Genomic DNA, 72089 nt, shown 5'->3' with positions numbered 1-72089 from the left:
GGTGAATTATCCTTTTAATGTACTGTTGGATCTGATTAGCTAGTATCTTATGGAGAATTTTTGCATCAGGGATATTGGCCTGTAATTCCACTTTTTAGTGGGATCTTTGTCTGGTTTTGGAATCAGAGCAATGCTGGCCTCTATAGAATGACTTTGGATGTTTTCCTTTCATTTTTACTTTTTTGGAACAACTTCAGAAGAATAGGTATTAACTCTTCTTTAAATACATGGTAGGGTTTCCCTGGGAAGCCATCTGGCCCTGGACTCCTGTTTGTTGGGAGGTTTTTTGTTTTTGTTTGTTTGTCTTTATTTTTTTAAGGATTTTCTTTTTTTTTTTTAATTGAGAGAGAGAGAGAACTGATTATTTAGTGCCTTTTTTATTGCTTGTTTATTCATTGTTTCTGGAGATTTTCTGTGTTCCTTCTATGTTGTCACTCAGAGTCCTCTTTCATATTTCTTGCAGGGCTCTTTTAGTGAACAAGAACTCTTTTAGTTTTTGGTTTTGTGGGAACTACAAATTCAGAGTGATATTCAGAATGATAGTCTTGCTGCAGAGAGTATTCTTGGCTCCAGATTTTCCCCATTCAGCTCGCTGATCCCTCCTGGTCTGTGAGGTTTCTGTTGAGAGACCTGCCACTGGGCTTATGGGTCTTCTCATGTAAGTTAAGGACTACTTTGTCCTGCTGCTTTTGGGATTTTTTCTTCAGCGCTATATTTTGCAAACTTAACCTACAATGTGTCTTGGTGTTGGTCTGCTTTCGTTGATTTTGGTGGCAGTTCTTTGTGGCTCCTGGATCTGGATGCCTGTTTCCTTCCCCAGATTTAGCTGACATGGTCAGCTATATTTCCTCACATAAATTGTCTGCCTCCTTTTCCTTCTCTTCTTCTTCTGGGACACCTATGATACGAATGCTCTTATGTTTAATGGAGACACTGAATTCCCTAAGTCTATTCTTCTGATTCATAATTCTTCTTTCTCTCTTTTGTTCAGCTCCATTCTTTTCCATTAACTTATCTCTTATATCACGTGTGGTTCCTCTGCTTCTTCCATCCTGTGGTCATTCCATCCAGCCGGTTTCCAGTCTCAATTATTTCATTTTCCATTTCTGACTGATTGCTTTTTAGCTCTTTTATCCCTGTGGTAAGAGCCTCCCTGAAATCTTCCATTCTTTTCTCAAGCCCAGGGTGTGTCCTCATGATCATTGGTTAAAATTCTCCATCAGGCATATTCCTTATATCTGTTTCCCTTAGACCTGTGGTTATAACCTTATCTTGCAGTTTCATATGGGGTGAATTCATCCATCTCGGCATTTTGGCTGTTGCCATATTCTTCTGTGTGTTCAGAATGCCTGTTACAGTTCCCGCTCCTGAGAGTAACGGCTTTATGAAGAAGAGGTCACGTAGTGTCCAGGACCACTGTCACTGTCAGATGGGTCTGCTGTGTGCTGCGTGCACTCTGCTGCTATGTTTTGGCTGCTCTGTCCATCAGACCAGTTGTCTGCAGAAGCTCTCCTTGCCTGCTGTGGGCAGTGTTTTGTCCTTGGCCACAGGGTGGCAAGTTTTAAGTAGGTGTGCTCTGCTCTGCTTGTGAAATGAAACCTGACGCTACTCCCACTGGAACTGAAGTCTTGCAGGATTCTCTGGTATGTAGATGTGGTGTGGGCACTGGTTCCCGCTGGTCTTCTGGGAAAAGGGGACCATTGCACTGGGACTCAGTCAAGGTTGATCATGAAGGGCAGTACCAGTTGAGTGCAGCGGTGGGACCTGGTATAAGCAGGTTAGGCAGCCTGTGTTGGCACTATGACGACAAGCGTGGTTTTGTATCTATGCTGAGGGGTGGGGCAGGGAAATGGCACTCTCCCACCCTGGAGAGTGGTCTCTGTGCTTGCCATTCTCTGGGACGCTCCTGGAGAAGAGCATACAATCTCGCCTCTGTGCGTCCCAGGCAACCCCTAGGTGCCTTTGCACTGTCTCCCTGTGGACTATTTGCCTGTCTTGTCTCTAAGAGCAGTGAAGTGCTTCTGGGCTCTCTCCCAGCCAGGCATAGCTTTCAAAACTCCAGGCTCTAAGTACACGCTGTGCGAAGGTCCTCCTGGGGAGGGTCTCACTGCACTGGGACTGAGAGGGGCTTGACTGAGATGGGCAGTTGCACCATAGTGCAGGAGTGTGTGACCTGGAGAATGCAGACTGGGCAGCAAGGGTTGGGGCAAAGCTGCCCTTCATAGGTGGTTTGCATTTATGCTGAGGGGCAGGGAAGGGGAAACGGTAACCCTCTGGCTTCCTTGTCTCTGGAGAGCTGTCTCCACAAACAATACCTCTCCTGGATACACTCCAAGAAGAGGGAATAATCTCCCCCACTGCGTGCCCCAGTTGTTCCTCAGATCATGCCATCTGCCCACCCTGGGTTGGTTGCCTGTCTTCTCGACAGCAGTAGTTCTACGTTCTCAGGCCTCCATCACGACCAAGCCTGCTGACTTTTAAAACTCCAGTCTTCAAGCCCCACTGGTTGCAAAAACTCATGAAGATCAGCTGTTCTCATTTTCCCAGCCAATGACTTTGGGGAAGTGTTCTTGTGTGTTCCGCTGTATGCTCCCCTCCCTCTCTCACCCTTCTCTGTGACCATGGCTCACTCCCGACCATGGCTCACTCCCCTCCACAGCACCCACAATCTGCTCCTCTCTGAAACCATGTCTCCACACTTCTGCCTTCTTCAATGTGACTTCTTCTCTCCCTGTAGTTGTGGAGTTTGTTCTGTCTGTTCTCAGGTTGATTTGTTAGGTATTCAGAATGAATTGATAGTTATCTAGCTGTGGTTGCAGACCTGATGAGCCTAGGGACCTCCTACTGTGCTGCCATCTTAACACCCCCCCACCCCCATTTTGGTTATAATCTTTTATTATTTCTTTCCTTTGGCTCACTTTAGGCTTACTTTGGTCTTCCTCTCTTCCCCCCCCCCCACCTTTGGTGAGTGAGATTTGGTTGTGGGTTTTTTTCTTTTTAATTTTTCTGAGATATTTCCTTAATGTAGATATTTATCACAATAAAATTCCCTCTTGGAACTACTTTTGGTGCACACCAAAAGTTTAGGTATATTGTTTTCCTTTTTCATTTGTTTCAATATATTTATTGATTTCCTTTTGATTTATTGGTTCATTGGTTATTCAGATGTATATGCTTGTGAATTTACAGCTTTCTCCTGTTGTTGATTTCTTATTTCAGAAAGGATACTTAAAAAAAAGATTTCATTTATTTATTTGAGAGAGAGAACAAGCAGAAGGGAGCAGCAGAGGGAGAGGGAGAAGCAGGCTTCCCGCTGAGCAGGGAGCCCAATGCGCAGCTCGATCCCATGATCCTGGCAGCATGACCTGAGCCGAAGGCAGTTGCTCAACCGACTGAGCCAACTAGGTGCCCCAGAAAAGAGACTTGATATAATGTCAGTCTTCTCAAATTTGTTCAGACCTGTTTTGTGACCTAACATAGATCTCTCCTGGAGAATGTTCCATGCGTGTTTGAGACAAGTGTGTTTTCTTTTGCTATTGGATGGAATATTCTGGGTGTTTCTGTTAAGTCATTTTGGTTTAAAGTATAATTCATGTCCATTATTTTTTTAAATTGATTTTCTGTCTGGATGATCTAGCGCTTGTGTAAAGTGGAGAATTGAGGCCCCCTACTATTTTGAATTGCTTTCCTTGTGCCTGCAAAGCTATTAGCAATTGTAAAATATATTTATATGCTACCGTATTAAGTGCATATACATTTAAAAATCCTTTTTGACACTCTGACAACTTTGTCAGTATATAATGACCTTCTTTGTTTTTTGTTAAATGTTTTGACTTAAAATCTATTTTGTCTGATATAAGTATACCAAGTCCTGTTCCCTTTTGGTTTTCACTTTCATAAAAGTTTTCCCCCATCTCTTCACTTTGAGCTTATGTGCGATTTTGTTGCTGAAATGAATCGCCACTAGGCAACATATAATGGGGTCTCTTTTAAATTTTTATTTATTCAGTTACCCTAAGTTTTAATTACAGAATTTAAATCATTTATATTTAGAATAATTCTTGATAGATAAAGACTTAGTATTGCTATTTTTTTTTTAAAGATTTTATTTATTTATGTGACAGAGAGACAGCCAGCGAGAGAGGGAACACAGCAGGCGAGTGAGAGAGGAAGAAGCAGGCTCCCAGCGGAGGAGCCCGATGTGGGACTCGATCCCGGTACGCCGGGATCTCGCCCTGAGCCGAAGGCAGACGCTTTAACGACTGCGCCACCCAGGCGCCCCTAGTATTGCTATTTTAAAAAATTGTTTTCTAGTCCCTTTACTCCTTCCCCTGCCATTGCTCCGTTTCTTTGAGTTGCTTTTTCTGTTGTGGCATACTTTGTTTTCATTTTTATCATTTGTGTATTTATTATAGATTTTTGCTTTGCTATTATCATGAGGACTTTATAATATGTTATGATTATAACAGCCTATTTTAACCTGATAACAACCTAACTTCAATTGCAAAGAGAAGTTTTTTGTTTTTTAAGATTTATTTATTTATTTGACAGAGGGAGAGGGAGTGAGAGAGGGAGAGAGAAGAAGAGAGAGAGCACAAGCAGGGTGGAGCGGCAGGCAGAGGGAGGAGTAGGCTTCCTGCTGAGCAGGGAGCCCAATGTGGAACTCAATCCCAGGACCCGAAGACCATGACCTGAGCTGAAGGCAGACGCTTAAGCGACTGAACCATGCGGGTGCCCCTGAAAAGAGAAATTGCACACAATTTGCGTTTTAATAATTTCCACACATTTACTTGGCCACTGCTCCATTTTTTGTTGTTGTTTTTTCAATCTACATTTTAAAAGATATTTTATATCCATTAACAAAATATTTTATTTTTAACTTTAGTATGTTATTTCAAACTTCTGTCTTTTTAACTGATATGAAAGTCAACATGATTACAAAGCACCATTACATTGTTGGAGTATTTACCTTTACCAGTGAATTTTATATTCTTATGTATTTTCATGTTACTAATTAGTGTCCTTTCATTTCTCCTTCAAGAACTCTATTTATCATTTACCTCCCCTCTGGAAACGTTTAGGTTGTTCTTTAGAATTAAGAACTGGTTTCTTGGTTTCTCTCTCTAAATTCCACAGATGAGTGAAATCATTGTCTGATTTATTTCACTTAGCAGTATACTCTTTAGCTCCATCCATATATGTCCATCAATAGATGATGGATAAAGAAGATGTATATATATAGAATGGCATATTATTCAGCCATAAAAAGAATGAAATTTTGCCCCCTTGTAAGGACTGTTTTTCTGAGTTCAGGGTTTTCTGTATGAGTTCTCTGAAAACCGACTGAGCTTCTTTTAAGTAATTGTTTTTGAATTCCTTTCCAGGGTAATGTAGAGAGATCTATTTCCTTGGGATCAATTAGTGGGAAATTATTGTGTTCCTTTGCTGTTATCAGGTTTCCTTGCTTTTTCTTTTTCTCTCTTTCTTTCTTCCTCCCCTCCCCTCCCCTCCCCTCCCTCCCTCCCTCCCTCCCTCCCTCTTTCTTTCTTTCTTTTTCCTTCTTTCTTTCTTTCTTTCTTTCTTTCTTTCTTTCTTTCTTTCTTTCTTTCTTTCTTTCTTTCTTTCTTTCTTTCTTTCCCCTCCCTCCCCCCTCCCTCCCTCCCTCCCTCCCTCCCTCCCTCCCTCCCTTCCTTCCTTCCTTCCTTCCTTCCTTCCTTCCTTCCTTCCTTCCTTCCTTCCTTCCTTCCTTCCTCCTTTCCCTTTCCCTTTCCCTTTCTCTTTCTTTCTTTCTTTCTTTCTTTCTTTCTTTCTTTCTTTCTTTCTTTCTTTCTCTTTCTTTCTTTCTCTCTCTCTCTCTCTCCTTCCTTCCTTCCTTCCTTCCTTCCTTCCTTCCTTCCTTCCTTCCTTCCTTCCTTCCTTCCTTCCTTCCTTCCTTTTCTTTCCTTCCTTCCTTCCTTCCTTCCTTCCTTCCTTCCTTCCTTCCTTCCTTCCTTCCTTCCTTCCTTCCTTCCTTCCTTCTTTCTTTTCTTTTCTTTTCTTTTCTTTTCTTTTCTTTTCTTTTCTTTTCTTTTCTTTCTTTTTTGGATTGCCTTGCATTGATGTCTGCATATTTGAGGAGGTAGTCCCCTATTTCAGGCTTTTCAGACTGGTGGGAAGGATTTCATCTTCGCACTCACCAAGAATGTGGGTACCAGCTGGATGGTGTGCAGTATGTCTGATTCCTGAGAGGGCACAGAGATGAAGTCTTCATGGAGCTCCATCAGCTCAGGTTGATTCTGGCGAGACTGAAGTGTTCTTTGTGGCCAACAGTGTAGTGGTTGTGCAGGTGGCAGTGCTGTATAGGACCATAAGGATCCTCAGAAATGAAAGCTGATGGAGTCCTCCTGTTCTTTTTTTCGGCGAAGTCTTAGCCAAGGTGAAATTTCTTGGGGCCAGATCTGGCACTGCACTCAAAGCAATAGCAGCTCCAGAGTCCTATGATCAGGACCTTGTGGTAACTACCATAACACCTGGATAGTGGAGGCATAGGTGCTGCTTCAGTGGCAGTGGTATCTGAGGTGTTGAAGTATGCATATCTCTTGTGGAAATGAGTCCTGACCTTCTAGAATTTCCTCTGGTTACAGAGCAGGGATGCAGCGGTAGTATGGGCCTGAGATGACAGGATGCAGTGGTGGGTTGGGCACAGCGAGCAGGGTACAGTTGCAATACAGCCTGGGAGTGGGGAGTCAAAGTCCCAACTTTGTCCCAGGGGGAATTTTCAGAACAGTAGCAGTATATCTCTGGTGATGGCTCATTGAAGCCACATATTGGGCCCCTGGATGTCGAATTTAGGGCAACAGCAGTGTGGCTCCAGCAGTGGCGGGTAAATCCATGACCAATGGCCTTAGGGCTACAGCATAGATCAGTGGCAACTTAGACTCAGTAATGGCATGTGAAAGCTGTGACCTGGGGCCCAGGGTGGGATACAGAACAGCAGTGGGTCTGCTTTGGTATTGTTGGGTCAAAGCTATTACTTGCAATCTGGGAGAAGGGCTCAAAGCAATGACAGCTCCAGTCCCATATATAGCAAGACACTATATCCCAGTCCTAGAGAGTCAGCCACAGTGGTAACTGGGGCCCTTAGGGGCAGATCCCTCTGTAGCAGTAGCTCAAGACTCAGAGAGTGGGGAGATGCAGCACTGGGGACTCCAGAAGCTCTGTCAGCTGGGTTCAGCATTAGTTAAGGCTCTGGGGTCCTTGCTGTCAAAGGCTCCTGGGATTCTCCTGTTTTCCTTTATCCCATGGGGTGAAATCCCTCTGAGGGAGTTCCTCTGGACATCAAATTGCTCTGGACTAGGTGACAGGGTGATGCAGGAAAAATACCTCCTGTACTTTTCTGTGTAGTTATTCTCATATTAAAAACAAAAGCACACAAACAAAAAGCTCTGGAGGGTGTCTGTTGCTACTTCATTATAATGCAGAACTTTCTAAAAGCTATTTTTGTTGGTTTGTTATTTATTGCATATTGGTTCTGTGGTAGGGGGAATGACAGTTGAATTTCTTAGCTTTCTAATATAGTAAATATCAATAGACATAACCCATATAAACATGAACTCCTTGGGTTCCTCAACAATCCTTTAGAATGTAGAGTACTGAGGCCAAAATGATTGAGAATTGCTGCCACAGGGCAAATGTCCTAGGTGAATACTTCTAAACACTAAGGTTTTTTGTTGTTGTTGCTCAGTCCCTATTGTCTCCATAGCCTTTTGTTTAAATTTCCCAGAAATTCTATTAAAATATGCCCTCCAGTAACATCAGTGTTGCAAGGCAGGACCTTAGGTCTTGACAGGCTTTGAACTCCTTAAGCCCGAAGCAGAGCTTGCCACTCACAGGGCTGCTAAGAATTATTAAGATAGGTGAAGCTGTACAAAAGGTCCGCAGGAGAAATACAGTCTCTACTCAGCTCACCAAGTCCCACTCTTGGCACAGACTTGTTATCTGTGTTGAAGCAGCATCTGATAATAATCCATTTCCTTGGAGTGGCACCATTTTCTACAGTGGACTAAGGCACCCTGTGAACTAGTAGCAGAAGTAGGCACTTTAAATTCTAGAGGGGTTTTGCTTCAATTTTTAACTTCCTTTAGCTAAAAATTGGCTCATAATGGCTAAAAAATTGTTTCATAGGACCACTAAATACAGAGGAAGAAAAACAATTGCATTTTGGTGTTTTGTGTGAGTACTGTCTCTTGACTATTTAAAAAGGACAAAGGAGAGAGGGGTGTAAAATTACAACGTAGGGAGGCCCTGAACTCACCCTTTCCCATAGACACACTGAATCTATACCTATATCTATAGGTCAGTTCCTTCTGAAGAAGAACTGAGAGCCAATTGAATAGCTTTTGCCCAAAGGAGGGAGGAGCCATAAAGAATGGCAGAAGAGACAGTGACAAGGCACACACAGTCTACACAGAGGATGTTCATACACACAACCACATCTTCAAAACTGGGAGAAGTAGCTGTTTTATGTAGTTTATAGAAACAGACAGAGAGGAGGAAATAAATGAGGAGACAGAGGGATATATTCCAATCAAGAGAAGAAGACAAAATTTCAGAAAAAGAACTAACTGAAATAGAGATAATCAACATACCCAATAAAGAGTTCAAAGTAATGGTCAAAAAGATGCTCACTGGACTTGGGGGAAGAGTGGATAAACTCTGAGAAGTTTAAAAAGACATAGAAAATATAAAAAGGAAGCAATTAGAATTGACTAATATCATAACTGAAATTAAAGTACACTAGAGGGAATCAACAACAGATTAGCAAATGCAGAACAACAGATCAATGATCTGGAACACAGGGCTATGGAAAGCACACAAGCTGAACAGCAAAAAGGAAAAGAAAATGACAATAAGTTAAGGGATCTGTGGGACATCAAGCTTACTAATGTTTGCGTTACAGAGGTCCCAGAAGGAGATGAGAGAGAGAAAGGGGCAACAAATTTATCTGGAGAAATAATAGATGAAAGCTTCTCTAACCTGAGGACATCCAGATCCAGGAGGCATAGAAAGTCCTAAAGAAGATAAATCCAAGAAAGTCCACAACAAAACACATCTTAATTATAATGGCAAAGTTAATGACAAAGAGAGAATCTTAAAAGCAGCAAGAGTAAAGCACCTAGTTACATACAAGAGGAAACCCCATAAGGCTTTCAGCTGACTTTCAGAGAAACTTTGCAGGCCAGAAGAAAGTGGCATGATATATTCAGAGAGTTAAAAGGAAAACATCCTAGAAGAAAGAATACTCCTCTGGCAAAGTCATCATTCAGAATTGAAGGAGAGATAAAGAGTTTTCCAGACAAAAGTTAAACCAGTTCATTACCTGTCAACCCACCTTAACAAAAATGTTCAAGGGACTTCTTTAAGTGGAAAAGAAAATCCCATAACTAGAGGTAAGAAAGTTATGAAAGGAAAAAACTTCACTGGTAAAAGCAAACAAATTGTAAAGGTAACAAACGAATATAAAGGCTAAAAGACAAAAGTAGTAAAATCAATTGTAACTAAAAAAATTAGTTAAGGAATTCACAAAATATAAAAACTACAAAATATGACATTGTATACATAAAAGATGGAGGAGGAGTAAAAATGTAGTGCTTTAGAATGTGTTTGAACTTAACCAACCATCAGCTTAATATAGACTGAAATACTTAAGATATTACATATGAACCTAATGGTAACCGCAAACCAAAAACCTATAATAGATACACAAGAAATAAAGAGAAAGGAATCCAACCTAATGAAGATCATCAATCATAAGGAAGGAGAGCAAGAGAAGAAGGAAGAAACAGAGGAACTACAGAAGAAACAGAAACCAATTAACACAATTTCAATAAGTACATACCTATCAATGATTACTTTAAATGTAAAGGACCTAACTGTTCCAATAAAAAAACATAGGATGACTGAATAAATTAAGAAACAAAGAAATAAGACCTATTTATATGCTGCTTACAGGTAACTTTCTTCAGATCTAAAGACATAGACAGAGCAAAAGTGAAAGGATGGGAAAAAAAATATTTCATGGAAATAAGAGTGAAAAAAAGCAGGGGTAGCAATGCTTATATCAGACAAGCTAGATTTTAAAACAAAGACTATATCAAGAGACAAAAAAGGGCAGTATATAATGATTATGGGGATCAATCCAACAAGAGAACATAGCAATTGTAAATATCTTTACCCCAACCATGGGAGCAACTAAATATAAAGTATGTATTAATAGACATAAAGGGAGAAATTAAGTGTAATACAATAATAGCTAGGGACTTAAACACACAACTATATGAATGGATAGATCATTGAGATGGAAAATCAACAAAGAAAGTGTGGCTTTGAATGGCACATTGAACCAGATGGACCTGACAAATACATACAGAACATTCTATTCAAAAACAGCAGAATACAGATTCTTTTCAAGTGCACATGGAACATTATCTAAAATAGATCATATATCAGGCCCCAAACAAGTCTCAATACATTTAAGAACATTAAAGTAACATCTTTTCTGATGATATGAAACTGAAAATCAATTACAGGGGGAAAAAAATGGAACACACCAACGTGCTGCTAAACAACTAATAGGTCAATACAGAAGTTAAAGAGGAAATGAAATGTACATGGAGACAAATGAAAATGGAAACCCGGTGGTTCAAAATCTTGGAAATACAGCAAAAGCTGTTCTAAGAGCTTTTAGCAATCTAGCTTATAGCAATCAAGCACACCTCAAGAAGCAAGAAAAATCTCAATCTATTACCTTGCATCTAAAGGAATAAGAAAAAGAAGAACAAACAAGCCAAAAGGTAATAGAAGGAAGAAAGTAATAGTAAAGATTAGGGGAAAAAATGAAATAGAGATTTAAAAAGACAATAAAAAAGATCAATGAGGCTAAGAGCCTTTGAAAAGGTAAAAATTATAAACCTTTCTGCAGACTCATTAATTTAAAAAGACACACTATTCAAATAAATAAAATCAGAAATGAAAGAAGAGGGGACAAAACCAGCACCATGGAAATGCAAAGGATGTTAAGAGAATACAATGAAAAATTACGTGCCAACAAATTGATCAAGCTAGAAGAAAAGAATACATTCCTAGAAACACTCAATCTTCCAAAACTGAATTAGGAAGACGCAGAAACTCTGAACAGTAGTAACAAAATTGACTTGGTAATTAAAAAACTAACAAATCACTGTCCAGGACCAAATGGCTTCATGAATAAATTATACCAAAATTTCAAAGAAGAGCTCATACCTACCCTTCTCATGCTACGCCAATAGATAGAAGAGAAATGAAAACTTCCAAAATCATTCTATGAGGCCAGCATTACCCTGGTACCAAAACCAGACAAAGACACTGAAAAAAGGGAAAATTATGGGCCAATATGAATATACATGCAAAAACTCCTCAATAAAATGGTAGTAAGGCAAATTTAACAGTACATTAAAAAAATCATGCACCATGATAAGTGGGATTTATTCCAGGGACAGAAGCGTGGTGCAGTATCCACAAATCGATCAATGTGATATACCACATTAACAAAATGAGGGATGAAATCACATGATTATCTCAATAGATGCAGAAAAGCCTTTTGACAATATTCATCATTTGTTCCTGATAAAAACCTTGAACAAAGCAAATTTAGAGGGAACATACCCGAGCACAATAGAGGCCACATGTGACAAACCTATAGGTAACATCATGTTCACTGGTGAAAGCTGAAGAGAGCTTTCCTCTAAAATCAGAAACAAGACAAGGATATCCACTCTCACCACTCTTACTCAACATAGGACTGGAGGTCATAGTTGTAGCAGTCAGACAAGAAAACGAAATAAAAGGCATCCAGATTGGTAGAGAAGTTAATCTTTCATTATCTGCAGATGACATGATCGTATATATAGAAAACTGTAAAGACTCTACCAAAAAGCTATTAGAACTGATAGATGAATTTGAAAAAGTTTCAGAATACAATATTAATATCCAGAAATCTGTTGTTTCTATACACTAATAACAAAGTACCAGAAAGAGAAATTGAGACACCAATCCCATTTACAGTTGCGCCAAAAAGAGTACATTACCTAGTAACATCATCATCCCCAGAGGTAAAGACCTGTACCCTGAACACAATGAGATATTGATGAAGGAAATGAAAGATAACACAGATAAAAGGAAATGCATACCACGTTCCTAGATTGGAAGATTTAATATTGTTAAAATGCAATCTATATCCAATGCAATTTACAGCCTCAACGTGATCTCTATCAAAATACCAACATTATTTTTCACAGAACTAGAAAAAATAATTCTACAAATTGTGTGAAACCACCAACAACCTCAAATAGTCGAATCAGTCGAGAAGGAAGAACAAAGCTGAAAGTATCACAATCCCAAATTTCAAGATATGCTACAAAGCTACCGTAAGCACAAAAATAGACAGAAGATCGATGGAATAGAATAGTAGCACAGAAATAAACAAACACTTACAGTTACAAAATCTACAAAAAGAGAAGGCAACGATACGCAATGGGGAAAGGACAGTTACTTCAAGAAAGAGTGCCAGGAAAACTGGACAGCTACATGCAAAACAACAAAACTGGACACCTTCTTACATGATGCACAAAAACAAACTCCTCCAAGTAGTTTAAAAATCTAAATATCTGAGATTGAAACCATAAAACTCTTATGAGAAAACATAGGCAGTAATCTCTTGGACATCAGCCTTAGCAATATTTTTCTGGATCTGTCTCCTCAGGCAAGGGAAACAAAAGCAAATAAACTATTGGGACTCCACCTAAACAAAAAACTTTTGCACAGTGAAGGAATCTGTCAACAAAATAAAAAGGCAACCTATTGAATGGGAGAAAATGTTTGCAAATGATATCTCCAATGAGTGGTTAATATCTAAAATATCTAAAGATTCCATGTAGTCCCAAACAAAGAAACAGACACACACACACACACACACACACACACACACACACACACACACACACACACATGTCCGAATGGACATTTCCCCCCAAAAGACATGCAAATGGCCAAAGGGGATACATGAAAACATCTAAATCACTGATCACCAGGCAAATACAAGTCAAAACCACCAAGAGATACCACCTGACACCTGTCAGGAAGGTATCAAAATGGGAAGAAATTAGAAGTGCTGTCAAGGATATGGAGAGAATGGCAGCCTCTGGCACTGTTGGTGAGAATTTAAATTGGTGCAGCCACTGTGGAAACAGCATGGAGTTTCTTCAAAAACTTGAAAATAGAAATACCACACAACCCAATAATTCCACTTCTGGATACTTACCCAAGGAAAACGAAACACACCAATTTGAAAAAACATATGCACCCCTGTGGGTTTATAGCAGCATCATTTACAATGGCCAAGACATGCAAACCACCTGTGTCCATTGAGGGATGAATGAATAAGAAAGATGTGGTTTGGAGCGCCTGGGTGGCTCAGTTGGTTAAGCATCTGCTTTCGGCTCAGGTCGTGATCCTGGGGTCCTAGGATCGAGCCCTGCATTGGGCTCCCTGCTCAGTGGGGAGTCTGCTTCTCCCTCTGCCTGCTGCCCCTCTCCCCCGCTTGTACTCTCTCTCTCCCTGACAAATAAATAAATAAAATCTTAAAAAACAAAAAGATGTGGTATGTTTGTAGGATGGAATATTTTTCAGCAACACGTTAGAATGAAATCTTGCCATTTGCAGCAACATGAATGGATGTAGAGGATGTTAAGCTCTAGTAAATCAGAGAGGAAAAGACAAATACCATATGATTTAAGTTATATGTGGAACCAAAAAACAAAAGAAATGAACAAACAACCAACCACAGTAAGACTCATAAATATAGTGAACAAATGGGTGGTGGTCCAAGGGGATGGGATGGAAGTGTGGTGAAAACAGTCTAAAGGGATTAAGAAGTACAAACTTCCAGTTACAAAATAAGTAAGTCACAGGGATGAAAAGTACAGCATAGAGAAGATAGTCAATGTTGTAGGGTGACAGATGGTAACTACACTTGCAGAAAGCATTTTGTTTATAATTGTGAAATCACACTGTTGTACACCTAAAATAATAGAACATCTATGTCAGCTGTACTTCAGTTAAAGAAAGGAGAATCCATTTTGTAATTAAAGATTGCTCTCGCATGGTATAAAAGAGAATGATGAAGATACATACAGCTCAGTTTTTAATATCAAGTAGAAAAGTCTAAGTTTAATTTTCAATTGAAAAAAATACTTTCTATGAGAATAATGCATATATTCTGCTCATATCATAACATATTTATATTAGTTATTTGTATTTATTCAGAAAATAACAAAAACTAAGGTCATCCTGAAGAAGGTTAGCAATGAAAAGTGTCAGTAAAGATTATCTTCTCTCCCCCAACTCCTGCTCCCCCCAGGCATCTGAGACTGTGATTCTCCTCACTGAACTACTTCTGAAACTCATATAGTTGGGAGCTCAACTTTATGACAAGAAGGGAGACGGTTCATAAGCTAGAGTTTGTTTTTCTTTCTTTTTTTTTTTTTTTTAAAGACTTCATTTATTTATTTGACAGAGAGAGACGCAGCAAGAGAGGGAACACAGGAGGGGGAGTGCAGAGGGAGAGCAGGCTTCCCTCTGAGCAGGGAGCCTGATGCGGGGCTCGATCCCGGGACCCTGGGATCATGACCTGAGCCAAAGGCAGGGGCTTAATGACTGAACCACCCAGGCACCCCTACGCTAGAGTTTCTAACTGGACAGAAACTATTTTTGAAAAAATCTTCAGTTCACACGTGTCTGATCAAAACATGCATCCAGGTCAGTATAAAAGTTCCTTTACACCATTCTGGTATATAGCATGTTTGCTGGAAAGGGATGGTTAGGATGGTTTTATATATATAGTTTTAATATATATGATTTAAACATAACTTATTACATGTGTGTTTACACATACACATGTGCATAGCTCAGTGAAGTTCTCATGGGTGACTGATTAGATTGTCTTAAGATTTCAGCTAAATCTTAGTATTAAAAATCTGAGTTGCTGTTTGTGTTTCCATGATTTTTTAGTAGCAATAACAACATACAATTTAAGATCACAAAACCACTTACATTAATATCGAATATTTACAAGAGCCTGTACTGGATGGATGAAACTATGTAACTGTATATAAAGCCAGACATATAAAGCCAGACTAGTTTGTGTCTTAGTTGGCAAGGTAGGTTTGACGTTCAGGACCTCATAGGCATTCAGGACCAGGCTGTAGGATACTGCAACATCTCGTAGCTGCACCATCGGAAATAGGTGATCTTCATGATTAACGAGGTGCAAGAAGAAAACAGAGTTTGTGTTGGCTCCTGAATGCTGTGGTCCTAAGGAGTTACATGTCACTTTTTTAAGGTTTCATTGGGTAAGCAAATCTCTTGACTGTACTTGCATGCTAGGAAATGTGGGAAGGTACACTGGTAATAAGTGGGCAGAAAATGTTTCTGATACATGATCACACCATTACACAAGATCTTTTGCAAATACAAATGTTTTGAATAAGTATTCAGAACTTCAGATAATTTACCTCCAATTTTTTTATGACAATGGCTCTTTCCACCGAAACTTCCAGTGGTACGTTTGGTTTTGTTTATGAATGTTTCTGTAAATACCAGGGTATTAATGAGCTGGTATTTGCCACAGTGATGATTCTTCATATATAGAAATGTTGTCCTCCTGGTGCAATTCAACTCACATTGATAACATTAATCATAGGATAGAATGAAACATGGATACAAACATAATGAATGGACCTTAAGTACTGAGAGATACTAATATTTTTAAGTCTTTAACAAAGCCCATATTCCACACAGAAATGAAATACTGAGTTTACCTTTTTATCTTACATTAATTTTGGGCAAGTTACATCTTCAGAACCCTTAGAGGGGGAAGAAATTGAGAATAACCAATGTTTTAGTTTTAATAAAAGATAAGATACATTTTATTTAAAAATTTATATAAAGATCTACAAATGCTATAGCCTCACAGAGTTCACATTCTTATATATATTTTATATTTTATTTAAAATAATTTGGTTTATCAAGTTACATGTTAACTTGAAAAATGCATGAATTTCTGTACTAATCAGAATTCTTGAATGTAAACAATAACACCATTAAATAACAAGCAGAAAATAATTTATTGGAAAAATCTGTGGAGCTCATTTATATAAGGAAATGCTAGACAACCTTGGGAAACAGATGGGAATTGAGGGAATCAGGGTAGCCCTAGCCCCAGTTAAATCATGACACAGGAAAAATAATGTTGAACTTTGGAGCTAATTACTACCATCACCACCTTCAGTGGAATGAATTAAAAATTTCCTACACTGAATTGCCTGCTCCATATAAAAGTCCATATTAAAAGAATAGGAGAGATCATGGGAATAGTAGCCGGGTTGGGGGAGCAAAATGGGGGGAGCAGTTATCAGGAAAATGGCTACCTCTGATTCTCGACGGAATAAGGACAGCAAGCCCAGTGTATGGGAGCCAGTGGGAGCAGTGCAAAGCGCTGGTCTGAGTTGAATTGGGATTAATCATGAGATTTGGAAGGTGTCTGAAGAAGGAATCTCTTCTCTGTTCATGATTTTGAGTCACAGAACATGATAAATACCCTTGGCTAGGGAAAATTATTACACTTCACTAGTTATCTGTCTAAATGTCATATTCCTTTGAGAAAGTGGGGTCACCCCCATACATTAATCCATTCAGGCTTCCATTAATCCATCCATCAATTTAACATTGACTACACTTTGTAGGTGTTAGGGGCTAAGTGTTAATAACCCAGATGAATGGACACTATATCTGCTTTTGAGAAAATCATAGTTTAATGTTAAAGATAAATATGTGCTAAAGACAAATATCTTATTAACAAAAAATAATATAAAATGAAGAAACGCTCAGTGGAGACATTCGCTAAGTGGTAGAACAGAAGAGAGAAGGCACCTTGCTAATGTCTGAGGTTGCTCTTTTAATTTTTTTAAAGTTTTAACTTAAATTCCTGTTAGTTAACATAAATTCCAGTTAGTTAACACAAGTTACTAGTGTAATATTAGTTTCAGGTGTACAGTTTAGTGATTCAACACTTACACTTAGATATCCAATGTTCATCATAACAACTGCACTCCTTAATTCCCATCACCCACTTAACTCATCCTCTCACCAACCTCCCCTATGGTAACCATCAATTTATTTTCTATAGTTGAGTTTGTTTCTTGGTTTGCCCCCTCTCTTAAATTCCACGTGTATGTGAAATCATATGGTATTTGTCTTTCTCTGACTTATTTCTCTTAGCGTTATGCCCTCTAGCTCCATCCATTTTGCTGCAAATGGCAAAATTCTATTCTTTTTGATGGCTGAATAATATTCCCCTGTGTATCTACCACATCTTCTTTATCCATTCATAAGTTGATTGACAGACACTTGAACTCTTGCCATAATTTGGTTATGGTTGATGCTGCTGCTATAAACATTGGGGTGTATGTATCCCTTTAAATTAGTATTTTTATATCCTTTGGGTAAATACCAAGTAGTGCAATTGCTGGATTGTAGGGTAGCTCTATATTTAACTTTTTGAGGCACCTCGATACTGTTTCCCAGAGTGGCTGCAACAGTTTGCATTCCTACCAACAATGCAAGAAGGTTCCCCTTTCTCTACATCTTCCCTAATATATGTTGTTCCCTATGTTTTAATTTTATCCATTCTGACTGGTATGAGGTGGCATCTCTTTGTCATTTTGATTCGCATTTCCCAGATGATGAGTGATGTTGACTATCTTTTCATGTGTCTGGCCATCTGGATGACTTTTTTTGGAAAAATGTCAGTTCAGGTCTTCCATCAATTTTTTAATTGGATTATTCATTTTTTGGGTGTTGAGTTTTATAAGTTCTTTATGTATCTTGGATACTAACCCATTATCACCCATGTCATTTACAAATATATTCTCCCATTCTGTAGGTTACCTGTTAGTTTGATTGATTATTGCCTTCACTGTGCAGAAGAAGCCTTTTCTTTTGATGAAGTCACAAGAGTTTATTTTTGCTTTCGTTTCCCTTGCCTCAGGAGACATCTAGAAAGAAGTGGCTATGACTGATTTCAAAGAGGTTACTGCCTGTTTTCTCCTCTAGGACTCTTATGGTTTCCTATCTCACATTTAGGTCTTTCATTCATTTTGAATTTATTTTTGTGTATAGTGTAAGACTTAGTGGCCCAGTTTCATTATTTTACATGTAGCTGTACATTTTTCCCAATACCATTTGTTTCAGAAGCTTTTCCCCATTGGATATTCTTTCCTGCTTTGGTGAGGATTAAATGACCATATAGTTGTGGGTTCACTTCTGGGTTTTCTGTTCTGTTCCACTGATCTACGTGTCTGTTTTGTGCCAGTACCATACTGTCTTGATGATCACAGCTTTGTAATATAACTTGAAGTCCTGAATTGTGATGCCTCCAGCTTTGCTTTTCTTTTTCAAGGTTGCTTTTGTTATTCAAGTTTTTGTGGTTCCATATCATTGTTTGTTCCAGCTCTGTGAAAAATGCTGATGGTATTTTGATAGGGATTGCATTAAATGTATACATTATTTTGGGTAGTGCAGACATTTTAACACTACATGCACTTCAGATCCTTGAGTATGGAATGTCTTTTCATTTCTGTACATTGTCTTAAGTTTCTTTCAATAGCGCTTTATGGCTTTCAGAATACAAATCATTTACCTCTTTGGTTAGGTGTATTCCTAAGTATTTCATGGTTTTTTGGTGCAGTGGTAAATGGGATTGATTCCTTAATTTTCCTGCTGCTTCATTATTCATGTATATAGATGTAACAGATTTCTGTATGTTAATTTTGTATCTTGCAACTTCCTGAATTCATTTATAAGTTCTCATAATTTTTTTGGTGGAGTCTTTTAGGTTTTCTGTACAGAGTACCACATCATCTAAAAATAGAGAAGTTTGGTATACTCCTTGCTGATTTGGATGTCTTTTATTTCTTGTTGTCTGATTGGTGTGGTAGGACTTCCAGTACTATGTTATATAACAGTGATGAGAGTTGACATCCCTATCTTGTTCCTCACTGTAGAGGGAAGTTCTCAGTTTTTCCCCATTGAGGATGACATTAGCTGAATGTTTTTCATATATGGCCTGTATAATGTTGACATATATTCCCTCTAAACCAATTTTTTTGAGGGTATATATCAAGAATGGATACTGTACTTTGTCAAATGCTTTTTCTGCATCTATTGAGTGGATCTTATGGTTCTTATCTCTTCTGTCATTAACGTGGTGAATCACATTGATTGATTGATTGAAAATATTGAATCACACTTGTAGCCCAGGAATAAATTCCACTTTGCCAAGGTGAATGATTCTTTTAATGTACTGTTGGACTTGATTTGCTGGTATTTTGTTGAGAATTTTGCATCCATGTTCATCAAGGGTATTCACATGTAGTTATGTTTTTTAAAGGAGTCTTTATCTGGCTTTCATATCAGAGTAATGCTTTCCTCATTGAATAAATTTTGAAACTTTTGTTTTTTCTATTTTTTTCATAGTTGGAGAATAGGTATTAACTCTTTAGTAAATATTTTGTAGAATTCATCTAAGAAGCCATCTAACCCTAGACTTTTGGTTTTTGGGCATTTTATGATGATTGATTCATTTGTTTACTGATTTTCAGTTTAAGTTTTCTATTTCTTCCTTTTGCAGTTTGGTAATTTGATTGTTTCTATACATTTATCCTTTTCTTCCTGGTTATCCATTTGTTGGAATATAGATTTTCATAATATTCTCTTATGATTTTGTTTCTCTGGTGTTGTTTGTTCTCTCTTTTGTGATTTTATTTAGTTCAGTTCTTCCTCTTTTTTGATAATTGGGTTAGGGGTGTATCAATGTTAGTAATTTTTTTTTCAAAGAACCAGCTCCTGTTTCCATTGATATCTTCTATTGTTTGTTTTTTAGTTTCTATATCATTTACTTCTGCCCCAGTTTTTATTATTTCCTTTCTTCTGTTGGCTTTAGGCTTTGTTTTTGTTCTTTTTCTAGCTCCTTTAGTTGTAAGGTTAGGTTGTTTATTTGAGATTTTTCTTGCTTCTTGAGGTAAGCCTGTGTTGTTATATACTTCCCTCATAACACTGCCCTTCCTGCATCTCAAAGGTTTGCATCATTGCATTTTCACTTCCATTTGTTTCCATGTATGTTTTAAAAACTTCTTTCACTTCCTGGCTGATCCAGTCATGTTTTGTAGCATGTTTTCAACCTCCATGTATTTGTAGTCTTTTCAGATTTTTCTTGTGCTTAACTTCTAATTTCATAGTGTTGTGGTTAGAAAAGGTGAATGGTATGTCCCCCCTCAATCTTTTTGTGTTTGTTGAGGCTGGTTTTGTGACCTGATATGTGATCTATTATGAAGAACGTCCCATGTGCACTTGAAAAGTGTGCGAATTCTGTGGCTTTCAGATAGAATGTTTTGTATATATCAGTCAAGTCCATCTGGCCCAGTGTGTCATTCAAAGCCATTGTTTTCTTGTTGATTTTCTGGTTAGATAATCTGTCCATTGATTGTAATTGGTGTGTTGAAATCCCCTACTATTATTCTATTATCAATTAGTTACTTTATGTTTATTAATTGTTTTATATATTTTGGTATTTCCATACTGAACACACAAATATACACAATTGTTATCCGCTAATAGGACTGTCCTCTTTATTATGACATGGCACTCCTCTTTGTATCTTGTTATAGTCATTGTTTTCAAAGTTAGTTTGTTCAGTACAAGCATTGCTACTTTCCTTTCTTTTGACAACCATTTGGGTGATAAATGTTTCTCTGCCCCTCACATTCAATCCAAAGTTTTCCTAGGTTTGAAATGAGCCACTTGTAGGCAGTGCATGAATGGGTCTTGCCTTTTTATCCATTCTGTCACCTTACATCTTTTGATTGGAACATTTACTCCATTTACATTCAGAGGAATTATTTACAGATAAGAGTTTATTCTCATTTTATTACTAGTTTTTTGTTTCTGGATGTTTTCTCTGTTCCTTTCTAGTCTGTGTTACTTTAGTCTTTTCCATCGACTCAGAGTGCCCTTTAAATTCTTGCAGGGCTGGTTTAAGGGTCACAAACTCCTTTAGCTGTTGTTTCTCCAGGAAACTCTTTATCTCTCCTATTCTGAATGACAGCCTTGCTGGCTAGAGTATTCTCGGCTCCAGATTTTTCCATTCAGCTTTTGAATATATTATGCCACTCCCTGTGGCTTGCCAAGTTTCTGTTGAGATATCTACAGCTAGCCTGTGGGTCTTCCCTTCTAACTTTAGGATTTCTTTTGTCTTGCTGCTTTCAAGATTTTTAAAAAATTCTTTATTTTGCTAATTCAATTACAATATGTCTTGGCATTGGCCTTCTTCTGTTGATTTTGATGGGAAATTTCTGTGTCTCCTGGATTTGGATGTCTCTTTCCTTCCTGGATTAGGGAGATTTTCAGCCTTTATTTCCTCAAATAAATTTTCTGGCCCCTTTTCCCTCTGTTTTTCTTCTGGGACTCCTATAATATAAATGTTATTACATTTGATGGAGTCACTGGCATCTTTAAGTCTATTCTCATGTTGCGTAAATCTTCCGTCTCTCTTTTGTTCAGCTTCATTATTTTCCAACATTTTGTCTTCCAGGTCACTAATTCATTCCTCTGCTTCCTCCAGTCTGCTGATTGTTACATCAAGCCCTTTCTAATCTCATTTGTTGCTTTCTTCATCTCTGATTGGTGCTTCCTATAAACCGTTTTATCTCCGTGGTAAGGGTCTCACTGAATCTTCTGTCCTTTTTTCATGCCAAGTGAGTAAGTATCCTTGTGATCATTTTTTTGAACTTCTCCATCAGGCACATTACTTATATATGCTTAGTTAGATCCCTGACTGTGGCCTTATCTTGTTCATTTATTTGGAATAAATTCCCTCTTCTAGGCATTTTGTCTAAGTGTCTGCCTTCATCTCTGTGTTAGAAAAAGCCAGTTATATCTCCTGCCCCAGAAAGGAATGGGCTTATGAAGAAGAGGTCATGTAGTGCCCAGAACCTGGTGCTTCAGGGAGCGTCTCTTGGTGTGTGCTGCATGCACTCTGCTGTTGTGTTTTGGCTGCTCTAGACTTCAAGCCAGTCATTTGCAGAGTCCTGCTGTGTTTAGTGTTTAATCCCTGGCCAGAACGTGGCTAGTTGCAACTAGGTGTGTTCTGGTCTGCTTGTGAAATGAGATGTGACACCGTTTCTACCACAACCAAGGCCCTGCAGATCTGTCTGGTTGGAAGACGTGGTGTTTTCAGGGGTTTGCTGACCCTTCAGGAGAAGGGTCTGCCATGCTGGAAGTGAGGGAAGCATGACTGAGAGGGAAATTATTACCAGAGTGCAAGGGGTGTGGGGCTTGGTTTAAGCAAGTTAGACAGTCTGTATCATGTCGTGTTCTGTGGGCTGCCTCTTAGTTTTTCTGACTGTTTCCTTGGCTGTGCAGAAACTTTTAATCTTGATGAAGTCCCATAAATTCATTTTATCTTTTGTTTCTCTTGCCTTTGGGGATGTATCATGAAAAAGGTTGCTTTGGCCGATTTCGTAGAGGTTGCTGCCTATGTTCTCCTCTAGAATTCTGATGGATTCCTGTCTCACATCGAGGTCTTTCATCCATTTGGAGTTTATTTTTGTGTATGGTGTGAGACAGTGGTCAAGTTTCATTCTTTTGCATATAGCTGTCCAATTTTCCCAGCACCATTTATTGAAGAGACTGTCTTTTTCCCACCGGATGTTTTTTCCTGCTTTATCAAATATTAGTTGCCCAAAGAGCTGAGGGTCCATTTCTGGGCTCTCTATTCTGTTCCATTGGTCTATGTGTCTGTTTTTGTGCCAGTACCATGCTGTCTTTGTGATCACAGCTTTGTAGTACAGCTCGAAATCCGGCATTGTGATGCCCCCAGCTTTGTTTTTCTTTTTCAACAGTTCCTTGGAGATTCGGGGTCTTTTCTGTTTCCATACAAATTTAAGGACTATTTGTTCCAGTTCTTTGAAAAACGTTCTCGGTATTTTGATTGGGATAGCATTGAAAGTGTAGATTGCTCTGGGTAGCATGGACATTTTAACTATGTTAATTCTTCCGATCCATGACCATGGAATATCTTTCCATCTTTTGGTGTCTTCCTCAATGTCTTTCAAGAGTGATTTATAGTTTCTAGAATAAAGGTCCTTTACGTCTCTGGTTAAGTTAATTCCAAGGTAACGTATGGTTTTTGGTGCTATTGTAAATGGGATGGATTCCCTAATTTCTCTTTCTTCGTTCTCGTTATTCGTGTACAGAAATGCAACTGATTTCTGAGCATTGATTTTGTATCCAGCCATGTTACTGAATTGCTCTATAACTTCTAATAGTTTGGGAGTGGCTTCTTTTGGGTTTTCCCTATAGAGTATCATGTCATCTGCGAAGAGAGACATTTTGACTTCTTCTTTGCCGATTTGAATACCTTTGATCCCTTTTTGTTGTCTGATTGCTGTTGCAAGGACTTCTAGTACTATGTTGAATAATAGTGGCAAGAGTGGGCATCCTTGTCGTGTTCCTGATCCTAAGGGAAAGACTTCCAGCTTTTCCCCATTGAGAATAATATTTGCAGTAGGCTTTTCATAGATGGCTTTTATGAGATTGAGAAATGTACCTTCTATTCCTACACTCTGAAGGGTTTTAATCAGGAAAGGATGCTGTATTTTGTCAAATGCTTTTTCGGCATCGATTGAGAGGATCATATGGTTCCTGAGTCTTTTCTTGTTGATAGGATGTATCACGCTTATTGATTAGCGAATATTGAACCACGCTTGCATCCCAGGAATGAATCCCACTTGATCGTGGTGGATAATCCTTTTAATGAACTGTTGGATTCTATTAGCAAGTATCTTGTTGAGGATTTTGGCGTCCATATTTAGGGAAATCGGTCTGTAATTCTCCTTTTTGAGGGGGTCTTTGCCTGGTTTGGGGATCAAGGTAATATTGGCCTCATAGAATGAGTTTGGTAGCTTTCCTTCTGTTTCTATTTTTTGAAATAGCTTTAGGAGAATAGGTATTATTTCTTCTTTGAATGTTTGGTAGAATTCCCCAGGAAAACGGTCCGGGCCTGGAGTTTTGTTATTTGGAAGGTTGTTTATCACTGACTCAATTTCTTCATAATTAATTGGCCTGTTTAAGAAATCAATTTCTTCCTGTTTCCTTCTTGGTAGTTTATAGGTTTCCAGGAAGGATTCCATCTCTTCCAGATTGCTTAGTTTATTGGCATATAGCTGTTGATAAAAATTTCTAATAATCCTTCCAATTAAATGGTGTTCGTCGTGACCTCTCCTTTTTCATTCATAATTTTAATAATCTGGGTCCTTTCTCTTTTCTTTTGGATAAGTCTTGCCAGTGGTTTGTCAATTTTATTGATTCTCTCCAAGAACCAGCTTCTAGTCCTGTTGATCTGCTCTACTGTACTTCTGGTTTCTGCTTGATTGATTTCAGCTTTAATTTTGGTCAACTGCTTCCTTGTGCGTGGATTAGGCCTGTCCCTCTGTTGCTGTTCCAGCTTCTTGAGGTGAGAATATAAAAACTGCATTTTAGATTTTTCTATTCTTTTGAGTGAGGCTTGGATGGCTATATATTTCCCCCTTAGGATCGCCTTTGCAGTATGCCATAGGTTTTGGACTGTTGTATTTTCATTCTCATTGGTCTCCATAAATTGTTTAATTTGATTTTTGATTTCCTGGTTTATCGAGTCATTCCTGAGCAGGATGGTTCTTAGTCTCCAAGTGTTTGAGTTTCTTCCAAATTTTTCCTTGTGGTTGAGTTCCAATTTCAGAGCGTTGTGGTCTGAGAATATGCAGGGGATAATTTCAATCTTTTGGTATCAGCTGAGACCTGTTTTGTGTCCCAGAACATGGTCTATTCTTGAAAATGTTCCATGGGCATTAGAATAGAATGAGTATTCTTTGGTTCTGGGGTGTAGTGTTCTATATATATCTAAGAGGTCCAACTCCTCGAGTATGGCATTCAAAGCCTTTGATTCTTTGCTTAGTTTTTGCCAGGGTGTTCTGTCTATTTCTGATAGTGGAGTGTTGAGGTCCCCTACTATTAGTGTATTTTTATCTATATGTCTCTTTATTGTGGTTAAGAGTTGGCTTTTGTGTATCTTGCTGCTCCCCTGTTGGGGGCATATATATTTATAATTGTCATATCCACTTGTTGAATACTTCCCTTAAGAATAATATAGTGCCCTTCTGCATCTCTAACTATAGTCTGTAGTTTAAAATCCAGTTTATCTGATATGAGAATTGCTACCCCAGCTTTCTTTTGAGGTCCATTTGCGTGAAAGATGGTACTCCATCCCCTTACTCTCAGTCTGAATGCATCTTTGGGTTCGAAATGAGTCTCTTGTAGACAGCAAATGGATGGGTCATTTCTTTTTATCCAATCTGCAACCCTGTGGCGTTTAAAGCAAGAATTTAACCATTAATGTTAAGGCTAAGTACTGAGAGATATGCTTTTAATTCTGCCATGTTGTCAGTAAAGTCTTTGTTTGTATTGGCTGTGACTTTCTGTTTTGTATCACTCTTGGGGCCTTTTTACTTTTATAGAACCTCCCGTAATACCTCCTGTAGGGCTGGTTTCGTGGTTACGAAATTGGCTAGTGACTGTCGATTCTGAAATGTCTTTATTTCTCCATCAATTCTGAATGACAGCCTTGCTGGATAAAGGATCCTTGGCTGCATGTTTTTCTCTGAAAGAGCTTTAAAAATGCTCCCCCAACCCTTTCTCTCATTCCAGGTCTGTGTAGACAGGTCTGACGTAATTCTGATGGCTTTGCCTTGGTACGTGAGAAATTTCTTTGCCCTGGCCGCTTTCAATACTGTATCCTTGGATCTCATATTTGCGAGTTGCACTATGACGTGACGTGGTGTAGGTCTGTCATGGTTGAGCTTGGGAGGGGTCCTCTCTGCCTCTTGGACACGAATTTTTGTTTCTCTTGCTAGATTAGGGAAGTTTTCAGCTACAATTTGTTCAAATATCTCTTTTAGACCTCTGTTTTTCTCTACCGTGCCCTCTGTGAGTCCGCCCGCTCCCCTGTGCAGGTGGCTACCGCTTCCCGGCGCCCAAACGCGGCGGCTCCCTCCCCCTTCCGTTTATCTTCTGATATCTGTGCACGGTTTACAGCTCCCCTCTTCGTACCTCAATACTCAGCGCTGGAGATGTTCATTTGTAGAGTTCCAGATGCATCATCCTGCGTCTCAGGCTGATTCCGTGGTTATTTAGGCTGGTCTGATACCTATCCAGCTCGACTCAGGGGACCGGCTGAAAAAGGGGTCCCCTACTCCTCCGCCATCTTAACTCCCTCTCTGAGTTCAGTCTTAAAGGTTGAAAGACAGTTAACTGGTAAACTTCCTCAGGGGCTTTTGTAATTTGATTGCAATTTTTTACTAAAATATATGATGATTACTTACTGTAGGAAATCCTCTCTTCTAAGCCCCTTTAAATTTTTGTTGCTAAATGAAACCCCTAATTAAGCAAACATTCTATTGATCTAAAAGCATAAAATGGTGTTAAATTCAGCAGATTATTAGTTCTTAAATACGTACATATAAGTATAAACATAAATATGTCAATCTCCCAAAATGGTAACTATCACCATTCTGCTAGCACTTTGTGAGCCAAAGTTTTTCAAAACCTATTTCCCATGTATGTTGATTTTCCTCTGAAAGAAATGAGTAATATACAATGGCTTTCCCAAAGATAGACTCTTAAAGTACTTGCAAAATTAATGGTTCCTCTGATTTATCTGTTGAATGGTGGTGAAGTTATCAAAGCTGCTGTAAGAAAATAAGAACATTTTCTTTTCTCTTCATCTTTAAAATAGGTGGCGGGGGTGCACATGGTTCTCTCAGTCAGTTAAGCATCCAACTCTTGATTTTTGGCTCAGGTTACGATCTCAGTGTTATAGATCAAGCCCTGTATTGTGCTCTATACTGGGCGTGGAGCCTGCTTAAGATTCTCTCTCTACCTCTCCCTCTTCTCCCCCCTCTCTCCTTCTCAAAAAAAAAAAAAAAATCTCTAGGAGTCTCTCACTGTTACAAAAAGAATAAACCCTTGGAGATGACCATGTTTGCCTAAATTAAACACTATGTAGCATTTTTCCAAACTGTGTGAATGATTTGGTAATTATTTTTAAAAAAATTTCTCCATCTACCTGAAAGAGGGAAGAAAGCTTTTTCTCACAATCCAAGGGATTTCTGTTACAGAAAAGTATCAAGATATTTAATTTGTTGAGCATATCTCCTAGTTCTGTTAAAGCATGCAGTTAAGGAGGATAATTTTACAGTTTGGATGCCCTGAATTGAAAAATCATAACTATGGCATTTTTTTCCCCTTACACAGGCATTTTGCATAATCACAACTTGCTGTAATAACTGGTTATAGTCAGCTTATGCCCTAGAAGAATCTTTTGCTCACTGTCATATTTTCTGCACACATGAACGCGTTATAAGCTGAAAGATAAAAATAAAAACCTATGTGCCTGTGTTCTAAAGAGATTGCTCTGCTCTTGTCTTTTCCTAAACTAAAAGTTTGTCTTCCCAGGTTGCAAAAATTTCATCTTTCAGTGATACAATATATATATTTTTATAATTACAAAGTTACTTTAAATTGTACATTTGCTTTTTTATGTACATTCACGTTTTCATCATGGGCCACTTGCTTTCAAAAAGAAAATATTAGAAGGGCGTATGTTGTGATGAGCACTGTGTGCTATATGCAACTAACAAATCATTGAACACTATATCAAAAACTATAACGATGTACTATATGCTGGCTAACTGAACATGATAAAAAAATAAAAAGAAAAATGTGGAAAAAAGAAGATATTTTCTTAGGTGGCTAGCAACAAATATTCTCAGTTGTTTATCTGAACTGTCTTTATTTTGCCTTTAGTTTTTCATAGATAGTACAGTGGGTACAGGATCTGGTTCAAAGTTTTTCTTGAAGTGCCATACAAAAATATTTTATTTTTTATTTTTTAATTTAAATTCAGTTAGCCAACATATAGTACACCATTAGTTTCAGATGTAGTGTTCAATAATTTATCAGCTGTGTGTAAAACCCAGTGCTCATCATTTCATGTACCCTCCTACCCTCCTTAGTGCCCACTATCCAGTTATCCCATCTTCCCACTCACCTCTCTGTTAGTAACACTCAGTTTACTTCCTAGAGTTAAGAGTCTCTCATGGTTTGTCTCCTTCTCTGATGACTTCCCATTCAGTTTTCCCACCCTTCCCCTATGGTCCTCTGTGCTGCTTCTTATACTCCACATGTGAGTGAAACCATATGATAATTGTCTTTCTCTGATTGACTTATTTTGTTTAGCATAATACTCACCAGTTCCATCTACGTCAATGTTAATATTAAGTATTTTTTCCTTTCTGACCCCTGAGTAATATTCCATTATATATATACCACATCTTCTTTAACCATTCTTCTGTTAATGGACATCTGGTCTCTTTCCACAATTTGGCTATTGTGGACATTGCTGCTATAGACATTGGGGTGCAGGTGTCGCTTAGGATCCTACATTTTTACCTTTGGGTAAATACGCAGTAGTGCAATTGCTGGGTCATAGGGTAACTCTATTTTTAATATCTTGAGGAACCTCCATACTCTTTTCCAGAGTGGTTGTACCAGGTTGCATTCCTAAAGTGGGATACAATATTTTTAACTTAGTATAAACATTGTATTTTCAAAAGCATAAGTTTCCAAATGCCACAGTGGGAAAAGCTTTTGGTAAGTCATACTTTTAAGCCATATATATATATATATATATATATATATATATATATATATATACACACACACACATACACATATACATGCGTACACATATATATAGCTTATATATATGTGTATACATATACTCACATGTATATGTATATGTGTGTATATATATATATATATATATATATATATATATATATATATATATACATGTATATGTATATACACACATACATATTACTGATCCTAAGGAAAGAAAAGTAGGAAGAACGAAAAAAGAAAATTGTTTATTCAAAATAAATACTCTGTACATTTGCATTATAAAGGAAAAATACTCAGAAATAAATTTAACCAAGGATGTGAAAGGCCTGAAACGTATAAGCATTAGCGAAAGAAATTGAAGATGACACAAACAAATGGAAAGATACACCATGCTTCATGGATTGAATGACTCATGTGCCTTGACTTCAAGGTATATTACAAAGCTATAGCAATTATAACAGCATGATATTGGCACAAAAACAGACATACAGGTCAATAGAAAAGAATAGAGATCTCAGAAATAAATCCACACATATATGATTAATTAATTTACAATAAAAGAGTCATAAATACAGTAAGTAAAGACAGTCTCTTCAACAAATGGTAGGAAAACTGGACAGCTACATGCAAAAGAAAAAAAAAGAACCCCACAGGACCACTATCTTCAATCATACAAAAAAATTAACTGAAAATGGACTGAAGACTTGTATGTAAGACCTGAAACCATAAAACACCTATAAACAAACATAGGAAGTAAACCTCACATTGACTTTGGTAATAATGTTTAGATCTGACTCCAAAGAAAGGAAGCAAACACAAAAATAAACAAGTGGAAGTACCTCAAACTAAGAGCTTCTTCACAGCAAAGGAAACCATCAACAAAATAAAAAGTAGGAGAAAATATTTGCAAGTCGTATTCCTGATAAGAATATATATTTTTGTATTTAGGGATATATAAGAGTATATAAAAATATATAAAAATATGAAATATATGAATATATAAATACATACAATTGTATATACTCCTTAGATACCAAAATATGTGAAGTATAAAAAGAACTCATACAACCATATAAAAAATACAAAGAACTCATACAACTGAATAACAAAGCGTACACACACTCCAATTAAAACCTGGAAGACCCAAATAGACATTTATTCGAAGAAGATTAGACAGTTGGCCAACAGACACATCAGGAGATTGTGCTCAGCAGGACACAGGAAATACCCTGGTATGCAGTTTTGAAATGTGCTGTTGGTAAGTTTAAATAGCAAACCTACTTTTGATTTGGCCTGTGATTTTTAGGACTCCTTAAAAAAACCTGGGAAGCTTTTTGTAAAAGTACAGTCTCAGTACTGTCAGCTTACCCAGGTGATTTTGGTAAAAGTCCCTGAACAAACAGAAATAAAAGTACCCCCAGGAAACACTTCTTCAAGTAAGATGAACCAAGATTTAAGTGTTTGATGACTAACAAGTGTCATCAAAACAGAATCTGGTGTCCCAGCCACTTGCAGATGCCGGCTCTGTTCTTTATCACCACAGGTCATGCTGTGTTGCACAGGCTTCCTTTCATTATACCTGTTGTCACCACAACCATCCACACACACCTGGGACTGTCCTGCACAACTCTGGTGGCCCACTGTGGTCTCTGTGGCAGGTCACAAGCACCTTTCAACTCTCAACACTCCATTGATGTGGGGAACAAAGGCACAAGGAAAATTATTAAATTTCCTTACAACCTACAGCTCGTTCACAAGCTCCTTGAAATAGGCAGAGTGATATTCCTCTAGGAACCCAACTGCCTCCATGTTAATACTTTGCTAAGGGCCAGAGGCAACTTAGCCTGACTCAGGATACCCTGAAAGTACTTTAACATACAAAAATTCCTTTGGAAACGTCCTTTACCTCTAAACCCCCCAAGACACATGTGGGTAATCATCCCCCAAGCATATGGCCCACTGATACACATCTGAAGGTTTTATCAGACGGTAACAAATGACGTTTTCCTAACAACAGCGACCTCCCCAAAGTCCCAGAAACCTTGCTTCCAGATTCCTTAGACCCTTATGCTATCTGATAGTTACATAATTGTGTTTGTGTGACAAGTCTCTGATCCTCCAACTCCACTATTCTCCCAAATCAATAATCTGTTCTATTGATTTTTTTTAGTTTCTCTATCATTTATTCCTGCTCTAATATTTACTATTTCCTTTTTCCTACTTGTTCTGGATTTTGTTTAATGTTCTTTTTCTAGCTCTTTTAGGTAGAAAGTTTAAGTTTAGTTTACTTGAGATTTTTCTTGCTTTTTGGGGTAGGCCTTTATTGCTATAAAGTTCTCTATTAAGACCCGTTTTGCTGCATCCCAGAGGTTTGGACCATTGTGTTTTCACTTTCATCTGTCTCTACATAATATATTATTTATTTCCTTTTTGATTTCTTGGTTGACCCACTTATTCTTTAGTTTAGATTCCATGTATTTGTGGTCTTTCTGATTTTTTTTTGTAGTTGATTTAGTGTCATAACACTGTGGTAAAAAAAGATACATGATATGACTTTTTTTTTTTTAATTTTGTTGAGACTTATTTTACAGCCTAATATGTGACCTCTTCTGGAAAATGTTGTATATGTACTTGTAAAAATGTGTATTTTGCTGGTTGTTTAGATCCTCTGTCCATTGATATAAGTGGTGTGTTAAATTCCCATAATAATATTGTATTACTATCAATTAGTTCCTTTATGTTTGTTATCGATTATTCTATATGCTTGGATGCTCTATGTTGGGTACATAAATATTTACAATTGTTATATCTTCTTGTTGGATTGTCCCTTTATGATTGTATAGTCTCCTTTGTCTCTTGTTCCAGTCTTTGTTTTAAAGTCCATTTTCTCCCATATTAGTATTCCTACCTTGGCTTTTTTTAACATGTATTTGCGTTAAATGTTTCTCCACCCCCTCACTTTCAGTCTGCTAGTGTCATTAGGTCTGCAATAAATCTCTTATAGGCAACATATAGATGGGTCTTGTCTTTTTATCATTTCATCACACTATCTTTTGACCAGAACAGTTTGTCCATTTATATGCAAAATAATTATTGAAAGTATATACTCATTGCCATTTTGTTACTTATTTCATGGTTGTTTTTGTAGTTTTTCTCTGTTCCTTTCTCCTCTTGCTTTCTTCTCTCATGGTCTGCTGTCTTTCTTTATAGTGACATTCTTGGATTCCTTTGTCTTTATCCTTTGCATATCTATTACTGATTTTTGATTTGTGGTTACCATTAGGTTAGTATATAACATCTTCCCCCTAATACCATGTATACTATATTATACACCATATAGTATGTTTTAGTATATGGTATCATATCTTACATCCTTTTATTTTGTTATTTCTTGACTATTTTTACAGATATACTTATTTTTTACTGCTTCTGTGCTTCCCACTTTTTTTTTACTCTTACTTATGGCCTTTTTTTTCCACTTAAAAACTCCCTTATAGAGCCGAGATGCCCTTCAACAGATGACTGGCTTAAGAAGTTGTGGTCCATATATACAATGGAATATTACTCAGCTATCAGAAAGAACAAGTTCTCAACATTTCCTGCAACATGGACGGCACTGGAGGAGATAATGCTAAATGAAATAAGTCAAGCAGAGAAAGACAACTATCATATGATTTCTCTCATCTATGGAACATAAGAACTAGGAAGATCGGTAGGGGAAGAAAGGGATAAAGAAAGGGGGGGTAATCAGAAGGGGGAATGAAACATGAGAGACTATGGACTATGAGAAACAAACTGAGGGCTACAGAGGGGAGGGGGTGGGGGAATGGGATAGACTGGTGATGGGTAGTAAGGAGGGCACGTATTGCATGGTGCACTGGGTGTTATACGCAACTAATGAATCATCGAGCCTTACATCGGAAACCGGGGATGTACTGTATGGTGACTAACATAATAAAATAAAAAATCATTATTAAAAAAAAAAACAAAACTCCCTTATAACATCTATTGTAGGCGTGGCTCAGTGGCCACAAACTCCTTTAGCTTTCATTTGGGAACTGTTTGTCTCTCCATCTATTCTGAATGATATACTTGATGGATAGAGTATTCTTGGTTGCAGATTTTTCTTTTAGCACTTTGAATATATCATGCTACTCCCTTTTGATGTCAAAGTTTCTTCTGAAAAACCAGTATATAGCCTTATGGGGTTCCCCTTGTATGTAACTGTCTTCTTTTTCTTGCTTCTTTAAAAATTCTCTCTTTATCACAACTTTTTGTCATTTTAATTACTATGTGTCTTTGTGTGGACCTCCTTGGATAGATTTTGGTGGTGATTTCTTTGCCTCTTGCATCTGAATGACTGCTTCCTTCCCATATTAGGGAAAGTTCAGTTATTAATATTGGTATTTTATCTTTATAAACTTTTCCTGCCCCCCTTTCTCTTTTTCTTCTAGCATTTGTATAATGTAAATGTTATGCTAAGGGAGGGAGAACACCTGTGTGTTCTCATCTGAATATTTTTTTCTCTCTCACCTGCTCAGTTTGATTACGTTCCATTATTCTCTCTTTCATTTTGCCAACTCATTGCTCTGCTTCCTCTAGCCTGCTATTTATTCCATCACATGTGTTTCTAATTTCATTACTGATTTCTTCATCTCTGATTGGTTCTTTTGTTTTATCTCTGTGTTAAGGGTCTCAATGATGTCCTCCACTCTTTTCTCAATTCCAGTGTATATCTTTATGATCATTACTTTAAATTCTCTACCAAACATATTACTTATATTTGTTTAGGCCTCTTGCTGTGATTTTGTCCTGTTCTTTCATTTAGAACATTTCTTCTGTCTCCTCATTTCGTCTAACTCTCTATGTCTGTAGATGTTAGGAAAGTGTGCTACATTTCCTGCTTTTGAAAGAAGTGGCTTTATGAAGAAGAGGTCCTGCAGTGCCCTGCAGTGTAGTGTCCCCTGTTTATCTAGAACCTGGCACTTTGTGGGTGTCTTCTGTGTGTATTGCTTGCATCTTACTGTTGTATCTTGGCTGCTTCTGCCATAAGTCCACTCATCAGCAATGGCTGTTTTTGCCTGTTGTGCGCAGGGTTTTGTCCATGTATTAGTAGACCAGTCTAGGGCTGTCTCAGGGTGAACTGCATTGAGAAAAATGAAAATGAAAACGCAATGGTCCAAACCATACATTTGCCAGAGATGGAATAGCACTGAGCTATAGGGTACTTTCCAGTTTAAAAAAAATTTTTTTTCCATGAGAAGTTTTCATCAGTTGGAGTGGTTGTAATAAGTTCCACTGTCTGCCCCCAGCCCACTCCTGGGGCAGCTGTCTGACTGGTGTGTGTGCTTATCTTTTGCTTATTCCAGAGCTGGAGTCACTTTGGAGTGGCACTGGACCCTATTGGGCTGTTTACTCACTGCCAGGTTTGTGGCCCCACTTTGAAAGGGTTACAGACAGGAGCATACTGGAGGGAGTAGACCATGCTATGCCTGCAAGTTTTGTGCAAGGGAAGAGGGAACATGCTGCTGTGAGACTTGGCCAGCTGGGGTGGAACACACAACTTTAACAAGGTCTTCTATAGGAGGGATACTGATGCCACTGCTGTGGGAATCAAGGCAGCATAAAGCACATGGGGGGGGGGTAGGAGATGTGGTGTAGACAAGGTCTGGGAGGGGGACCCACTACACCAGGACTGAGGCAAGCCTAGCTGTAGAGGGTGGTGTTTAGTGTAAGCAATGTAAAAAGCTTTCAGGACAAACAGAAACTAAAAGAATTTGGAATCACCAAACCAGCCCTGCAAGAAATATTAAAGCAAAGAAAGCTCAAAAGTAATATAGACCAGAAAGGAACAGAGACAACGTATAGAAACAGGGAATTTACAGGTACATTTGTATCTTTCAATATTACTCTGAATATAAATGGGCTCAATGCCCCAGTCAATACACAAAGGGTATCAGATTGGATGAAAAAGCAAGTCCATCAATATGCTGTCTGCAAGAGACTCATGTTAGACACAAAGACACTTCCAGATTCAAAACGAGGGGCTGGAGAACAATTTATTACACTAATAGACATCAAAAGAAAGCTGGGGAGACAATCCTTGTATCAGACAAATTAGATTTTAAGTCAAAGACTGTAATAAGAAATGAGGAAGGATACTATATCATAATTAAAGGTTCTATCCAAAATGAAGATCTAACACCTATAAATATTTATACCCCTAACATGGGAGATTCATTTATATAAACCAATTAATAACAAAATTAAAGAAACACATTGATAATAATATAATAATGGAAGGGGACCTCAACACCCCACTCACAGCAATGGACAGGTCATCTAAGCAGAAAATCAGCAAGGAAACAAAGGCTTTGAGTGACACACTGGACCAGAAGGACTTCACAAATATATTCAGAGCATTATCCTAAAGCAACAAAATACACATTCTTCTCGAGGGCACATGAAACATTCTCCAGAATAGATCACATGTTGGGTCACAAGTCAGGTCTCAGATGGTACCAAAAGATTGTGATCATTCCCTGCATATTTTCAGAACACAATACTTAGAAACTTGAACTCGATCACAAGAGGAAAGTTGGAAAGAACTCCAATACATGGAGGCTAAAGAGCATCCTACTAAAGAATGAATGGGTCAACCAGGAAATTAAAGAAGAATTAAAAATTCATGGAAACAAAGGAAAATGAAGACACAGCTGTTCAAAACCTTTGGGATACAGCAAAAGTGGTCATAAGAAGAAAGTTTGTAGCAATACTAGTCTTTCTCAAGAAAAAGATAGGTCTCACATGCAAACCTAACCTTATAACTAGAGGAGCTGGAAAAAGAATAATAAATAAAGCCTAAACCAAACAGGAGAAGAGAATCAATAAAGATTAGAGCAGAAATCAATGAAATAGAAACCAAAAGACCTGTAGAACAGATCAACGAAAGTAGGAGCTGGTTCTTTGAAAGAAATAATAAGATTGATAAATCGCTGGCCAGACTTATCAAAAAGAAAAGAGAAAGGACCCAAATCAATAAAGTCATGAATGAAAGAGGAGAGATCACAACCAAAACCAGAGAAATATAAACCCAATTATAAGAACATATTATGAGCAACTATATGCCAACAAATTAGGCAATCTGGAAGAAACATATAAACTATCAATTGAAACAGGAAGAAATAAAAAATCTGAACAGACCCATTAATCAGCAAGGAAACTGAAGTAGTAATCAAAAATCTCCCAGAAACAAAAGTCTAGGGCCAGAAGACATTCTAGGGGAATTCTACCAAACATTTAAAGAAGAATTAGTACCTATTCTTCTGAAGCTATTCCAAAGACTAGAAATGGAAGGAAAACTTCCACACTTGTTCTCTGAGGCCAGCATTACCTTGATCCCAAAATCAGACAAAGAGCCCGTCAAAAAAGAGAATTGCAGACCAAAATCCCTGATGAACATGGATGCAAAAATTCTCACCAAGATACTAGCCAATGGGATCCAACAGTCCATTAAAAGGATTTCTCATGGTGAACAAGTGGGATTTATTCCTGGGCTGGAAAGGTGGTCCAACATTTGTTGATGTTGAAAGGACAAGAACCATAGTATCTTCTCAATAGAGGCAGAAAAAGCATTTTACAGCATTCTTTTTTGATTAAAACTCTCCACACTGTAGGGATGAAGGGAACATATTTCAATATCTTAAAAACCATCTACAAAAAGCCCACAATGAAAATCATTCTGAATGGAGAAAAACAGAGCTTTTCCTCTAAGGTTAGGAACATGGCAGGGATGCCCACTCTCATCACTGTTGTTCAACATAGTACTAGAAGTTCTAGCCTCAGCAATCGGACAACAAAAAGAAATAAAAGGCAGTGAAATTGGCAAAGAAGTCAAACTCTCACTCTTTGTAGATGACATGATACTTTATGTGGAAAATCCAAAACACTCCACTCCCAAGTTATTAGAACTCATACAGCAATTCAGCAATATGGCAGAAAACAAAATCAATGTACAGAAATCAGTTGCATTTCTATACACTAATAATGAGACAGAAGAAAGAGAAATTAAGTAATCGATCCCATTTACAAATGCATCCAATACCATAAGATACTTAGAAATAAACCTAACCAAGAAGGCAAAGGATTTGTACTCAGAAAACTTTGGATACTCATGAAAGAAACTGAGGAAGCCACAAAGAGATGGAAAAACATTCCATGCTCCTGGATTGGAAGAACAAACATTGTTGAAATGTGTATGCTATCTAGAGCAATCTACACATTCAATGTAATCCCTATCAAAATACCATCAACTTTTTTCACAGAACTGGTACAAATAATCCTTAAATTTGTATGGAACCAGAAAAGGCCTGAATAGCCAAAGGAATTCTGAGAAAGAAAACTAAAACTGGTTGAATCACAATTCCAGACTTCAAGCTCTATTACAAAGTTGGCATCAAGACAGTATGGTACTGACACAAAAACAGACACATAGATCAATGGAACAGAATAGATATCTGAGAAATAGACTTTTAACTCTATTGTCAACTAGTCTTTGAGAAAGCAGAAAAGAAGATCCAATGGAAAAAAGACTATCTCTTCAACAAATAGTGTTGGGAAATTTGGACAGTCACATGCAGAAGAATGAAACCTTTTCTTCACATCTTATACAAAAATAGACTCAAAATGGATGAAAGACCTAAAATCTTAGAGCACACAGGCACCAACCTCTGTGACCTCAGCCACAGCAACTTCTTCCTAGGCACACACTTGCCTCCATAGGCAAGGGAAACAAAGGCAAAATTGAATAACTATTTGTACTTCATCAAGATAAAAAACTTTTGCATAGCAAAGGAAGTAGTTGACAAGACCAAAAGACAACGTACAGGATGGGAGAAGATATTTACAAATATGTTATCAGTAAAGGGATAGTATCTGAAATTTATAAAGAACTTACCAAACTCAACAACCAAAGAACAAATAATCCACCTAAGAAATGGCAAGAAGACATGAACAGACATTTCTCCAAAGAAGACACAAATGGCCAATCACTTGGCATCATGGAAATATGAATCAAAACCACAATGAGATATCACCTCACACCGATCAGAATGGGTAAAATTAACAAGCCAGGAAACAACAGATGTTAGTAAGGATGCAGAGAAAGGGGAACCCTCCTACAGTGTTTGTGGGAATGCAATTTGGTGCAGCCATTCTGGAAGTTGAAAAAAGAGCTACCCTACAACACAGCAATTATTACTAGGTGTTTACCCCAAAGACACAAATGTAGTGATCTGAAGGGCACCTGCATCCCAATGTTTATAGCAGCCATGTCCACAATAGCCAAACTGTGGAAAGACACCAGATGTCCGTCAACAGATGAATGGAAATGGATAAAGAAGACGTAACACACACACACACACACACACACACACACACACACACACACACACACACATGCATAGACACAGTGGAATACTATTCAGACATGAGAAGAAATGAAATCTTGCCATTTGCAACAATATGGATGGAACTACAGGATATTATGCTAAGCAAAATAAGTCAGTCAGAGAAAGACAATTACCATATGATCTCACTGATATGTGGAATTTAAGAAACTAAACAAAGGACCATAGGGCAAGAGAGCAAAAAATAAAACAAGCCAAAATCAGAGAGGGAGACAAACCATAAGAGACTCTTAACTCTAGGAAACAAACTGAGTGTTGCTGGAGGGGAGGTGGGTGGGGGGATGGGGTAACTGGGTGATGGACATTAAGGAGGGCATGTGGTGTAATGAGCACTGGGTGTTACATAAGACTGATGAATCAGAGACCTCTACCTCTAAAACTAATAATACATATATGTTAATTGAATTTAAATAAAAAATATATTGAAAAACACCACTTAATTGTACACTTTAAAGCCGCTAATTTTATATTATTTGAATTTTACTTGAATAAAATAGATTGTCAGATTGGATAAAAAAATTCGAATGTAATAGCAAAATATAACTTTAAAGGCAAAATAATTAATTTCTCTCATGTTTACAGTAGAAAATAGTCAATAAAAAAAGTTTTAAAAATAAAGAAATTAGAGTATAATAAAGAGACTTAGAGAGTTATAATTAATTGATTCAATTTAAATTGGAATCTAGTTCCCATATTATAAAATCACCATTTTAGTGTAGAATATAATGGTTTTTATTATAGTCAAGGTATTACAACCGTCTTCATTATCTAATTTTAGTACTTTTTCGCATTCCCAAAAGAACTCCATCCCATTAAGCAATCATTTTTTATTGTTCTTCCTGGACTCTCTGGAAATCACTAATATGATTTCTGTCTGTATATATTTGCCTATTCTGGGTATCTTAAATGAATTAAATGCCTTTTGTGACTGGCTTCTTTCACATAGCCTACTAGGTTCAAATTTCATCCATGTTGTCCTTTTAAAGTCTGCATAATACTCCATTGTGTGTTTTTACTATGTATATTTTATTTCCCTGATAATCTGTTGATGGATATTTGTATTGTTTCTACCTCTTACCTATTTGAATATTGCTGTTCCAAATAATCATGTACAAGTTTTTGTGATGTGCATTTTTAAAATTTTTATGTATGAGTGGAAGCATATATGTAGCCTAAAACATCTTAAACAACAGCAGTCCAACAGAATGATTTGAAAAATAATTAATGCAAATTTATTTTAATATCATTTTTTCTTTGAGATAAACACATCATTAATAGAGCAAATCCATATAGTGTTTTCCTTCTAATAAATGTGCCTTAACAGCTTTACATACATAGTGATTAGAAATACTGTCTTCCAATTTCTTTTTATAAAGATGGTTAGTGGTTTAAAATTTTTTTTAACTGGAAAGATTTGTTCATTTTTAAAATTACTGAGCCAGGTAATAGCTGTATTAAAATGAGAAAATAGGCTTATTTAATTTTTTATATTTATAGTTCAATTTTGAAAACTAATCATTGATATCCAGTATGACAAATTTAGATATTAAAATCAAGTGAAATACAGAGCCTAGTTTCTTTCATGAAGATTGTCTTGTCTAAATCAGGAGAAGAGACTGAAATAAAATGTTTTGTAGAATTTCAAGAGCCTTTTGCATTGTTTCATTTTATTGCTTTTTTGGTAAGGAACCCTAGACCATAATATTCCTTGCAGGAGAGTTATTCCATACCGCAAGGGTTTCTCAAATCAGCAGCAAACTCTTGTTACAGAGCTTTTTTCCTAGCTCCACAGAACTCTATGTCACACCCCCTAATGTTGAGAAATGAAGGAAGCCATAAGGCAAGCAGTGTGATCAGCAGTTTTAACAGCCTCCAAAAATGTGTGTATCCTAGTCTCTGGAAATGGCCACATATTTTCTTGCTTGGAAAAGGAACTTTGCCAATGTGATTAAACAACCTGGAGTTGGGGAGAGTTCTAGATTATCTTGGTGGACACAATATAACTACATGGGCCCTTAAAGTAGTAGAACCTTTCCCAGTAAATTCCAGAGCAAAAGGGAAATGTGACTATGTGGTTAGAGAGATGCAATGTTGGCGCTGAATATAGGGGCAGGAGGTTATGAGACAAGAAATACAGGGCATCTGGAAAAGGTAAGAAAAGGACTGTGTCCCAGAGTGGTCAGAAAGGATACAGCCCTGCTGAAATCTTGATTTTTCCTGGTAAGACTCACATTGAGCTTCTAATTTCCAGAACAATAAGGTAGTAAATGTGTGTTGTTTTGAGCCACCAAGATTGTAGTAATTTTTTTTATCATAGTGATACAAAACACACATGGAATTAGACAAGTTCTCAGAGTGAAGGGGACCCACAAAATATTAAAAATTGTTCCAGGATCAAATTACTTTGAAATAGTTGTGTATACTGGTACCATCTTAAATAGTCATATAAAGAATAAGCAAGGAATAATTGAGAATCCCTGCATAGGGAAACATGTAACTTACAGTACCTCCCATATACATTTGCTATAATTCTACTTCTATTTTTTTTTAAAACTTAGTTGGGAGATGCTGAACTAATCAATCTTACTCAATTAAGAACCTGAGGGCCAAAGGGGAAAAGTGACTCACCAAGATGGTAATTTAGTAACACAAACACATAATCCTGGACTTTCAATCCTCATTGGGGACCCTGCCTAGAGGGCTACTCTATCCCAGTGACAAGAGAAGGCACTTGACTTTATGAACATTAGACCTCTGGTGAGAGAAAGTATCAAATGAGAATCAACCAAATAAAATGCAAAACAGATAAAAATTTTCACTCGAAATATATGAATTGAGCAGTGAACATGTTTACTTATTAAAAATAAAAGTGTACAATAAATGCTTGATAATATACTAGATTCATATTAGAAAGAATAAAGCAACAAAATATTTCTATACAGCAATTTAGCATGTTCCTAAAAATGTCCAACACTAACTGTCAAAAATCCATTGTCACAAATTGTTTTCCATGTGTGCCTGTTTTCGAAGGAACACCCATTACTATTTTCCTTCAGAGTTAAGAGTTTCTTCATCCCTACTGCTTTTTCCAAGAATTATCTACTTACTCTCTTTGATGTTTTTCAGATATACATTCTCTACCCTGTCTACAATACATGAAAACTTTTTTACCCCCTCAGATTTTTAATAAAAGTAATAAACATAAAGATTTCAAGCAATAAAAGTAACTTTTGAATACCTACTACCAAATGAAAAAACAAAGCAAGAAACAGAAACAAACGAAAAAGCAGAACACCCTCCCAGCAATCAATAAATGAGGAGATGAGCACTGGGTGTTATACATAACTAATGAATCACTGAACTCTACATCAAAAATTAACAATATACTATATGCTGGCTAACAATAGATAAAAAAATCAGTGTCATAAAACATATTCTTGTACTTTCCTCACAGATAAGTCCCCCTCAAGAGTACCACTTAGCTCATTCTTTTACTGACAGTCCACATATACTTTGAACAAGATTGGGCATATGGATTTTCAACACACCATATATTAGAAGCAGCAGATTAGAAGGAGAAAAACCTGCTAGTATAAGCATTATGGAATGGCAAAATGTGATGGGTTGCAAGTCAAGCAAAGGACTAAAAACTAATAAATGAGCAAAATAGCTCAATTACAACTTGTAAGGGTGTCTCTTAACTCATTAAGTTAGAAAAAAAAACTTTTAGAAACAATTAAAAATACAAAGTTCTTTTAGCCCCTATAATAACCAAAAGTCATAGGTTTTTTTTTTTAAAGATTTTATTTATTTATTTGACAGAGAGAGACAGCCAGGGAGAGAGGGAACACAAGCAGGGGGAGTGGGAGAGGAAGAAGCAGGCTCATAGCAGAAGAGCCTGATGTGGGGCTCGATCCCAGAACGCTGGGATCACACCCTGAGCCGAAGGCAGACGCATAACCGCTGTGCCACCCAGGAGCTCCCAAAAGTCATAGGTTTTAACACACACACACACACACACACACACACACACACACACACACACATATATATATTTGGAAAAAATACATAAGTGAAAAATACATTATTCAAGTACCATGTTATTGCAGTTGTCCTTGCAATTATCATAGAGTATTTTATGCTTATGATATATTTCTTTAACTAGTAAAGAGAATTAAATAATTGACCTCAAAAAGCAAAAGAAACAGAAATGAATACTCTGAAGGGTATAACATTTATCTGTAACATTTATCTGACAGAGGGGTAAACTCTAGGTCAAAATAGAAAATTTTCTTTTGTAAATTCAATTCATTAATAAGATAAATGTTTGCAGGAAAAACTTTTCTATTTTGTTTTCTTTTCAAAAAGTTAATGATTTTAAAATATATGCCATCTGATATCATATCTAAGTCAAGAGAAGACATTTCATGCACATTTATTCGCATTTTAAGCCCTGTGATTTAGGACTGCCATTTGAAACCCTACCAATTCACTGCCTTAAATCACTTTAGATTCTTATTTGCATCTTTTAAACATTTTCTGTGCCCATGTGATGGGCTTAAGGAAGGTTATAAATACTTTCTATTTTCCAAGGATATCCTTTGTTTAGTTTTCATGCTTGTCCTCTTAGGTGGATTCTATTACTTTACCCATTTTACAGATTAGGAAACTAGGACTAGACAAGCTAAGTACTTTATCAGTGGTAACGCAATCTTTGATAAAGCTGGGGTCAAAATTCATGTAAGTCTAAGTCCAAGATGTTAACCATACTTACATTGACTTCATGAATGTTTTCTTCTTGAATTTAATTAATCAAGTATGGGTCATCTATTTAATAATATATGTACATTAAGATTATAAATTTATGTACATTAAGTAATAAAAGAAGTCTAGCTTTACTAAGAATTGTATCTGACTATATATTTAGTATTTCCTTTACTAATATAACATTGATTATCAATTTATCAAATACTGATTGTCATTATTTATATTTTTTAATTGAATATCAGGTTATAGAATAAAAGAAGAAATCCAAGTGCTGGAGTAGAAGAAATAAGAGTGGAGTAGAAGAAATAACAAGAATGTAATATGTAACTCATGGTCTTAGAGAAAGATGAACTTTAGTTGTTCAGGCAAAGTAGAAACTGCTTAGAATATTGGGATGGTACAATTAGACAGTTAAAAGTTTCTGAAAAAAGAAAGAGAAACTCAGTTTAATATATGAAAGAAAGCACAATACATGGGAAAGAGGGGCCATAATACAAAGAAAGGCTGTTGCTGTGTGGAATGAGGTAATCAGGGCAATATATCCTGTGATAAGTGTTTATAAGAGTTATATGTTTAAATGTGTGATCTGACGTGTGATATATCTCTTGCCTTCTCTTTCAGATCATTAGTAAAAGTATTGCCAACAGTGATGCCCCTAAGTTTTGGTTGCTTTGATGGCAAATAGTTTTCAGGATGGGTCTGAGGAAGATAGATTGAGATAGATAGATTGTCCTTTCTTTGGGTTGACACCAAAATGGTGATGAAAGGGTAATGACAGGGAACAGAGGGCACACTTTCAATGAAAGAAAGTAGAGTAGTAGTGATTCTGAAATTATACCTGCCACAATGACATAACAGGTTCTTAAAGTAATCCTGAATATATCAGCATGTGCAATCAGCTAATTTACAAACTTAAAAAACAGACCAATTAAACTTCTTTTGCCTGTTAAACCTATTATTGCCCATAATGAAAGACTATACATACTAATCAAACTATACTGTCTCAAATTTAACCAAGGTTGCTAAAAATTCATGACATACTCAACACATTTTTCCTTCAGAAATATGATTGGTTGTTCTAGATGCCATGAATAGTATAAATTGAGCTCATTAGTAGAAGAATTTAAAATATCCAACATCCTTGTGTTTCAGAGGGAAGCTTACTCCTGATACATTAAAAGGTATGTGGTTTTTTTTCATAATTTGAGTTCTTTCCATTATGCTTCTTTGTTTCTCTGTATTTCATGTTTCACAGAGGCAAATGTATTCCACATTTATAATACTACATGCTGTCTGGAATTAATTAACACATTTGGACCACAATTGAAGTGGTCTTTGATTACTCAGTGAATTTTTTACTTTTTTAATGTAGCAAAGCTTGTGTGTGTGTGTGTGTGTATACAGTTTAAAGTTTAGTTCCAGAACCCAAAAGAACATTCTAAAACCAAACTACAATAATATTTCTTTTAATTACTTGTCAATTAAAATAATATTTTCAGGGTATGGTTTACAACACTGAAAAACATTTAATTCAAGTACATTAAATAACATTTTAAAATGGGATTATCAACAAAATGTTTACAGAATCTTTTTTCATATTAATTTGTTAAAAAACAATATAGACAACTTATTGTGGTTTCTGTATCAGCATTACTACACATTATATTCACTTTCTACAGAAAGGACTATGGTTTTTCTACTTATCATTTTCAAAGTAAGTCAATAACTTGGGCCTTGAAGCTATGTGTATTTCTTGGGATATTTGGGTTTTGTTTCATATCCATGTGTCTAATTTGTGGAGTAAGTACACTACAGTGTCTAACGAAAGGTATCACTGACTAAAGATGAAAACGTTTACACAGAAATCATTTTAATTCATTGAAGAACCAAATACCAGAATCAAGGAGAATTAGAAACCTCTTCTGGAGAGGTCCTGTTGACATCTTTTGCAATGTGGACCCTTGGAACTTAGCGATGTCACTTGAAGGTCTGTCTATGATACTACAGGACTGGAACATGTAAAACTAAATCCTAGTCACTCCATTTTAACAATTTACTTAACCTCTTTCCTCAGATGATTAGTTTTTGTTTTTAGCAGTAGCAATGCCCAGTGGACAATACAAGAAACATTTCTGTAGCTCCTTGTTTTAAAAGTATAAAATGCTGTATAATAATAATTGTAAATATCTTAATGGTCTCCTGACCTAGAGAGCCAACAGTATTCCTTTAATATTACTTGAAAGTTACATTTAGCTTCTGTGACCCTAGGTGACTATATAGGCTGGACTGGTAAAGGAAAATGGCATTCTAAATTACATAATGATAGATGATTCATTTTCTATGTTTGTTTAGCTCACAATCTAAGTGAAAATCATCTTTATTGTTGTGACCCCAGAAACAATAAAATGAGTTAAGAACTAGAGATTACATATGAATAAAGTAATACAGTGGATGGTCCCAACCTCTTTACTAGCAATAGAGTTATGTGAATTATATGTATTTTATGAAGCACTAATTGTATGCATATTTGAGATGAGATGAGAAAGGCAGGTGTTGACTTATATTTCAGGGCCATAAGAAATGGGGACCTGGATTTTGTTTGCTTGCCTCCTGGGAGCAGCCTTCACTATGCCTGTGAGTAAAATGCTTCTTGTGTAAATCAATATCCAATTTCACAAGCTTGGACATAAAAATCTGCCCTATAGCTGTTAAACTTACGGTTTAAGACAGTATGAGTGAAACTTTTGGAAGGGACCCTTGAAAGGGGTCCAGAGAAAGTGCTCTATCACCTTAGGCAAATACTACAAAAATGTAAGTTTTCTCTAAAACCCAATTTCTCATAAGAATCCAAGTCTCTTCCTGCTCTGCAAATCCTAGCGTTGTTATCCTTCAGATGGTAAGATTTGGGTGCTAGGAATTTCCTTCTTGAACCATCTCCTTGTTGTCAGAGGCCAGATCCCTTTGGATGCTCCTGCTAAGCACATGACTTCCCATGTGGTTGTGCAAAATTCATTTGGATATTTTCTACATTCAAATGTACAACCTGGAAATCTGGACCATTCTCTTTAGACATAGGTACATTAAGATCTGACAGCTTAGATCATATGCAGGCAAAGCAGAACCCAGCTGCTTTTTGGTGGCATAAAGAACAGTTGATAAACCAGAAGCCAGAAAATGTTGCATATCAGCCTCCTGTCTTCCTCTCTCACCCACAAGAACAAGATTTTGTGCTCTGCCTTCCTGAAATCCTGCATTGTGGCAATTTCTAGTATTCCGACAGTCCCTTGAATTACAAATAGAGCCCTTTTTCCATTCTTCAATTCAACACAGCTACTCCCTGGGGGCTTATATGAAGAATGTATAGGAAGAGCAGTTGCATGACTAAAATAACTCACACTCAGATGGGAGTAAATAAGCCATTTTAGTAAATATGAGCATTTAAAAATAATAGAGCCTTAATTAGCTTGATATCTGCTCTCCCTTCTCCCTTTCCCCAATTCCAGAGCCAACTGGCATTGCACATAGCAGGCATCAGTCACATGGCCTCCCTTTTGATGGGACAGATAGTCCTGGTGTAGATAATTTTTCAGGTTGGTTTTTTTTTTTTGAACTTTAAGTTTTTTCTGCCATAAAAACTTTGACAGAATAATAAAAAGAATCAGTTTAAATTTTATAAATCAGGTCTTCCAATTTTCAAGGGATTTATAATGTTTCCACTTTACTGCACACATATTTTCATATTCACCAATAATTCACAGGTATTTCTTTCTTTTGTTGTTGTTGATGTGGTTTGCATGACAATTGTGAGGAATCTCTTTGATACCTAAGGACTTATCTACCTCCTGATCTATAAGGGAAGGTTTGTGAGACAGTTCTTCTCTTGTTGATGTTTCGTAATTATGTAAGAGAAATACATCTTTTTTTCCAAGATGGAGTGAGTTTCATTAAGATATAAAATGGGGGATGGGATACAGTAGCATTAGTTGACAATATGGATGTGGGGGTTGTCTGAAAATCACTGGAGGTTAACCATGTATTGGTTTTTGCTTCCAAGTCTTGGGAAAGTCATTTACTTGTTCTGGACCTCTTTAAAATAAGAGGACCCCTCTCCTACACAGTATACATGTTCAGACAAAAGTAAACTTCAAATATATTTGCACCATACAGATTCTTTTAAAGTAGTTTTTCTTAATGTGGACAATTGCATATTGACTTAATCTCTTCCCCTCTCTCCCTCTTTCTCTTGCTATCCCTCCTTCCTCCTTTCTCTACCTTTACCTCCCTCTCTATTTCTTTCCTCTCCCTCTTTCTTTTTCTTCTCCTTTCCCCTCTATAAAAGCTACCACCTCATCCTGGGCACCCTGGTTATATCAACTTCAGCTATGAGGTAATTTTTCTCTTTACTAATTTTGACCATTGTTTGAGTTAACAATGCCCTGGGCTCTGCAAAGAATAGTGTGTTGATTCTTCAAGACATTTCTCAGTCCCACCTTTTCAGTTCACATTACCAGCTTTCTTGTTTGATGGGTTGCCTCAAGCCTGCACTGCCCCAGCACACTCCTACTTGGCCTCTCTGACTCAGTTTCTCCTCCTTATACGGCTATAAAGCTATCCATCATGAACTACCACTCAGGGTGGGGCTGCAAGGTAGGGCAGAAAGTGAACTCTGGCTGAACAGCTTTGTTCTATTCCAGCCTGTGAAAGGTCGGGCAGTCAGGTAAGATGTTATTTAAGATCCTTTCCAGCTAGAAACTCCTGATTCTAAGATGTTCACACTCTATGTGTCTCCCTTGTTTGTCTTTACTGAAAGATCAATGACCAAAAGATATATGACATATTCTCAGAGCAATGGAAAGCAAGCAGTGTCTGGAAATCAGGTTTGAAGGTCTCCTCAACCACACAGCAACCACAGGAACTTGGGCAAATCATTTTCCTCTCAGGAACTTTGGTTTTTTCATCTGAAGAAGGGAAATAATTATAATGCCCACACTACAAATAGTTTGAGGAGCAAAATAGTTAAGCAATATAAAAGTGCTTTGTTAAGTGTAACCCGAGCAATGTTAATAATTGCTTCTTGTACTGATATCAAATGCTATACTACTACATGAATGTGTCCCAGGACCTGAGATTATCCAAGTACAATACTATTTTTGGAGAAATGAAACTCTAACTTCTTTCATGTTCAGATGATAATCTGTGAATCTGTTTACTTATACAAACTGAGGAAAAATGTTAACAATTTGAGGCAAATTTTGTTATATCTTAAAAGGTTGATATATTTAACCAGAAAATCTGTGTTTTAGTTGAGAAACAATGTTTGTCTTTTATTTTTTCATTATGACATCCAGACAAAAAAAAGATATAATTAATCTTATATCACATTAAATTTGTTTTGTTTTGCTCTTGCAAAGAACAGCAGGAGCTATGAAATTAAACAGAATCACCTCATTAAGATTATGAGCCTCTTTAATTCCACATGACCTTGTCTGTAAAAGTGACAGTAGTGACATTTGCTTTAGAGTATGTTAGAAAACATGAAAAAGGTGATGGATGTAATACACTGCCTAACCATAGGAAATATCTGACAAATGTTTACCTTATTTTTTCTTCTGTAGAACTCACGTTTTCAGGCTACCAATTTTGACAGGACTGCATTAGTGAGTCTGTATTTCATGCAAGTAAATTAAAACAGATGTGTTCTAATGTCTCTTTCTCTTAAGGTGCTTACACCTCTGAAATGGTACCAGAACATACGGCATCCGGTATGCAGATTTTTTTTATTCTTTATTCCCTTACAATATTAACCACGTATTTCAATTTTCTTTTAACTGAGATAATATACCTATGCCACATACAGATACTAATGGGAAATTTAGTTTGTAAAAGTCATATCTATGTGCACAGTTAGAAGTTCTTGTACAAGGAAAAATGAATAAGTATTCAGATTATCAAAATTACAAAGAAAAAACATGACTACTTCTCCATCTGGAAGTCAATGGAGCCAATGGTAAACCTGACTCTTTGTTTCTCACCAGTACCCTTCCTATGGTTACGAACCCATGGGTGGATGGCTGCACCACCAAATCATTCCCGTGCTGTCCCAGCAGAATCCCCCGAATCACGCCCTGCAGCCTCATCACCACATCCCCATGGTGCCAGCTCAGCAGCCCGTGGTCCCCCAGCAACCAGTGATGCCAGTTCCTGGCCAACACTCCATGACTCCAACCCAACACCACCAGCCAAACCTCCCTCTGCCTGCCCAGCAGCCCTTCCAGCCCCAGCCCGTCCAGCCACAGCCTCACCACCCCATCCAGCCCCTGCCACCACAGTCACCTCTGCCTCCGATGTTCCCCATACAGCCCCTGCCCCCCATGCTTCCTGACCTGCCTCTAGAAGCTTGGCCAGCAACAGACAAGACCAAGCGGGAGGAAGTGGTGAGTATCCCTTGAAGACACTACAACACTGGGAAAATGATATTTATCTACATAGCATATTTATAGTAGGTTCAAAATATATAATTTTGAATTCCAGCAACAATATAGACTACCAAAATACATTCATTTTATGGCCACAGTATGAGGAATATCAGTCTTCCTTATCTTTCAATCATTTCATTAGCAACAGACTAGAAATACACTGAAGGTACCAAAAGTAATTTTGGGAGTGAAGAGAATGCAAACATCAGAATATAAAACATGGTATGTGCAAAATTTCTTTTAAGATTTAAGAGGAAAAAAAAGAAAAAAAAGATCTAAAAGAAACCTGTGTTAGGAGGTTTTCAATGTAATGAAGGCAGTTAAGCTAAGCAGAGTTTTAGCATTAGATCCTAACATTAATCCTAGCAATGAATGCTAGAATTAATAGATGAATAGATTAATTTATAATAAGAATTTTCCAAATTGTAGCCTAAGATAATCTTTCATTAGTGGAAGTTTTACATGAATTAGAAATACAATAGGGTGACTTTCCTCCATTCCTATTAAATCTCAGTACTGTGTATGGAAGTTTATGTAATTCTACAATTTACAAATGCAATAGGTGCTTTGCTACTTGGAAGAAGTGAAAGACTAAATGGAAATGGCCTGGGTGACTAGCTAGAATATGTAGGTTCTAGTATTAGCTTTGCCCCAAAGAAGAAATTGGTGTTGCACAAATTCTTTCAAATTTATGGTCTTTATTTTTTATCTCTAAATTGGGGAAAGGTGGTGGATCAGATAATTTTAAAAGCTTGTTCAAGTGTTTGTATTTATAGTACAAATAGTAAAACAATTTCTCAATTAAAAATTATATTATATCCAATATAAGATTTTATAATTATGAGTTTATCAGGATATGGGACAAAATTTTTGAGAATTGATTGTATAACAAATAATGTCATATACCTACTATTTATTTATTTATTTATTTATTTATTATTTATTTATTTATTTTAAAGAGGTAAGGAAACAGCAAATTTTTTCAAAGATTTTATTTATTTATTTATTTGAGAAAGAGAGAGAGAGCGAGCACAAACAGGGGAACAGGAACAGAGGGAGAGGGAGAAGATCATGATATAACTGCTTAGTCAATTGAGCCACCCAGGTGACCCTGTAGTCAATTATTTTAGTCTAAACTTTATGTTCTCTAATGAAGAGATACAGATTATAGATTATATATATATACTATATTGAAAATACATTTTTTGGTTTAGTAATAAATAAGGCCATATCAAACTATTTACACAAAGGTGACTTCAGTTAGGCAGTTTCAACTATTTAAAACTTAGTTTCTGCATGTATAAATTTAGATTTTAAATGGATAACTTCTTAGAGTTGTTTATTGAAATAAAATAAAGTGATTAACTGAGAGTCTAGCAGACAAGAAGTACTCAAAGAAAGATACCTATGGTAATTTTAATATTACATAATAGGTTGCAACTGTCCTGAGGTAGGGCTACCTTTGTGAACAACATATATCTGACAACAATGAAACAACAAAAAATTTTGGAGATTATACAGTCCAACTTAATTTATAGTAGATTTTTCAAGTAAAACTGAAGCTATAAATGTTACTGTACATGTACTCTCTAAAAATATTTGTAAATTAATTAAAATGTTTCTTTGCTATTTTTTCAGGATTAAAAGATCAGAAAATGAGAGAAGTAGATATTTCAGTTCCTTTTAGAAATGATACAAGAACATGATGATTTGTGCCTGCAGTAGGTTTACTAGTAAATTCTGTAACTAAAAATAAGAACCAGTAGAATTCAATAAAATATTTTTAAAAAATCCATGTATTGCTTGTGAATTAAATATAAAATTTCATGTCACTTGAGAGAATTTAGAATTTACAACCACAAACAGATGGTTTGGCAAGAAAATGACACTATTGTTTTAGAGAAAATTTAAAATACGGTACCTCAAATGTTTTTTTGTGTTAGTTTATATATGAGTCCTAATAATTGATAAAGAAAAAAAATTGACTATGTATAGTCACTGAAACTGAAGTCTTGAAAAATGCTTATATTACAAAATGAATTAGAATCTGGAACACTGATTTTATACTTCCAATCAGAATCTGGACTTTTGTTTCTACTGATTCTACAAAAAACATTTTTAAATGAAATCATATGATATGCTTAATAATATACTAATTTAAAAATTATTAAATTTTTTCCAATGAAATTTTTTATTAAACAGATTTCTTTCACTTCATAATCCTTAATAGTGCAAATTTTACCTAATCATCTTCAAAATATTAACCCATGCATACTTAATTTTATTCTTCCTACACACACAAGTGTATTTATAAACATTCTTTGCGGGGCACACAGTGCTTACAGTAATTTAATCCAGTAACTTTATTCTAATAACTTTATAATTAAAGCCCCTTAATCACTTTTTATAATTAATAAATATAGATTTACTGAAAGAGTATTGTTATTGAAATAGACTGATTTTTAAAACAATTAGATTTATTAAAAAATTATGATTAAAAGAATTGGCATGGAGAGATTTTAATCAATTCAGTATATATTTATTTAACACCATTTAAGTCACTATTCCATGCCCTCATAAAAACAGTAAGTTCCTATCCTTAAGGAATCTAGAACCTATCAAAGGGATAAAATAAGCTCACAAATACTGAGAAGGCCTAGCAGCATTAACACAATGACAGAAGCATAGTCAAAATGCCCTGGTAGATTTACTTCATCCTTTTTGCCATGCCAACAAACTTTCTCTTCAGAGATGCCAAGCTTTTCTCACCAGAATTCAGAATAATTAGTTTGTCAATGACTTGCCTAAAGAAAATCCTGTTGATCACACACACACACACACATACACACACACAGACACACACAGTGCCTCAGTTTTCTTATCTATAAAATGTGCTTATATGCATCTGAGTGCTTTTACATTAATGAACCACAATCATAGCACATAGTCAGTAGTCAATAAACATTCACGACAGTTCTTACATTTAGAAAGAATCATTATTTTGGTTACCAGTGGAACACTACACAGTTAAAACCAGGCCTTGCAGAATTAGGGCAGCACAGGAAAACTTTCAATACAAAAATTTTCTAAGTCTAACGTACATCCAATTTATCAGTGAGCCACCTCTCAACAGAGCAAGATGTACATCTCACTTACTAATTGCTACCCTGTATGATTCCTGAGGAACATGATCACACTCTATAACACAGTTCTTTGAAAACCCCAGTGATACAATACCAGATAAGGCTGGATGGACCAAGTTGTGAGAATTTTTTTTAGGATATGTTGAGCATGCTCCATATTAAACAACTGCTTTTTTTCTACAGTGTTCTCTGCCCTAAGCATTCTTCTTGAAGCAGATTTAGAAAAGTATCTGGAAATTGGTTAGTCTGCTAAATATCTGTCAATGAACCATCATCAGCTTTAAAATTCAAAGATTGATAATGTAAAATTAGTGATAATAACAATATTGAACATTTATCAAGTTATTATATTCTGGACATTGTTCTAATTAAATGATAAGCATTTACTCAATTAGTAATCACAACCTTATAGAAGTAGGCCCATCTCTAGCCGTATTTTATTTGATTTTATTTTTAAATTTTTATTTAAATTCAATTAAGGTAACATATAGTGTATTATCAATTTCAGAGATTGCTCCAGATTCATTAGTTGTATACAACACCTAGTGTTCATTACATTATGTGCCCTCCTTAATGTCCATCACCCAGTTACCCCATCCCCCTACCTCCCCACCTTCCAGCAATGCCCATTTAAGAAAGGATGTTGTTTCAGCTTTGAACTTTAAAAAGAAATAAGTGCCATATATATATATGTATACACATATATATATGTACATATGTATATATATATATATGAAATATTTTTTATTATATTATGTTAGTCACCATACAGTAGATCCCTGTTTCTGAGGTAAAGTTCCATGATTCATTACTTGCGTATAACACCCAGTGTTAAACACACATACACTCCAAATAATTTTTCACGGTGTCTAGGATCCTAACTAAAATAATGTGCATGTATTTATACAATCTGGAAAAATGTAAATTCAATTTGATCAAGTCACAAAACTGGTTTTGTCACTAGACTTGCTGTCCATTTGACTTTCCAAAGTTGTGTCAAGTAACTATTATTAACTCAAACCAAGGAACTCCTGATCCAATTACAGCTTTGCAGTTGTAAGGAAAACATTCCTTTTGTGGTAAACTGCCACAGCAGAAAAAGAAACCTTTCCAAATATGGACACTAATTGTAGCAAATCCTTAACACTGCCTTGGCAATCTTATAGGATCATCTATCCTAGCAGCATCTCAGATCAGTGAGGGCTGTTAGAGTTTTTTCACAGAAAGCTATATTGGGAAATTATGTTGTTAAAATCCAGGCTTCATCGTCCTCTACTTTTTTTCCCCAGGTAGTCCAATGAGTACAAACTTAGATATAGAAAGGCCATTTCAACGAAAATTCTGAAATTTACTATGAATGGCCAGAATAGGAAGGCTGCAGATATATTCTTAACATGACATTGATTCAAGACTGAGTACAGTCTCTTTACCTGGCAATTAGTATCTAGATTAAAATATATTTGAAAAAGGTGGCGACGCTCCGCAGCTACGTGGACATTGATGGTCTTCCTCGCAGTCAAGTTTCACCTGCGCTTAATGGTCACAGGTGGCTCTGCTGCCACATCAATCGCATGGTAACCCACGTGGGCTGCGGGAGCCATAGGGACAGCGCCGCCGGAATGAGAAGCACGGGAAATGAGAGGAGGGAGTTAAGATGGTGGACGAGTAGGGGACCCCTTTTCCAGATGGTCCCCTGAGTCCAGCTGGATAGGTACCAGACCAGCCTGAACATCCACGGAACCACCCTGAGATGCAGGAAGATACACCTGGATCTCTACAAATGAACATCTCCAGCACTGAGTATTGAGGTACGAAGCGGGGAGCCGTGAAGCCGCAAACGGATATCAGAAGATAAATGGAAGGGGGAGGGAGCCGCCACGTTCGGCCCCCGGAAGTGGTAGCCACCTGCATTGGGGAGCGGGCGGACCAGAGGACCGGCACCCACCCGCGAGAGAGCAGACTGAGACTTTGAGCCGGGGAACACGTGTGACCAGACTAAGGGCCGGAGCTTCGTGGGGCTCGGGGGCAGCTGGAGGCTGGCGGCTGGCACTATTAGAAACACAAAGGACAGAGATGCACCGGTCCTGGAAGTGAGGGCTGGGACGCCAGGTGTGGGGCGCACATCCTGGGACACTGCAGGGTTGAGAAGCACCAATAGTAACAGAGCTAAAGTGGCCAGAACATGAGTGGAGAACGGTCCGCGATCCCTCTGTTCTGAGACAAAGGCTGAGATTCGACTCTCAGAGGAGGCACAGAAAACCGCTAGGGAAAACTGCCAGAGAACAAAAGCCTGGAAATACCGGTTCACAGTGTGCCCATCCCCGTCCCTCACAAGGAGACTCTACCCAAACAGGGGTGCCTAAGTATGAGCACAGCAGGCCCCTCCCCCAGAAGGCAGGCTGAAAAATCAAGAAGCCCACATCCCTAAGGTCCCTATAAAGCAAGGGCGCACGGCCTGGGTCCCGGTCAATAATTTGGGATCTGGACAACCCCAAAAACCTCTCATCAGAATGACGAGAAGGAGAAAATCCCCCCAGAAAAGAAAAGACAATGAGTCGGTGGTCTCTGCCACAGAACTAATGGATATGGATATAATCAAATTATCAGAAATGGAATTCAGAGTAACAATGGTCAAGATGATGTGTAGACTTGAAAAAAGTATTAACGAAAATGTTAATGAGAATACAGAATCAGAATGATTGGGTAAACCAGGAAATCAAAAATCACTTTAAACAATTTATGGAGACCAACGAGAATGAAAACACAACGGTCCAAAACCTATGGGATACTGCAAAGGCAGTCCTAAAGGGGAAATACATAGCCATCCAAGCCTTACTCAAAAGAATAGAAAAATCCAAAATATGGTTTTTATATTTTCACCTCAAGAAGCTGGAATAGCAACAGAGGGACAGGCCTAATCCACTCACGAGGAAGCAGTTGACCAAGATTAGAGCAGAAATCAATGAATTAGAAACCAGGAGCACAGTAGAGCAGATCAACAGAACTAGAAGCTTGTTCTTTGAGAGAATCAATAAAATTGACAGACCACTGGCAAGACTTATTCAAAAGAATAGAGAAAGGACCCAAATTATTAAAATTATGAATGAAAAAGGAGAGGTCACGACCAACACCAATGAATTTGGAAGGACTATTAGAAACTTTTATCAATAGCTATATGCCAATAAACTAAGCAATCTGGAAGAGATGGAGGCCTTCCTGGAAACCTATAGACTACCAAGAGTGAAACAGGAAGAAATTGATTTTTTAAACATTGTCTATTTATTTGCATTTCTGCATAGGGAAAACCTCAGTTATTATTGTCATAGTCATTTTAATTTTCTGATCTGATCTGATCATTCCAACATCTCTGCCACTCTGGTTTTGATGTTGCTTTTTCTCTTTAAATTCTATGTGTGTTTCCTTTTACTATGACTTCTAACTCGTTTCTTGATGGTCCAGGTGCACAAGCCTCTGTTGGGGTACCAGTGTGTGTTGCGTGTGTGTGTTTCCACATGCACGTATTTGTGAGTTTCCATTTGGTTACCGAGATCCGCTCACCTGTATGGATAGTCCATGTGTGTATAGGGTCTGTGTGTCTTTGTAGGCGCACCTTGGCTGGTGATTTTCTGTGGGGCTACTCACCTATGGCTCTGTGCCAGAAACCATGAGTGCGCGTTGGCGTGTAAGTGTGCTTGATTCTGCATGGTTGTCAGCTGCTCGTCTGTGTGTTTGCGAGCCGACGGGGGAGTGTGTGGGCACGCGCGAGTGTGCGTGTATGCATACCCACCTGTGTGTGCCTCTGGTTGGGGACCGTGTGTGTAAGGTGTGTTTCTCATTTTACACAAGCACATGTGCATGTATAGGGGTGCTGGAGGGTGCATACCCCTGTGCCTGCCCACGTCTGTGCCAGTGTGTGTTTTGTCTCTGTGTGTTTTTGCATGCATGGATACATGTGTGTGTGTGTGTTTGCCTGTGTGTCTCTGTCAGCCTGATGGTGCAGGGATAATTGTGAATGCTTCTGTGCAGAAGACCATGTATGTTCGTTGTGTGTGTTCTCCTGCGTGCATGTGTGTGTGTGTATGTTTGTGTATGTTTGCGTGGCTTGAGGGTCAGCTGTGCATGGTTGTGAGGCCGAGAGCTTTGGTGAGAGCTTCCACGTGCTCTAAAACAAACATGCTTTCATGCGTGTTTGCAGGGCCACGGAGCATGCCTGTGTGCGGAGATCTTGTGTGTGGGGTATCAGCACGTGCTTGCGGCACTGGGTTTGTGTGTGTGTGTGTGTGTGTGTGTGTGGGTGCGTGTTTGAGTGGCCAAGTGTCATTCATTGATTGTGGAGCGTGTGTGTTTTTGTTTGTGTGTGTCCTCTGGTGTGTGTGTGTGTTTGTGTGTGTGTGTGGCCCATTGTCTACGCCTGTAAGTAAAGACCATGGGTGTTGGTGTGTTTGTTGTGTATGTGTGTGTTGTGGGGTCCACGTTTGTCAGTTTGTTAGGGTGGGGACAATTGTATATGCCTTTGCCGGTGACCTTGTTGTGTGAGTGCTGTGTGTGTGTGTATCTGTTTGCACAGCCAACAGTGCATGCCTGCGTGCAGGTCAACGTGTGTGCGTGTGGTGTGATTTGTGTGTGTGCATGTCGTATGCAGGTATGTGTGTGTGTGTGACCATCTGCATGCCAGTGTGTCAGACAAAGTATCTCTGTGTGTGCTGTGTGTTTCGTGTGTGTTTGCAGGGCCAGGTGTGCATGCCTGTGCCAGAGATCTTGAGTGTGGGGTATCAGCACGTGCATGCGGCACTGAGAGTGTGTGTGCGTGTGTTTGAACAGCCAAGTCTTTTATTTATTGTGGAGCACGTGCATTTTTGTTACGTGTGTGTATCCTCTGGGGTGTGTGTGTGTGTGTGTGTGTGTGTGAGGGCCATTGTGTTTGCCTGTAAGTAAGGACTATGGGTGTTTGTGTGTGTTTGTTGTGTATGTGTGTGTTGTCGGGACGAAGTTTGTGAGTTTGATAGGGCGGGTCCAAGTGTGGATGTCTCTGCTAGAGCCCTTGTGTGAGTGCTGTGTGTGTGTGTGTGTGTATGTCTGTTTGCGCAGCCAATAGTGCATGCCTGCGTGCGGGTCAACGTGTATGCCTGTGGTGTGATTTGCGTGTGTGCATGTGTGTATGCGAGTGTGTGTGTGTGTGTGTCTATGCAACAATCTGCATGCCAGTGTGCCAGACAGCGTGTCTGTGCGTGTTGTGTGTCCCGTGTGTTTGCATGGACATGTGTGTATGTGTCTGTGTGCTGTGTGTGTGTGCAGCCATCTCATGCCTGTGGGCCGGAGACCGTGTATAGGTGTGTGAGTTGCCGGTCTGCGTGGGTCCACATGGGCACCTCTGTGTGTGTGCGTGCAGCCATCTCCATGCCAGAGAGACGGAATCCGTGTCCATGTGGGTCTTGTGCATGCTTGCATGAGCACACGTGAGTGCTCGTGTCTCCCAGTTTGCAGCAAATGCATGAGAGGGGTGTGTGTGTGGCCACTGTGCATGACTTTGTGTCAAGAGTGTGTGTGTGTGTTGCGTGTTCAAGTGTCTGCATGAGCACACACGTGTCTCAGTGTGGTTGTAGGCCCTGTTCGAAGAAGGACAGGGACCTCGGGGTTTCTAGCTCTGCTGACTAAGGAGAAAGGGGCCAGTGGCGGAGTGCAGCCATGTCCCTCCTGACACACAGGCGTCGTGGGCATTCCTTGGGTATTCAGGGGTGTGTCTGCCCCTGGATGCAACACGCAGAGGGGCCAAGGGATGCAGGGTGGGGTGGGAGCTGGCAGGCGTATGTCAGGCGACCTCCCATCTGTGCTGCTGGCACGGCTGGTCCCAGCTGTGGGAAACACCGTGAGGTTTCATCATGTGCTACAGAGGGGCTAAGAACTTGTGCCCCGATTTGCGCTGTCGGCCAAGGGTCCCAAAGTGTAAGTAAGTATCCACGGCAGTACGTTACTGCAGAGGAAAGAGTCCTGAGGGGAGTATTCCTCCTGGCCAAAGGGCTGTCCTGGTGTCCGATGAGCTCCAGGTTGGGGCGGTCATCTCTGCCTCCTGCGGACCAGGTGGAGAAGAGGGAAAGGAGAGGAGGTGGACCCTCAAGGCCCGTGTTCCCTGCCTCACCGAGGGCCACCTAGCTTGCTGCTCCTGAGCCCACAGGGGCTTCCCAAATCAACAACTCTCACTACTGCTGAGCTCACACCCACCACCAGCACCCCCCCAAGGACGCACTCCCCCAGGTGACTTTCCCCAGTACCTCTGCCATAACTGGGCATGGGACCTCACAAGGTCATTCCGTGGCCCGTGAACCCCAGCCTGAGGTCTCTGAGCAGCGCCTTACAAGTCCTTCACTTCCTGTACCGTAGGGTGGCACAGTGATGCCTCCTTGGAAACAGGAAGGGCCAAGCTCCTACTGCTGGGCAGCGAGGGGCTCACCAAAGGGTCCTCAGCCGCCCCGCTTAGGGCAGGAGGTCACTCATTGTTCTCCCTCTGCCCGCTTCCAACTACTTTGTGGCCTCAGTCTCTTGCACAGTGCGTAGATGTGGGCAGGTTTTCAAAGACAGAACGTCCTGCTGCCGTCCCCATCTTGCTGTGTTGCCGCGTAGCCTGCTCCTGAGCAGGACCGACTGACGTCCGCCACTGTGGTACTTGGTTTCTGTGTAGCCCATGCCCCTTTCCATCCTCAATTCCTGCGTTACGTCCTCCTTTGCTGTCCGCTTCGTGTGTCTGGGAGACAGGCGGACATCTCTGGCACCACTGGATCGAGCTCCGCTAGGCCTCCGAGACCTTGTGCGTGAGCGAGGTACCCAAGGCACCGTCAGGGACATGCGGGGACCTCCAAGAGGTCCTTCCTGCCCCTTCGTTCTGAAATTCCTCTGCAAACGCTTGGCCGATCCCAACGCTAGGGACGCAGCCAATATTGCCACCTGCAGGCCCGGGGCACCTTGGGTCGGTAGAACTCCTGCGCCTGGCGGAACTCAGTGTTCACACCCTTGAGCCCTCCCCGACCCCGTTCACCCCGTCACCACTGCTCTACCCTGGGGTTGCTTGCCCGCCTCTGGCTCTGTTAGCTTCCTACACATGGGTGCTCCCACCCGTAGGCTTCCTTCTGGGGCTGGCTTCCTCCACGGTAGACTGTGCTTTACCGATTCTACGCTGAACGCCCCTTCTTGGGGGCCCTCCCCACTCACAGTTGCAGGGAACACCCCAGCCTGGGGGAACCCAGGTTTGCCCATAGGTGGACTTGGTTGACATAGTGGGCGAGGGGCCTGCTCCCGGGTGGGTGTCGTGCCTCCACTTCACGTTCCCACAGCTTACAAGACCCAGCTCTGTGCATGCTGAGCTGACGATCCTACACGTGCCCCTGCTTGGATGCACTTGTCCTTCAGGCCACACAGGCAACGCAGCGTGGTTCCATAGGCAAATCCTGCTCTCCTGTTTACTCTGCAAGTACTTTACGGGGATGCCTTGTATCTCAGGCTAGCCCTTTGACTTAAGGGTCTAGTGACCGGCTTCCTTTCAGCGGGTAGGACTCTGCTTATCTTAGAGCCACACACCCCCACCGCCACCCCACGGCCCTCTCCCTACCACCCTAGGCTCATCCTCTCACTCCTTCTCCTGATGCCTGGTGCATATTTTCTCGGGCGTCCTTGGCGACCATAACCTTTACGTTACACTCTTTTTCCCTGAACGTGTTGAAGGTTATCACCCACTGCCTTCTGGCCACCGTCCATCCTAAGGGGAAGCTGGCTCTTCCTCTCACTGAGGAACCCCGGGGTGTGATGGGTCAGTCCTGCCTCTGCCGGCGGCCGAGAGGCCTGTCCTTGCCTTTGCACCAAAGACAAGAGCCCATTGGCCTGGGCATCCCTTTGGATCCTTCCTTCCACTAGGACTGCATTGGGCTCCTTGGATGTGCAGAGTCAGCATTGTCCGCAAAGTGGCAAAGCTTTATCACCTTAGGTCCTCATGCACTGGCTGCCTCTTCCTCTCTCCCACCTCTTCCTGGCATTCCCAATTTGTGCCTGCTGGTGGTCAGCATGAGCTGACCCCTCTCCCTCCCTCTCCCTCTCTCCCTGCCTCTCTCCCTGCAGAGTCTCTCCCTCCTCTCTCCCTCTCCCTTTCCCTCGCTTCTCCTCTCCATCCCTCCTCTCCCTCTCCCTCCTCTCTCCCTCACCCTTCTGTGTCCCTCTCCCTCCTCTCTCCCTCCTCTCTCTTCTTCCCCCTCCCTCCTCCTCTACTTCTCCCCTCCTTTCCCTCTCTTCACCCTCTCCCTCTCCTCCCCCTCTCCCTTCTGTGTCCCTCTCCCTCCTCTCTCCCTCCTCTCTCTTCCTTCCCCTCCCTCCCTTTTCCTCCCTCCTCAGTCCTACTCTCCCTCTCTCCCCCCTCTTGCTCTCTTCCCCGTCTCCCATCACCTGGAGCCCCCAGCCTTCTCCATTTCCACGGCTGTGCTGCTTCTGGTGCAGTATTGCCTCAGGAGCTTCCTTCAGGGGCTCGAGCAAGATTACAAGAGCTAGTGTAGTTAGGACTGTAGTGGTAACTCCAACGTCTGGGCTGTCTCAGGGACGGTGTTAGAAAATTTTGCTTCTCCCGCCATATGGCCTTTGGTTTTGCTCCCTTCCTCATTTGTGTCGACAAGCAGATTTTTAAACACTGAAACGTGCTACTGCCAAAAGCCCTGCAATTTACCCCAAGGGGGACCCTCCTGCCCCTTTCCGGTTGAAATCCTCCAGGCGCCCAGACCCATTCCTTTTAAATGAGGCCCTCCCACAATGCAACACTAACCCTTCCTGCCTTGGCACCACCCACGCGGCCTTCCTGGCACTTTAGGCGGTGTCCCTCGGGCACCTCAATGTTCACCCAAGGTGTGGACCGCCATGAGGCGTGGGACTGTCCCGAAGGACCTGGTGAGTACCGGAGAAAGGGCACGTGTGCTGCCAATGCTCGCTGCCATATCCCCTCGCAGGCAGGTGGTCCACTCGGTGACAGACACAGCAGGAACATGCAGCCAGTGGGGGGACCAAAGGCAGTGGAGCTGCCCAGCAGCCTCAGCTCCTCAGGAAGGTGGATAAAAGCAGGCTCCGTGGACCATTCTGCTGGAGCTCTGACATCCTTGGCAGTTAGAGCAGGAGGGAAGGAGGACACGAGAGTCACCCAAGGAAGGAGAAAGCAAAGATGGGAAGAGAGCCAGACAGAGAAGGGTGTGGCAGAGAAAAGTACAGCAGGAGCAAGTCCTACCAGCGGCTTTGACAAAAGACTACCCCGAGTCACTGTGTAGGCTACATGTCCTGCCCATTGGCATGCCACCGAGTCCGAATCCCGGACCTCCCTGGGGCTGTGTTAGTAGCTCTGTAGGCACCGTGGGGTGGCCAGGGACCTTGGCTCTTTGCTAATTTGAGGCCACTTATGTGTGTGTGTTTCCTCTCTTTTGAGGAGAGTCCGGGCGCGGAGGGGGTGAGGGAGGCAGCCCCTGCATCCTGGATCCTGGTGGGCGGCCCCCTGACACCCTTCGCCACCGTTCGGGTAAATGCGGGAAGGCCATGGGCACAGCGATCTGGCGGTGGTTGGAGCTCCAGGGCTTTCCTTCAGGGTCACTAAGAAAGGGCCGGGTGAGGCTTCCGGGGGTCAGGGGGTCACCCTCTTGAGCCGTTGCATTGGAATTCCCCAGTGCCAGCAGCCTGGTCCCCCTGGACGGCCGGGAAAGGCAACACGGGCTGTGTGATATGAGGGACCTCCGGCTCATGGCCTGGCAGGTGATAGCCGGGAATAGACCAGGTTCCAGATGCGGAGGCCACCCCGGAGGAGGAGGCACACAGGCCGGCTCCCTGGCTGGTGCCTTCGGGGCCGAGGGGCGGGGGCCTGGGCGGGCACACGCTCCGCTCTGTCATTGTCCGTACGCTCTGTACCCAGCGGCCTGGGCGTGACTCAGGGCTCCGTGTCACCAAGGCCTCATGCGTGGCGTCCGTCACCGTCGCCCCGTGGCCATCTTGTCCCTAGCTCTTCTGCGCATGCCTTCACCAGCCTCGGCGTCTTGGAGGACTCTGCTTCCCGCCTCCAGTTGGGGGCGCCAGAGCTCCACCTGCCGGCCGCGTGCGGGAGCCAGGTGCTGGCTCCTCCAGCTCCTTCCCTCCACTGCTGGCTCTGCTCCCTCAGGACCAGCACCACATGGAGAGCGCGGCGGGCTCCGGGCAAGGCGGGGCTGCCCTGCCATCCTGGACCACCACCACTGGAGGGGGCCCGTGAGGCGTCGGAGCCCCGCGCCCAGGCAGGTGCCTGGGGTGAGGCGGGGCCGCTGCAGGCCCTAGGTGCCGGGGGGATGGGCGCAGAGGCTGTGCAGGGTGCCGAGACCCAGCAGGGCAGAGAGCAGGCCCCGGGGACGAGTTGGTGCTGGTGGTGGAGGATATCATGGCGGTGGTGGAGGTCGTGGCGGTGGAAGACCAGGAGGCGGTGCAAGCACAGCAGGACTAGCAGCTGCAGCAGCTGCAGCAGGGGGAGTCAGGGCTGGGTCCCGAGACAGCCGGCGCCCCACTTGCCGCGCTGGAGATGGTTCAGTTCGCGCTCAGCTCTGTGGATGCCCAAACTACCAGGGCCTACTTGCGGCTCAAGCGCAGGATGAATCAGAAGCGGAGTTCTCGCCTGGCTCGAAGAAGGGCCATCATCCAGCGCATCCCTGGCTTCTGGGCCCAGGCCGTATCCTTCCTCCTGCTGGGCTTGGGTTTGTCTGCGGTAGAGGACCACTGGGAGGAAGGGAGCAGCAGAGGCTCCGCCAGGGGCAGGAGCGCTAGGGGGGGAAGGGTCCCTGGCCCCTCCCCACGCCCTGTGGGAGTGTGTCCCGCGCCCTATAAGGGCAGCAAAGGACTGTGGGTCTTGAAGGTGGGGGGAAGGCAAGGGCTGAGGCTTGTGGAGACCACGTCTGAGCAGAAGCTGCGGGCAAATGCTCTGGGACTGCAGGGAGCACTCCCAACACTCTCCCAGGTGTCATGGAGCACATGTCCACACCCTGCATGTCTAGTGTAGTTCCACCCTTGGCTCGGAGCAGGTCCTGGAAGGAAACGTCCTGCCGGCTGCGTGGGGCATGCCCATTGAGAGGCAGGCCACCCCCTTCCCTGTCCTTCAGAGCCTGTGTTCTTTTCTAAAGAGTACAGTGCCCACCCACTGCTGCGTCCTCATGCGGCTTCCAGAGTCATTCAGCAGGCCCCCACGCTTCCCCATACATCAGAAACCCAGACACGCTGTATGCGGTGCTGCAAACTGTCTCCTCAGGCCCTACACAGCCAGGCCGCCGCCCGACACCCAGGTGCCCCCTCTCCGTTTCCTCCGTCTGAGTCTCATCCTTCTATGTGCCAAGTCTCTGTGGACAGGTCTGACATTATTTTGATGTTCTTCCCTCTGTACCTAAAAATCTCTCCCCCCTCACCACTTTCAAGATTGTTTCTTTGGATCTAATATTTTTGTGCTGTCAGTCTGTTCTCATTGATCTTGGGAGGGGTCCTCTCTTCCTCTTGGCCATGAATGCTTGTTTCCTTCCCCAGATTAGGGAAGTTCTCAGCTACGATTTGCTCAAATATATCTTCTAGACTTCTCTCTTCCTCCACCTCCTTGGGGATCCCAATTATTCTGATATTGGAACATTTCTTTGAGTTGGTAATCTGTCTCAGCTTGATTTCTTGAAATTGGATTTTTTTCCCCCAGGCCACCTCTTTTTTCCTCTTTTCTACGATCTTATCCTCTAACTCACTAATTTATTCTTCTGCCTCATTTACCCTGGTAGTCAGAGCATCCAGTTTAGACTGCATTTCGTTCATAGCATTTTTAAGTTCCTGCAGATTAGATCTCTTTTCAGCTCTTAGAGATTCTATATTTTTGTTAATATTTTTCTCAAGCCTAGATATCGCCTTGATAATTGTTACTCTGAAGTCCATTTCTGACAACTTGCTTATATCCATATCCATTAATTCTGTGGCAGAGGCTGCAGTCTCTGTTTCTTTCCTTTGATGGGGATTCCTCCTCCTTGTCATTCTCTTTTTTTGTTGTTGTTGTTAATGTTTTTCTATTATATGTTAGTCACCATACAGTACATCCCTGGTTTCTGATGTAAAGATCGATGATTCATTAGTTGCGTTTAACACCCAGTGCACCATGCAATACGTGCCCTCCTTACTACCCATCACCAGTGTATCCCATTCCCCCCCCCTGAAGCCCTCAGTTTCTCAGAGTCCGTAGTCTCTCATGTTTCATTCCCCCTTCTGATTACCCCCATTTCTTTATCCCTTTCTTCCCCTACCAATCTTCCTAGTTCTTATGTTCCACAGATGAGAGAAATCATATGATAATTGTCTTTCTCTGCTTGGCTTATTTCACTAAGCATTATCTCCTCCAGTGCCGTCCATGTGGCAACAAATGTTGAGAACTCATTCTTTCTGATAGCTGAGTAATATTCCATTGTATATATGGACCACAACTTCTTAATCCAGTCATCTGTTGAAGGGCATCTCGGCTCCTTCCACGATTTAGCTATTGTGGACAATGCTGCTATGAACATTGGGGTGCATATGGCCCTTCTCTTCACTACGTCTGTATCTTTGGGGTAAACACCCAGTAGTGCAATGGCTGGGTCATAGGGTAGCTCCATTTTTAACTTTTTAAGGGACCTCCACACTGTTTTCCAGAGTGGCTGTACCAACTTGCATTCCCACCAACAATGTAGGAGGGATCCCCTTCCCCCACATCATCTCCAGCAATTGTGTTTCTTGCCTTGTCAATTTTTGCCATTCTAACTGGCGTAAGGTGGTATCTCAAGGTGGTTTTGATTTGAATTTCCCTGATGGCTAATGATTTTGAACACTTTTTCATGTGTCTGTTAGCCATTTGTATGTCTTCATTGGAAAAGTGTCTGTTCATATCTTCTGCCCATTTTATGATTTGTTTGTTTCTCGCATATTGAGTTTGAGAAGTTCTTTGTAGATCTTGGATACCAGTATGCCTTTTATCTGTAGCATCATTTGCAAATATCTTCTCCCATTCTGTGGGCTGCCTCTTAGTTTTTTTGATGGTTTCCTTGGCTGTGCAGAAGCTTTTTATCTTGATGAAGTCCCACAAGTTCATTTTATCTTTTGTTTTTCTTGCCTTTGGAGATGTGTCACGGAAAACATTGCTGTGGTCAATGACAAAAAAAATGCTGCCTATGCTCTCCTCTAGGATTTTGATGGATTCCTGTCTCACATCGAGGTCTTTCATCCATTTGGAGTTTATCTTTGTGTATGGTATGAGAGAGTAGTCAAGTTTCATTCTTTTGCATGTAGCTGTCCAATTTTCCCAGCACCATTTATTGAAGAGACTGTCTTTTTTCCACAGATGTTTTTTCCTGCTTTATCACAGATTAGTTGCCCAAAGAGCTGAGGGTCCATTTCTGGGTTCTCTATTCTGTTCCATTGGTCTATGTGTTTGTTTTTGTGCCAGTACCATGCTGTCTTTGTAATCACAGCTTTGTAGTACAGATCGAAATCTGGCATTGTGATGCCCCCAGCTTTGTATTTCCTTTTCAACAATTCCTTGGCGATTTGGGGCCTTTTCTGGTTCCATACAAATTTAAGGACTACTTGTTCCATTTCTTTGAAAAATGTCATTGGTATTTTGATCAGGATAGCATTGAAAGTGTAGATTGCTCTGGGTAGCATGGACATTTTAACTATGTTAATTCTTCCGATCCATGAGCATGGAATATTTTTCCTTCTTTTTATGTCTTCCTCAATTTCTTTCAAGAGTGATTTATAGTTTCTAGAATATAGGTCCTTTACGTCTCTGGTTAAGTCAATTCCAAGGTAACGTATGGTTTTTGGTGCTATTGTAAATGGGATGGATTCCCCAATTTCTCTTTCTTCAGTCTCATTACACGTGTATAGAAATGGAACTGATTTCTGAGCATTGATTTTGTATCCTGCCACATTACTGAATTGCTCTATAACTTCTAATAGTTTGGGCGTGGATTCTTTTGGATTTTCCATATAGAGTATCATGTCATCTGCGAAGAGAGACATTTTAACTTCTTCTTAGCTGATTTGGATACCTTTGATCCCTTTTTGTTGTCTGATTGCTGTTGCAAGGACTTCTAGTACTATGTTGAATAATAGTGGCGAGAGTGGGCATCCTTGTCGAGTTCCTGATCTTAAGGGAAAGGCTTCCAGCTTTTCCCCATTGAGAATGATATTTGCTGTAGGCTTTTCATAGGTGGTTTTTATGAGATTGAGGAATGTACCCTCTATCCCTACACTCTGAAGTGTTTTAATCAGGAAAGGATGCTGTATTTTGTCAAATGCTTTTCCTGCATCTATTGAGAGAATCATATGATTTTTGAGTTTTTCTTTCTGGATAAAATGTAAGACACCGATCGATTTGTGAATGTTGAACCACGCTTGCATCCCAGGTATGAATCCCACTTGGTCAGATGGATAATCCTTTTAATGTACTGTTGGATTCTATTAGCCAGGATCTTGTTGAGGATTTTGGCGTCCATATTCATTAGGGAAATCAGTCTGTAATTCTCCTTTTTGATGGGGTCTTTGCCTGCTTTGGGGATCAAGGTAATATTGGCCTCATAAAATGAGTTTGGTAGCTTTCCTTCTGTTTCTATTTTTTGAAATAGCTTTAGGAGAATAGGTATTATTTCTTCTTTGAATGTTTGGTAGTATTCCCCAGGAAAACAGCCCGGGCCTGGAGTTTTGTATTTTGGAAGGTTCTTTATCACTGACTCAATATCTGCATAATTAATTAGCCTCTTTAAAAAAATCAGTTTCTTCCTGTTTCAGTCTTGGTAGGTTATAGGTTTCCAGGAAGGCCTCCATCTCTTCCAGATTGCTTAGTTTATTGGCATATAGCTGTTGATAAAAATTTCTAATAATTCTTCCAAATTCATTGGTGTTGGTTGTGATCTCTCCTTTTTCATTCATAATTTTATTAATTTAGGTCCTTTCTCTTTTCTTTTGGATAAGTCTTGCCAGTGGTCTGTCAATTTTATTGGTTCTCTCAAGAACCAGCTTCTAGTTCTGTTTATCTGCTCTACTGTGCTCCTTGTTTCTAATTCAGTGATTTCTGCTCTAATCTCAGTCAACTGCTTCCTCGTGCATTGATTAGGTCTGTCCCTCTGTTGCTGTTCCAGCTTCTTGAGGTGAGAATATAAAAACTGCATTTTAGATTTTTCTATTCTTTTGAGTGAGGCTTGGATGGCTATGTATTTCCCCCTTAGGACTGCCTTTGCAGTATCCCATAGGTTTTTGACCGTTGTGTTTTCATTCTTGTTGGTCTCCATAAATTGTTTAAATTGATTTTTGATTTCCTGGTTTATCAAGTCATTCCTGAGCAGGATGGTTCTTAGTCTACAAGTGTTTGAGTTTCTTCCAAATTATTCCTTGTGGTTGAGTTCCAATTTCAGAGCGTTGTGGTCTGAGATTATGCAGGGAATAATTTCAGTCTTTTGGTCAGTTGAGACCTCTTTTGTGACCCAGAACATGGTCTATTCTTGAGAATGTTCCATGGGCATTAGAATAGAATGAGTATTCTTTGGTTCTGGGTGTAGTGTTCTATATATATCTATGAGGTCCAACTCATCGAGTATGGCATTCAAAGCCCTTGTTTCTTTTTCACTCTTTGCGTGGGTGTTCTGTCTATTTCTGATAGTGGAGTGTTGAGGTCCCCTACTATTAACATATTTTTATCTGTATGTCTCTTTATTGTGGTTAAGAGTTGGCTTGTGTATCTTGCTGCTCCCCTGTTGGGGGCATATATATTTATAATTGTCATATCCACTTGTTGGATGCATCCTTTAAGAATAATATAGTGCCCTTCTGTGTCTCTAACTATAGTCTTTAGTTTAAAATCCAATCTGTCTGAGATGAGAATTTGCTACCCCAGCTTTCTTTTGAGGTCCATTGGCATGAAAAATGGTATTCCATTCCTTTACTTTCAGTCTGAAAGTATCTTTAGGTTCAAAATGAGTCTCTTGTAGACAGCAAATGGATGAGTCATGTCTTTTTATCCAATCTGCAACCCTGTGGCATTTATGGGAGCATTTAGGCCATTTACATTGAGACTGATTATTGAAAGATATGATTTTAATGATGCCATGTTGCCAGTAAAGACTTTGTTTCTATAGAGTGTGACTTTCTGTTCTGTATCACTTTGGGGCCTTTTTACCTTTATAGAACCCCCTTAATATCTTCTGTAGGGCTAATTTCATGGTTATGAAATTGGTCAATGACTGGCGATTCTGGAAGTTCTTTATTTCTCCATCAATTCTGAATGAAAGCCTGCTGGATAAAGGATCCTTGGCTGCATGTTTTTCTCTGAAAGAGCTTTAAAAATGTCCCCCCCAACCCTTTCTCTCGTTCTAGGTCTGTGTAGACAGGTCTGACATAATTCTCATACCTTTGCCTTGGTACGTGAGAAATTTCTTTGCCATGGCTGCTTTCAATACTGTATCCTTGGATATAATATTTGCGAAATGCACTATGACGTGACGTAGTGTAGGTTTGTCGTGGTTGAGCTTGGGAGGGGTCCTTTCTGCATCTTGGACACGAATGTTTGTTTCCCTTGCTAGATTAGGGAAGTTTTCAGCTACAATTGTTCAAATATCTCTTCTAGAACTTGTTTTTCTCCACTCCCTTGGGGATGCCGATGATGCTGACATTGTAATGTTTCATTGAGTCAGTAATCTCCCATAACCTACATTCTTGAGCTTGGATTTTTTAAAGTCCAGATTCTGTTTTAGCTTTCTCTTCTACTAACCCATCCTCCAATTTGCTGATATCTTCTTCTGCCTCATTCACCCTGGCCGTCAGAGCCTCTAGTTCTGACTGCATTTGGCTCATAGAATTTTTAATTTCTCCCAGATTCGCTCTCATTTCCACCCTTAGAGATTGTATATTCTCATTAACATTTCTGTTAATACTTTTTTCAAGCCTACACATCATCTTGACCATTGTTACTTTGAATTCCATTTGTTATAATTTGGTTATATCCATATCCATTAGTTCTGTGGCAGAGGCCACAGACTCATTGTCTTTTCTTTGCTGGGTAGATTTCTCCTTCTTGTCTTTCTGATGAGGAGAGGTTGCTGGGTTGTCCAGAGCCCAAATTATTGACCCGGACCCAGGCTGTGCGCCCTTGTTTTATAGGAATCTTAGGGATGTGGGCTTCTTGATTTTTCAGCCTGCCTTCTGGGGGAGGGGCCTGCTGCACCGATACTCAGGCAACCCTGTTTGGGTAGAGTCTCCGTGTCCCCTGTGAGGGGGTTGGGGATGGGCACACTGTGAGCCGATATTTCCTGGCTTTTGTTCTCTGGCAGCTTTCCCTGGCGGTTTGCTGTGCCTCTTCTGAGAGTCAGAGCAGCAGTGGCCAAATCTCAGCCTGTGTCTTAGAACAGAGTGATCGTGGACCATCTCCACTGATGTTCTGGCCACTTTAACTCTGTTTCTGTTGTTGCTGCTCAACCCTGCAGTGTCCCGGGATGTGCGCCCCACATCCGGTGTCCCAGCCCTCACCTCAGGGCTTGCGTGTCTCTGTCCTTTGTGTTTTTAACACCACCAGCTGCCAGCTGCCCCTGCGTGCTCCAGAGCTCCCGGTCTCAGTGTGGTTCCAGTGAGTATACTGGAGCTCCATTTCAGTTTGGTGGAGCACGTTCCCCGGCTCACAGTCTCAGTCTGCTCTCTCATGGGTGCTGGTCCGCGAGTCTGCCTACTCCTCTGTGCAGGTGGCTACCGCTTCCCTGGGCCTGAATGCGGCGGCTTCCTCCCTCTTCTGTTTATTTTCCAATATCTGTGTGCGGTTTCATGGCTCCCCACTTCATACCTCAATACCCATCGCTGGAGATGTTCATTTGTAGAGATCCAGATATATCTTCCTGCATCTCAGGCTGATTCTGTGGATGTTCGGGATGGTCTGGTACCTATCCTGCTTGACTCAGGGGACCAGCTGAAAAAGGGTTCCCCTACTCCTCCGCCATCTTAGCTCCAAGTTCCTTCTTTTTCTTTTTTCAAAATGTGGTCTGCTGGCTTCCACCTTGAGCAGCCTTTTCTGAATTACAGGGTATATTCCCCAGTAAGCTCAGGCTGTGTGTCTTGGCCCCCAGAAATGGGATGTCCGTCCATGTCATTCTGATGAGGTGTGGTTGTGGGAAGGTACGGAGTCCAAACTATTGACCAGGACCCAAGCAAGATGCACCTGTTTTATAGGGACGTTAGGGATGTAGGCCTCTTGTTCTTCCAGCCTGCTTTCTGGTGGAGGGGCACGTTGTACTGATACTCAGGCAACCCTGTCTGGGCAGAGTTGTCCTGCACCCTCGAGACCAACTGCCAGAGATGTTCTGTTTGTAGAGATCCAAATATATCTTCTTACATCTCAGGCTGATTTCATGGGTGTTCAGAATGGTCTGGTAGATTTTCAGCTCAATTCCAGGGACCAGTTGAAATAGGGTCCCCTACTCCTCCACCATCTTTTCCCCCCTCCTAGAATACCTAGTTTAGACTGCATCTCATTCATAGCATTTTTAAGTTTGGTCTGATTAACTCTCATTTCTGCCCTTAGGGATTCTATGTTGCCATTAATGGTTTTCTCAAATCTAGCTATTGTCTTCATAATTGTTATCCTGAAGTCCATTTCTGACATCTTGCTTATATCCATACCCATTAGGTCTGTGGGAGAGGCCATTGTCTCTGGTTCTTTTCTTTGTTGGCGGTGTCTCCTCCTAATTATTCTGTTGAGGGGTGGCTGAGGAAATGTACAGAGTTGAAAATATACACCACAATTCAGGCAGGGTACACCCTGGGGTAGTTCAGAGCAATTGCAAGCCCCCACAAAAAAAAAAAGACTGAGCCAAAATGAAACCCAAGAATAAGATTTATAAAGTTCAGGAAAAAAAGGGGGGTATTGGGAGGAGGACTATCATCTCTCAATGTGGGCAAGGTAGGGTGTTTCAGTTCTTGTGTGTATTTTGTTGACTTTGTTAGAGAACACTATTTCCCAGAGTTACAGGGAAATTATATCTGAGATATAGATAGATAGATGATAGATAGATAGATAGATAGATAGAAAGATAATGATCAATAGATGATCGATAGATGTAATATATATATTACTCAATAGGGAAAAAGAACTACTTTGAAGCTTATATCTATCATCTATGTATCTATCTATCATCTATCATCTATCATCTATCTATCTATATATAAAGATCACCTATCATCTATCTATCTATCTATCTATCTATCTATCTATCTATCATCTATCTATTGTCTATCAATCTATATATAAAGAAAAAGAAGAAAGT

The 72089-nt window shown here is 39.8% G+C and overlaps 1 protein-coding gene across 1 annotated transcript; it reads left to right on the top strand.

The window, feature by feature from the left end:
- The first annotated feature begins 45722 nt into the window (after positions 1 to 45722).
- On the top strand, positions 45723 to 49591 carry LOC123780128 (amelogenin, X isoform). Its single transcript, XM_045778912.1, has 5 exons — positions 45723 to 45776; positions 47482 to 47529; positions 48758 to 48799; positions 48863 to 48904; positions 49178 to 49591. Exons 1-5 carry the CDS (start codon positions 45723 to 45725, stop codon positions 49589 to 49591), a joined length of 600 nt encoding a protein of 199 aa, XP_045634868.1.
- The last annotated feature ends 22498 nt before the right edge of the window (positions 49592 to 72089 follow it).

This window comes from Ursus americanus, chromosome 37, assembly GCF_024610735.1.
Source record: "Ursus americanus isolate L20-20 chromosome 37, mUrsAme1.1.p, whole genome shotgun sequence".
NCBI lineage: Eukaryota > Metazoa > Chordata > Mammalia > Carnivora > Ursidae > Ursus > Ursus americanus.
This window is presented reverse-complemented; position numbering and strand designations above follow the sequence as displayed.

Excerpts from the sequence above, each read along its gene's own strand:
- LOC123780128 (XM_045778912.1), top strand. The coding sequence starts at position 45,723 with ATGGGGACCTGGATTTTGTTTGCTTGCCTCCTGGGAGCAGCCTTCACT. Across the intron at positions 47,530-48,757 it reads ATATCAACTTCAGCTATGAG|AACTCACGTTTTCAGGCTAC; the intron begins GTAATTTTTCTC and ends TTTCTTCTGTAG. Across the intron at positions 48,800-48,862 it reads ATTTTGACAGGACTGCATTA|GTGCTTACACCTCTGAAATG; the intron begins GTGAGTCTGTAT and ends CTTTCTCTTAAG.